Source organism: Thamnophis elegans, chromosome 3, assembly GCF_009769535.1.
Source record: "Thamnophis elegans isolate rThaEle1 chromosome 3, rThaEle1.pri, whole genome shotgun sequence".
Classification (NCBI taxonomy): domain Eukaryota; kingdom Metazoa; phylum Chordata; class Lepidosauria; order Squamata; family Colubridae; genus Thamnophis; species Thamnophis elegans.
The window spans coordinates 102,628,535-102,700,623 of record NC_045543.1 but is presented as its reverse complement, the minus strand read 5'-3'; the positions used below and the strand labels follow the sequence as shown (position 1 = coordinate 102,700,623).

The following is a 72,089-nucleotide window of genomic DNA, read 5'->3' as shown; positions in this document are numbered from 1 at the left end:
ATGCATTTTCAGTGTATTTTGAAATGATTTCTTGGAAGCCGTTATTTAAAAACATAGTTGACATACAACCAGCATATTTTGCAAGGATAGTTTGAGGATAGATTCCTCAAGTAACTCTTCAGAATCTTTCAAGCAAGTATTTTTTTCATATTCCAGCATTGGAGAGAAGAATAGAATTCTTCAAAGGCAGTGAAGCCTACTATGAAATTGTTTGAAGCTGAAAACCAGGGGAAGAATATCTTCATCCCTGAATAATGTTGAATAGGTGATAAAAATGGTACAATAGCAAGAACATATTCATAAACATTTATTTGTAATGGCATCTGCTTCAGGAGAAGTGAACACAGGGGCATGGGGAGGTATGGAGTATGTGATGCCTTATTGTTTGTGTATCATGGGTGTTTTTCAACTTGTGACCACAATTGAGTCCAAAATTCCTGTTGTAAAGTGAGATAGTTGTTAAGTGATTTTTGCTTCATTTTATGACTTTTTTGTCACAGTGTTGTGACCCGCCAGTGGAACTGGCAGTAGATTCGGACAGTGCGGAGTTTGGGAAGGAACATGGCCCAGTCCGGGAGTCTGGGGAAGGCTCTGATGAGGGGTCTGTGTCAAAGGCAGAGAGGGGACCAGAGCCATATGCCAGTATCAGCTGCCTTCAGAATCAGACATTAGTGAGGCAGACAAACAGCTGGAGCCTATTCCTAGTGTGCACTTGCACAGTGTTGCCAGATAAAGGGAACAGCTAAAGAACAGAGGTCAACTTGAGTAAGGCCACAGATGGATGATGAATGGCCCCTCCCAGAGGAAATAAAAGAGGAGCGAATGGAGAGTAGAGTTTGCAGGAGACAATTAGTTTGCTTAATTGATTTGTGACTCTCAGAGACTCCTTGCCAAGTTTTGCAGATATTGGCCTGGCAGCTCTCTAAGCCAGAGAAGGTCTGTGACTGTAAATCCTCCCTTGAAAGAGTTTGCTGGATGTGAATGAGCAGAATTCACGGTAAATTAATAAAAAAGGGTTTTTTGTTGGGACCAGAAGTTTGTTTCATGCTCTTGGGAAGCCTAGGTCAGAACATACAGTTGTTAAATCACTGCAGTTCTTAAGTTATTACAATGGTTGTTAAGTGAATCTGGCTTCCCCATTGTTTGTCAGAAGGTTGTAAAAGGTAATTACATGTCCCCAGGATACTGCAACCATCATAACGATGGGTCAGTGAGCATCTGAATTTTGATCAAATGACTATAAGGACCCTGCGATGGTCATAAGTGTGAAAAATGGTCATAAATTAAGACATCCCTGACATGAGTGCCACTGTAACTTTGAATGGTCATTAAATGAACTGTTGTGAGTCAAAAACTACCTGTACTAATAAATTCAAAAGTATTCTTTTATAAAATCAGAACATTTTCTTCCTACTTTCCTTTAAAGACCAGTGTTCCATTGTGACTATTTATATTAATTTATGCCATATATTGCTAACAGAAGCTCCATACAAATGTTGCCAAAATAAAATATTCATTCCAATTCCTGTAGGTCCTTTACAAATTTGAAATGAAATTCACCTTTCTAAGAAACAACATAACATCTTGATATATTAGAACAGCTCCACTTACATGATAGACAGTTATATAATTTTTTATCATAAAACAAATCAAGTTGTTCATAGATTTAACTTGTGTATTCTGTTTTTATATTAATGTATGAAATTTAAGAAGTTTTGCATATTTTTCTGTGCCTGTCACTGAGAGCTTATTCTTTAGCCCCGGGGTGAGGGACACATAATGAAAAAAATGTAAGCTGACAGGATAAGAAGCTCAACAAGTTGCAATAGCAACAATTGAGTCATAATATTTATTTTATAACACTGATCATACTGTATTTGTTCCAAGGCATTGAGTTACAGCACTGAATCAAACAGCCAACTGATTTAAATTCAATACCTGAAAGCAGAAAACTAGCTTAGTTGTGGTATCATGTAATGAACAAACACATTTTTTCAACATCTCACCCTTAAGTTCCTGCTTACTATCTGTGCTTGACGCACGTGTCTCATTCTTTCTAATTGTAGGGCCAGCCCTAAATAATTATATGCTACTAGAAATAATAACAGTGATCCTATGGCTTCACTGCTGTACGGTTTAAAACATGGTTTACAAGGAAATCTATTGTTTCTAGCTTGAATAAAATATTCACTTAGTTAATCAAACATCTGTGGCTGTTGAATTTGCAAACAGGCTACAAAAGCTTTCCAGATGTTGTGGGATAGTTAGTGCCCTTAAAGGAAACTAGAAATACTTCATTCCTGTTCAGATCACCGAAAGGCTTTCAATCAGAATGAGAGCACCTCACATTTATACTAATGGAAACAAATCCAGAATGTTAACTACACAATATGTATTTACTGCATTATGCAATTCAGCCTTAACATATGCAAACTCATTTCTTCCGTATCTGGATAACTTCCACATTCTGTTCAAAGACTGGCATATCTCTTAATGTCCTTGTGAGTGATAGTTTTGCTCAACAGTCAACTGTGTTTCTCAAAGCTGCTAGTTGGTTTTGTTTCTCTTAGCCTCCTTAAACTATCCTGCTCCTTTCCTATTAAAAATAGATGGTATTATTTTTCACTTTGAATTTGTCATTTACTAATATGATCTACTATCAGAGGAAAGTAGCAAGTTGTTCTTCATCTCAGGAGGCAAAATATTATGAATAGCATTTTCTGTATGAGGTTCCTTATGATAGATGGTGATATACATTTTATAAGTAAATAACAGATAAATAAATAATAGATACAAATATAGATTCCTTAGGCTAAAATGCTTAGATGCTCAAAATGAGAATCTATCTGGCAAGAGATGGAATTTAAGATTCCATCTAGCTAGCTAGCTAGCTAGCTGGCTGGCTGGCTGGCTGGCTGGCTGGCTGGCTGGCTGGCTGGATGGATGGATGGATGGATGGATGGATGGATAGATGGATAGATAGATAGATAGATAGATAGATAGATAGATAGATAGATAGATAGATAGATAGATAGATAGATAGATAGATAGATAGATAGATAGATAGATAGATAGATAGATTCATTCATTCATTCATTCTGGACCCATCAGTTTTTTCCCAATTTGAAGCAATGTGCTTTTTGTTATTGCTTATACCTTGATTAGCAATGATTACAAATGAATCATTTTAGTCAATTACATTGTAATTGCTTGCTTAATTGTGTTTTAAATATCTGAATCATTTTCTGTTATGTTTTCAGTGTTCTTCAGTGACTTGTCACCACTTTGCCTATTTATTCCAACAAATATTTATGCAATAATGGTATAAAAGAATTCAGCTTTCAAGCAAGTTAAATTAGGAAGGGAGAGACAGGGAAGTTAGCTAGCAAGAAGTATGTGATGCATTGTAAATTAAAAATTGACACAAGGTATCACAAATATTAGAGGGTTTAGTGGATATTATAATTAACCATATTTTTATTATCTTTTAGCAAAACTACTTGTTGATTCGCAAAACAAATAGATGTTTAAGTTTCTACAGTGGTTTACTGTCTATATGGATTCTAAAATTAATATATTTTATTCAGGGATAGGCTTCAAAATTTTCAGCAATGGGTTCTCTGCTTGGTTGCCGGGTGGGCGTGGCTATGGTGGGCATGGCCTAGTCAGCTTCCCGCACCAAGGTTGGGGGTGTTCTCCCCTCCCCCAGGCTCCAGAGGCCTTCCGGGAGGCCCATTTCCCCCTAAGGGCCCTGCACTTACCTCGCATCCAAAATGTGCCATGTGGAGACTCCTGGGAGAGGCATGGTGGGGTGGCAGCAGAGGGGTGTGGTGGGCAGACCCAGCCATGGGTGGGATTTGGAGGTTCTCCAAACTGGCCATAACATTAGCTAGGGGTGAACCCGTAACAGCCCACCCCTGTTTTTATTTCTCATCCTGATTTTGGCATTGCCAGTTAAATGTATGTAGAACTTCTGCTTTCTGAAATCAGGTACCAGATTATTGTGGCCATTATTAGGGGAAGTTTGAAATTATCAAATTAGATTAACATCTTTCTCAGAGAGCTCAGAACTTCATAGGAAATGTCTTTATATGTTACAGTTCTGTTGATTCTTCTTTTATAGCTAATAGCAAAGGCAAATCTCAGAAGTCTTTAAGTTTAATGTATGATTTCAAATACATTGCCTTTGCATTCAGAACTCTAATGGGAAAAATGTCATTAGAGCGACATTATAAATACAGGTTAAGGTTCTCTAATCTTTTGAGTGTGAAAGTAAATATAATTTTGCTCATACAAATTGATATGTTACAGCACTTGGATAAAATGGAAGCTGTACATTATCTAGCAGCAATTCCCATTTTTGAGTGCCACCATATTATAAGGCAATGAATAAAATTCAGGTTTTGCAGTGAAATTTTGTATATAATCAGTAAGATATTGCACGGTACATCAAGAGTTTAAAATCTTAAGTTCGTATCCCAGAGATGGGTTACTGAATGTCATTTTTGATACTTCGTGGAAACTAGGAAACTCTCTGCAGTTTTAATCTATTTGCAAAAGTCTATGGCCAAATAAAGATTGATTTGATCTGATTACAAAAGAACAGAAATTTCATTACCTTAATTTTAATTTGCTTTGAGTCCTTAAGATGGAGCTATATTAAAGATCCTACACTACGTTGGAGCCACTTTAAATCTAAATTTCATTTTTAAAATAATGTAGAGAAGGAAAGAAAAAAGATAAGACCAAACAATCATTACTGCACTATAAATTACTAATATAAACACTGATGAACATTTGATTGCAACAATCTAATTATTTGCAAGCAGCTAAATTCTCTAGATTGGTACAGCTGCTATTCACTTAATTTGGAATGTCACTCCACAACCTATGCTATTTTTTCTCATAGATAGAAATACTAGGTCTTCCTATAGGTAAAGGTTCTCCTGGCACATATGTACTAGTCGTTGCCAATTCTAGAGAACTGTGCTCATCTCCGTTTCAAAGCTGAAGAGCCAGCACTGTCCAAAGACGTCTCTGTGGTTATGTGGCCATCATGATTAAATGCAAAGGTGCATGGAACGCTGTTACATGTCTTCCTATAGATTTTATATAAATATTATTAAACAGATTGAATAGGCTACATATCCAACCATAAAATTGATTTTAATGAATGGGAATATGCATTGCAGTTTAGAATAGATTAGATAAAGAGTTATCACTAGTTATGGTCATAAACCTTGATAAATGGATTTAAACTAGTTCTGTATCTGAAACATATCATATCCTTTTAATGGAATTGGTGCCAGATGATTGCTTCAAGCAGAAAGAGAGTGGCTTGCTTATAATTCTGATTTCTCTGTAGTATTGGTGAAATACTATAGCAAATCTTTTAGCCTATAGTAAATCTTTTAGGCTATTATGTTTCAGTGACTTATTTCAAGAATGTGATGTTTAGAAAGCTACTTTTTCTCCCCATTATTATTGGCTTAGGGAACATCACAGAAACAACTACATAAAATCACCTAAGGAAAAATAGCATCAGTGTGCTAATGAAACTCATTGCTACTTTTTTCCTTCTAATTCTAGGGAGACAATGGACGGTGAAGTGTTCAGACGGAGAAATAGAACGTTTGTATGTAAAAACAATAACAAACCACGATAAGTAAAAATACTGCAATATGGAGGATACAGATGCAGTTTATCTGAAAGTTCAGCATCTGTAGTATCAATGATCTGGTACTAATTTTAAATGTTAGGTGGTGCAGAGATTAAGAATACCTTTTTATCAACTTCAGCTCATATACTTTTTGTGCCTTTTCATAAGGAAAGTAACCACCATGACAATCATTCACATTTCAGATTAGATTTTTGTACTGTGATTTAAATGTGTCTGGGCTTTAAAGCATTCATAAAATTTAACCAGTGATATGATACATCTACTTTGTAAAAAAAAAAAAAGCCAACCAAAACGTATAATATTAGCTTTAATTGAATTATTCTAGTCAGTTATTTCTACCCAGACTTAATTTTATAGTGTGGTAATTTTAATGTGCTATAAAATCTGAGACTCTGTTTCCCAGAACTACAAAAAGCTATTAAGATTCTTCCACCACAAAAGTGTCAGGAGTGTAACCTGGAATTATTTACAACCAAAAACTGGGAGTTAGAAGTAAAGATCAGACTGTGTTGTTGAGCAATTCTATACAGATAGTCCTTGACTTACAGCAGTTCATTTAGTCACCATTCAAAATTTCATTGGCATTGAAAAAAGTGACATAGGACTGATTTTCACACTTACAAACATTGCTGCAATCCCATAGTCATGTGATCAAAATTCAAACACTTGGCAACTGATTCATATTTATGACTGTTGTAGTGTCCTTTTGCAACCTTCTGATAAGCAAAGGTCAATGGGGAAGCCAGATTCATTTAACAACCAAATTATATAGATTGTAATTATAAGACCTGAGTGCAAGATCAAAAGTAATAGGTGAACAATAATTAAAGAAACATCCAATCTAGAACTAAGGACAAATTTCCTGACAGTGGAACAATTAATCATTGGAAAGACTTATCTCTGGAACAGTGGTGGGTTGCAGGCGGTATGCCCTGGTACGGGCTTACCGGAGCCTGCCCAGAGCACTGGATACCGTTCCGGTACGGTGCTCCGGAGGGCTCACACGCCTGCCCGAGCTCCTTACCTGTGTTTTAAGCCTTTGGCGCTTCCACACACGCACATGGCACATACAGCGCCTGCACGATGCTCCACCGAGCAGCTGGAGCATTGCGGAGGCCTGTGGAAGTGTCGCAGGCAAGTACGACGCATGTGCATGCTGCATGCATGTGCACATGCACCATGCACGTCCATGTGGGTGACGCCAGGGCCGTTCCAACCATACTAGCTGGAATGGAATCCGGAACCCACCACTGCTCTGGAAGTTCTGGGAACTCCTTCGCTGGAGAGATTGGGAGTTCCTTCATGAAGAGATTGGGCAACATGTATCAGAATGGTATAATCTCAAGGCCTGCGCCATGGGGCCAGTTCCGGCCCACAAGGTGCTTAGATCTGGCTGTGGGGCCACCATAGAAGCAGCAAAGGACTGCCTTGCGGTGTCTCTGCCAGCAAAAATAGAGTTTGGGAGAGCTGCATGTGGCCCTCCCAGGCTCCATTTTCAGCTGTGATGGCCTCCTGCTGTCCTCTATGAGAAACAAAAAGCAGCTCCCCCCCACCTCCCAAGCTCTATTTTTGCTGGCAGAGGATGGCAGGAGGTCATAATAGTTGAAAATGGAACCTGCAAGCCCATTTTTGCTGGCAGAGTGCTCGGGCCACCACAGACATCCCTGCCATGAGTGACATCAAGCTGTCCATGCCCACCCTGGACATGGCAACCCCGGCCCCTGAGGTCAAACACAACCCTGAGACAGCCCTTAATGAAATTGGGTTTGACACCCCTGGTATAAGGTGTCCTGCTTGAGCAGGGAGTTGGACTAGAAGACTTCCAAGGTCTTTTCCAATCCTGTTCTTCTATGTACTCTGTTCTAAATCCTTCCATAGTATAATATCAGCAGTATGTTGTCCAATACGTTTAAGTTCTCTAGTGAGTAATCATTCGTATATATGAAGCATCAATTGCAAATCAGCAATGGCTTTGCTGGAAATCTTTCAAACTGAGATCAAGCAGCTGTTTATTGTTAAAAACCACTAGATATTGATTGAATGTGTTGCACTTCCTGCAAGGAACTAGATTTAATTAAAAATAACACCCACTTCCTTGGACCAAAAGAGAGAAAGAAATGTTAGAGAAGAGAGCTTTGTGAAAGCTTTACTTAAATAAAATTTACAGTTGATTTAGAGTTTGCTTGAAACTATAAATAATGCCATATTCTTGAAATACTAGCTATATTTTCTAAGGATTTAAAAGAAAGAAAGAGAACTTCAAATTGCCTTATGTCTTTTAATTAAAGATGGAAAATTACAGATTTCCAACCATGTTGTTTACTCACAGTGATTTTTAAAAGAGAAACACTTTTTTTTCAAGCTCAGAAGAAAGCTGAAAAAAGTCAGACATGAGTAAGAGGAAACAGCTGTATTCACATTCATGCAATGTCTAAAACATAGCTTCTGAATCATTTTCAGAGTCCACACACTCCCGCTATGCCATGCCTTGCAAATCACTGTTTCCAACCCCTCATTTCCTGGTATGAAAGGAAGTGTTTTAGAAAATGGACTCAGCCTAGAGAGTCCAGATTCAAACCCACAAGTAGGAAATTGCATAGATGTATTTGAATCAATCAACATTGCTTGATTGAAATATTTAGATCAGTCTCTGAGTGGGTCTGTAAAACCTCAGAAGCAGTAGTGGGATTGCTGGCTTCATATTTCAATGTACATTACAGTCCAAATTCATACAACTGAATTAATTCACTAAAGCAGGTTTGTCATACATTTGCATTTTATGAACACATCCACAATCGTACAAGACTATTTCAGAGAAACTTTCAGATAACAGCACTTTGTTCCTGAAGGAAAAAAAGCAATATCGTATGTATGTATGTATGTATGTATGTATGTATGTATGTATGTATTATGTATGTATGTATTATGTCATTGCTGTCATCATTATCTTCCCCATCCTCATCCTCATCAAAGGAAATTAATAATCCTTAATCTTATAAATCAACATTAATTCTATTTTCAAAACTCTCCAAACTCATTTATCCTGGAAGTAAGATGGCAGGTGAGTGGGTGGAGGAGTAATAATAATTTTTAAAAACCTGAAAGCTCTGTTAGGAAAACTGGTGATCCATTTGATAATTGTTTGGGAAGAGTTAAAATTTCTATGTTGTAAAAAGAAAATGAAATTACTTACAGTATAAAGCTTATAGAGCTCTATATTTAATTAGAGAACTTAGTAGGAAATCATTGCTTATTAACATCTACTGTATCTTGTGAAATTTTAAATTTGGTTTTACCATTTAAGAAAAAAATAAAATGCATTACTTATATTGTAAGAATATTAAATGCAGAACAGTAATGCAGCATCTAAGATTCCTACCAAACAATTGAAGTTAGTCTTCTCTACTATTTCTGTACAAGCTTAGATTTACACAGAGCTTTCTAAATGGATATGTGGTGACAATATGGAAATATGTTGCATAATTAATTTGTGATAAGGGAAAAAATGTCAGACTCAAGCTCAAGAACTAACATTTCACATAGCTGAAATAAGACGCATTTCAAATTCGGGTTTCATGAAAGCTAGGCTACCATGTAGGCATTGTAAAAATCTAGAAGACCATTAGATGGGAACATAGGTCAAGGTTTCTTGCAACCCATTTGCTACCATCTAGTAATCATCTCTATTTCTGCAGCCCAGAAATTTCATAGGCTATATATGTGGCCCAATTAAAATAAATTAATACTTGCACATAAACAAGTGGGTATAATCAATGACCTTGGGTTAGTGGTCATAATGCTAACCAACATTGCTGTATTAGAAAGAATATCAACCTTGTAGAGTTGAACCACATTTTAATAATATTTTTTAAATTAGAACATAATGTCAGTAAAATCATTTGAAGGCAGTGTCAATCTCAATTCCTGGTGACCAGAGGTGGTATTCAGCAGGTTCTGACCAGTTCTGGAGAACCAGTAGCAGAAATTTTGAATAGTTCAGAGAACCAGTAAATACCACCTCTGACTGGCCCCGCCCCTATCTATTCTCTGCCTCCTGAGTCCCAGCTTATCTGGAGGAAATGGGAATTTTACAGTAACCTTCCCCGGGAGTGGGGTGGGAATTGAGATTTTATAGTATCCTCCCCCTGCCACACCCACCAAGCCACGCCCACAGAACTGGTAGTAAAAAAAATTGAATTCCACCACTGCTGGTGACCCTCCGGTTTTCTTGGCAAGGTTTCAGAAGCAGTTTGCCACTGACTGTTTACTAGGACTGAGAGAATATTAGTGACCCAAGGTCACCCAGCTTAAAGCAGTACTTAAAGCAGAACTAGAACTTACTGGCTGCCAGTACTAGCCTGATACCTTAACCACTACACTAAACTGAACCTCCTTAGAATCATAGACAATGGTAAATGTCATCAAGCTATTTATATAGACTGAATATTCATTTACTTTCTTCTCAACAATCTTCATGATTGATTAAATGCAATGGTGGTGTCTTCCATCTTGTAGGGTTTTTCCATATATAGAGGTTATGCTATAATACAATAATACAATAGCAGAGTTGGAAGGGACCTTGGAGGTCTTCTAGTCAAACCCCCTGCCTAGGCAAGAAACCCTATACCATTCCAGACAAATGGCTATCCATCATCTTCTTAAAGACTTCCAGTGTTGGGACATTCACAACTTCTGGAGGCAAGCTGTTCCACTGATTAATTTTTCTAACGGTCAGAAAATTTCTCCTCAGTTCTAAGTTGCTTCTCTCCTTGATTAGTTTCCAGCCATTGCTTCTTGTTCTACCCTCAGGTTCCTTGGAGAATAGTTTGACTCCCTCTTCTTTGTGGCAACCCCTGAGATATTGGGACACTGCTATCATCTCTCCCCTAGTCCTTCTTTTCATTAAACTAGACATACCCAGTTCCTGCAACAGTTCTTCATATGTTTTAGTCTTCCGTCCCCTAATCATCTTTGTTGCTCTTCTCTGCATTTTTTCTAGATTCTCCAATCTTTTCTACATCGTGGCGAGCAAAACTGAATGCAGTATTCCAAATGCGGCCTTAGCAAGGCATTATAAAATGGTATTAACACTTCACATGATCTTGATTCTATCCCTCGCTTTATGCAGCCTAGAACTGTGTTGGCTTTTTTGGCAGCTGCTGCATACTGCTGGCTCATATTTAAATGATTGTCCACTAGGACTCCAAGATCCTTCAAGACTCCAAGATGCTGTTTGCAACTAATTAATGAATAAGGAAGAAACTTACATTAAAATTACTAATGAAGGTGACCGTCTTTAGAGAAACCCATTAGTGATGTCATTTTCTTCATTTCTTCCAAGCATTACAGTTTCATCCCTTATTTCTTTTGTTTTATTTCACATCTCCTGTTATGGCTGCTGTAATATGTTTATTTTCCAATATCTCACTTAAATGGCTCCAGTTCACTTAATATGGTAGTTAGCTCAGAGTTTCTGAGCCCCTGTCATCCATAGCAGAGACTTTTAATATAAGCCAATTTTTGTGAATATTAAAGCAAGGACTGGTAATGGACATATCAACATAAAACATAATATGGTAATTGTATTGTATTATGCAAGTGAACAGATAATCTTAATTGTTTGCTTTGAGCTCAACCCCAAAACTATAATTGTTTCACATATGGTTCATGTGTTACTAAGCCATGGTTTGTTTTAAGCATGATTTGTTGAATAGGCCATAGTTTATAGAGTCACATAGTGTCTTAAATCAAAAGTAAATTGAACCAAATATGATTCAGTGGGATTATGGTTTAGAGCAGGGTGTCAAACTCACGTCATCACAGCAGCATCACATGACGTACCAGGATTTCCCCCCCCTTCACTATGTGGGCATGGGCGTGCCTAGCATATGATGCATCTGTCCTTTGGGCCGGGAGTTTGACAGCCCTGGTTTAGAATGATATGTACTCAGAGTCACCAAGTTAGATTATTTGACTACTTAAGTTTGAGTTTTTGATATTGTCTCTCAAAAAGGAGTCTTTTTCTGCTATGTTTTAAAATGCTAGGTGCTGAATCTGACACTGATTGTATGTACAAGATGTGCTTTGCCTTTGAAGATATACTTTTTCCATTCTTGCATCCATTTTGTAATAAATGAAACCTTAAAACCTTAACAAAAATCCATGCATAAATGCTTTATTAACAAATTCTGTTTACCCCTTCCCATCCTCCTTCAAACAATTTAATTGAGTGCACTGTCTTCCCTTCTAATTCAGGGTTTCCCAGCTTCCAGGACGAAGACCACTACTGGGCCATAGCCTATTCAGAACTAGGCTGCACAAGCAACAGACAAGTATACATGGTGGGAGCAATGTTCCCTCTAATTTTTTTTCAGTGTGAGCGGAAAAGTATAGTGTTTGAGCGGCACGTTTTCATGCCTGAGCACCTGAATTTTTTCACATATGTCACCTAAGACAACAACAAAATCAGTATTATTTGAAACTCAAAGTTATGTTTATTCAAGGTACCCGCTTAATTAAAAGTGTTATATAATATCAGTATCACTTAACAACGCTCCTGCTTAGCAACCAAAATGTTGGCTCAGACAGTCTGGCATTTGAAGCACGCAAGTCTTAAAGCTGTTGTTACAAGACCCTTGCACCCCTAACCCTTTAGGGAAAAAAACTCCAGGGGTCTTCAAACGTGACAGCTTTAAGACTGGTGGACTTCAACTCCCAGAATTCCTCCCTGAGGGGAATTATATATTTGGACTGTTTCATAGTTACATTAGAGAACTACATTGTTAGAACTTAGCACAAAAGATACCTTTTATCTGAAAATCCAAATAGAGTAAACCTGCTATTATCCCAGAGCACTAATTTCATTTGTCCCAATCTGTTTTATGAGTCTGTATTAAAATAGATAGAAATATTTTCACTAAATTTTGTAGATCTATATTTCAGGAACCTATCAGAAGTTAGGGCAAGATAAGAGTGGAAGAATGAATTTTGTTGCAGGTCATGGGGATTTTTTCAGCATCTTAAAAGTGGAGTGCATGTGCATTGAACTAGCAATACCCATTTAATAACAAAAGGAAATGGCTGAATTAAATTTGGTAAAGTTGCAAGCGAGCTGTAAAAAGCTTGTGGTTTTTAAAATCATAGAATCAGAAGGGATACTGGAGGTCTTCTAGTCCAGCCCCTTGTCCAAGGCAGGAGTCTTTATATCATCTGAGACAAATGGCCGTCCAGTCTTTTGAAAACCTGCAGCAAATGAATTAAGATTCCACTGATTTTAATTGTTCTTACTGTCAGATTTCTCCTTATTTCCATCTTGAGTCTCCTGACAAGTTTCCATTGCTTCTTGTCCTGTCCTCAGGTGCTATTGCTGCCGCCTCCTCCTCCTCCTCCTCCTCCTCCTCCTCCTCCTCCTCCAACAGCACCAACACATTTGCTGCCCAGCGCTGCGGCTGAGGTGAAGCCGCCGAAGCTCCCGCTGGTGCCCCCGCAGTGTTGGGCGGAAATCCAGCAGTGCTGTTGGAGGAGGAGGAGGCGAACCAGCCTGCCACTGCCGGCCACCGCCAGCCCCGCCGCTCTTCCCGCCCCCTTCCCAGCCCCACAGTCCAGCGGTCGCAGCAGAAGCAGCCCCGGGTCTCCGCTGCCGCTCCCCGCATTTTCTGGACGGGGATCCCTTGGAGAGGGGATTCCTTCCTGCGAGACCCTGTCCAGAAAATGCGGGGAGCGGCAGCGGAAACCCGGAGCAGTTTCTGCTGCGACCGCTGGACTGTGGGGCTAAGAAGGGGGCGGGAAGAGCAGCGGGGCTGGCGGTGGGCGGTGGTGGCAGGCTGGTTCGCCTCCTCCTCCTCCAACAGGCAACAGCACTGCCGGATTCAGTTGCAGCCACCTGCAAAGGACTTCCACACGTTTCCTTAAGAAATCTCTGCGCGGCAGATAAAAACTGCTGCGCGGGATTTTCTTGCAACGTGCGCGGCCGCGCACGTGCGCACCTTAGAGGGAACAGTGGGTGGGAGCTCATGCTGGCAAGTGCAGCTCCACTTGCCCAAGCAGTGAGCATTGAAACACAAAGTTCTATTTGCGCAAAGGGAGCTGCACGTGATCATGTGTGCACCTGTCACTCACACAGAACCAGGGGTGGGATCCTACCAGTTCACCAACCGGTTCGCTGAGTGCATGCTTCTGCCATTCAAATCAGCTGAGAACCTAAAGATAGGTAAAATACAGGGGCGGGCGGGACCACTTGCTCATGGAAGTGAACCATTTCACTCCCAGCTGATCTTCGGAGCTACAGGTTCACACAAACTAATCCAAACCGGTAGAATCCCACCACTGCACGGAACCATTCCCTCACCACCACCACCACTGGGCCGCTAAGCCAGAAAGGTTGGAGGCCACTGTTCTAACTTCACTGTTTGTTAATGTGATTCTCATTCTTTCTCTCTCTCCTCCCACTCTCTCCGGAGAAAAGAATTAAATATGAATGTGCACTCCTCTCTTTTTGAAGAAAAGAATCTATACTTCCAATCAGAACCTATATATTAAGATTTTAAGAATTATTTCTATAATGAGAAGACAAGAAAGCCTGGATTCTTTTGTAGCATATGGACTTGTTATTCTTTCTGCATGCAGCAACATCCACGTCTTATTTTAACAACCTGTATAAACATTTAGGAAATTAAATGTCTTAATTCTTGATGATTAATTGTACTCAGGTAATGTCAAGATCACCCATTTTTCTACCCATCCTGATATGAAATTGTGATATTCATATATATTCTCCAAATATTCTATTCTGTTCAGATAATGATATATACATTTTGGCAGCAAATCTATTGCTTGCAATCTATTTTTAATGAAGAATCATTAGGAGATCACACTTTTTCTTTGATAATTTGAAACGAGGAGCATTAAGAAAAGACAAGCAGCTTTGGAACAAAAGCAAAAACAGTCAATAATGTCTAACATGAATTGATATTTTTCACAAATGCCACCCCACCTCCCCCCCCCCCCACACACACTCCAAAACTCTTTTCTCATTACAAGGGTTATAGGTCACAGAAACAAATAAAAGAGAAGTTGACATTTGCAGGGGAAAAGCAGTTAAAAGGGCCTAAACAATCTTCTAAAGAATGTTCCTCGGCATACAACAGTTAATTTAGAGACCATTCAAAGTTACAACAGCAGAGAAGAAAGTGACTGAAGATCAGTTTTCACACTTAAGATCATTGCAGTATCCTGCGGTCACATGATCAAAATTCAGATACTTGGCAATGGGGTTCATATTTATGATGGTTGCAGTGTCCCAAGGCCATGCAACCTTCTGACAAGCAAAGTCATTGGGGAAGCCAGATTCACTTTATCTTACTAACTTAACAACTGCAGTGATTTACTTAACAACTGTGGCAAGAAAAGTTGTAAAATGCGGCAAAACTCACTTAACAACTGTTTTGTTTAGCAACAGAAATATTGGATTGTATTGTGTTATAAGTCTCAAAGATTACTTGTATGCAGTGGTGGAATTCAGCCAGTTCACACCACTTTGGGAGAACCAGTTGATAAGTTTCTGAGCAGTTTGGTGAACTGGTTGTTGGAAGAACAACAGTTTGAGCAGTTTGGTGAACTGGTTGTTGGTGAACTGGTTGTTGGAAGAAATCATTAGGGCAGAGAACTGCCCTAATGTCAAGAGCCGAGGTGGCACAGTGGTTAGGGTGCAGTACTGCAGGCCACTTCAGCTGACTATTATCTGCAGTTCAGCGGTTCTAATCTCACCAGCTCAAGGTTGACTCAGCCTTCCATCCTTCCGAGGTGGGTGAAATGAGGACCCGGATTGTTGTTGGGGGCAATATGCTGACTCTGTAAACCGCTTAGAGAGGGCTGAAAGCCCTATGAAGTGGTATATAAGTCTAACTGCTATTGCTATTGTTAACTGGTTGTTAACTTATTTGAATCCCACCATTGCTTGTATGACATCCTTTGACATACCATTACTATAGCAATTAAAGGAGGAAGTTTGATGTCAAGACCAGTATTCAACCAGTTTTCTCTGGTTCATGTGAACCAGTAGCAGCAGCTGCGGGATGCTCTGCCCACCCACCCCAATGTAATATGTGACCTGCGCATGCACAGAAGGCAATATGCATGCACAGACATAGGGTGAGCAAGGAAAGCAAGCGCACATGTGCACTCATGTTTACAAACTAGTAGGGAAGGTAAGTGAATCTCATTGCTGGTTAAGATCATACAGTACAGTGGTGGGATATGATGGGTACACCCCAGTATGGGCGAACTGATGGCTACTGGGAGCACAAGGTACTTGCCCTCCTTGCCTGTATTTGAGCCGATCGGGGCTTACGCGCACTCACAAGCAGCTGAGTGTCGTGGAGCATCATGCGTGGTAAGTATGCATGCATACGCTGCGTCCGTGCTGTGTGCATGCATGTGGTGGACACCCGGCCCCATTGCATCGTACCAGTTGCACCAGGATCTGGAACCCACCACTAATACAGTATCTAATTCTTGCCTTATTCAAGTGTATTCAGGCCAGCCACCTTACAGGTTGCTGCCCAAATTAGAATGACTATGCAAGGCCCATTTCAACCATGAAGGAAAATCTAACATCAGAAGCAGTCAGTGGAGCAGAGACATCACTGTTAATTGTTGCCAGAGCTGATTAGGAAATCTGTCTCTCTTTGTCTCTCTCTGGGCTTTTCCTTCTCCACTGAGTTCAACATACAACATTTGCTGTCACCATTGCCCATCCCAATCAGGCCTGTGGTGCAGCTGTTCTGAGTCACTGTTGAATGGGGTTATGTTGATTGACTCTGCCATTTGTTAAAGGCACCGTACCTGGATTTCTTTGGTGCTTTCTTCCTTCAGTATTTCAACAGCTAGAAGGAGGAAATGGACACCTATCAGGGCTTTGCAGCATGCAGAGTTGGGATTTCACCTCAAAAGTCTGCCTGGGATTTTCTATGGTGAAGAAGCTTTCTATGGCAAATCTAGATTAAAACAATCTCAAATAAAGAAACATAAGGCACATATCGGGGAAGAAATAGCCACACAGAGGACAGAAGCAGGTCATGTATTGTTTTTGTCCTCTGAGTGGAGAATGAAATTGACTAGCTAGTAAGGAACCAAATCTTCTCCTTCAAAGGGAAAGTCCTGTAAGTGTGAGAAAGGGTAATTGAAACTGACCATATGAAAATGGTGGTGAATAACCAATAAAATATATCCCTCATTATTCAATATAGCCCTCCTTATTTTCTGGATTAAGAAAGTCTAAAGGGCTATTCATGATGTCAAAGTGATAGGCTGAACTGGATAATCAAAGCCATGTCCTGATTTTGTTCACTGGATACTTGAAACATAACTTACAAACAGACGGTGCTTCCATCTGTCGTAGAGAGCCGCGGTGCACAGTGGTTAGAATGCAGTATTTCAGTTTAATTCTGCCAACTGCCAGCAGTTCAATTCTGGATAAATGTTGACTCAGCCTTCCATCCTTCTGAGGTTAGCAAAATGGGGGTCCAAATTGTTGGGGACAATATGCTGACTCTATAAACTACTTAGAAGTGGTATATAAGTCTAAGTGCTATTGCTATTTACATTCACCATTTTCACCATTGCCATGGTTTTTTAAACAAGGAAAATAGGTTTGTTGCATCGAAAGATAAAGGTACAGTTCAGGATATTATTTGAGTGCAATGGTGCTAGAAGAATCCTAGTTCTTCATACGAAATAGTGGAATTCTGTTCTTCTATCTTCTCCCTTGTTGGAAGCCTGGAAAAAAAATGAGCTCTAAGGCATAAGCAACATTCAGAAGAAACCAATTTCCAAAGTCTGGAGATAAATGGTTATGCCAAGCATGGCTAGTGAATACAGAATAAGGGGAAGATCACTCCCAACGCTCATCTCTGGTCTGACAATGCTACAGTTTTAACATATATTGAAATCCGGGTGGAGGAGAGGGAAGAGGAGATTATTTTTATATCAGCGTAGCTAATAACTTCAGGCTGTTCACAAGTGGACCAGGAATGAGAACAGGCAGTACTTTAGGGTCAAGAGGGAAAATTGATATTGTAACATTGTTAAGTTTAAGAGAGAGGGTGTTACTGATTTTTTCCTTCACAGACCTTGATCATTTTTCAATATTTTTCATTTCCTAGCACTCCCCCCCCCCCAAAAAAAATTCTACTCAGTTTTTGGAGCATTGTGTCATCGATTGGCAGACTGCTGAGCCTCATTTTATTTAATTCTTTTCATTAAACTGCAAAGAATGAACAGTTAAGAAAAATATGCAGAACGTGTCTTCTGGAAATCTTCCAATTGGTTAACAGCAGATCACCCTGAGTCTCATGAAATCAATTTTTGACCAGTCTCATTTGTTTCAGAGAGTTATCTCAGTGATATACAGAATTCCAGACCTGTCCAAGTGATTAATTTCCAAACATTTTTAAGGTGGTACAGAATAGCAACATTTGACAAAAATGTAACATCCTTTTTTTTAAGGATCCATGCTGTCCCTCCTAGTGCGAAAATTCAGAGGTGGTTTTGTTTATTTTTGTGATTTGTTTGCTTTCAGCTAATGAGTCAACAGTTACTTCTGCTGCTGCATGCTGAGATCCCAAGAGATACTAACAATAGTAACTGCAAGAACAGCAACTGTTTCATAAATGCTGAGCTTAGCCTTTTCAGCATCTTTTGAGTGCAGAGCTGCAGCTGAGCAGGTAAACTGTTTTTCAGTTATACTAAAAGTGATGGGGGGGTGTCAGGTTTAGAGAAAAGTCTTGCTTTAAAAAAAAAATAGTAGGAGCTTTCATGAGAAAGTATTATATGTACTATAATATGTTTGCTGAGATTTTCTGCAAACGAACAAACCCTAAATACTGAGTATCAAGTATTACAAGAGGCAATAGCACCACCTGTTGACCAGTAATGGAAAACAGCTAATTCGTTATTTGCTTATTGTTTTCAACAGTTGTAGAGTTGTGCAAAGTTTGAAGAGGTGCTTCTCTGCTATGATGTTTTGAGGCAAAGTATCTCCTCAGATCTACACTGCAAAACAAGGTGGAAGTTCTGTTTCTCAAAAGTGCAGCACAAGTCAAAATGAAACTCTTTTGCTTTGAGATTCTGGGGTTTGAGAACTGGTTGCTTTCCAGTTGCCATTGCGTAGGAATTAGGTAACAGAATGACACCTCATGGAAGTGCCCTTCCTTTGTCTAAAACACGGCTGTCAAACTCATGGCTTTCAGGCCAGATGTGTCACATGCTGGTCATGCCCACGCCCAGTTTAGCGAAGGGGGAAAAAAGTCCTGATAAAGTGAACGACAATGCCGTGACTACGTGAGTTTGACACTCCTGGTCTAAAACAAGCATATGTAAAGACATATTTACTTCTGATGTTGTTCCAAGGTGCTGTGATCCAGTTGCTTGTTTCTTGTTAGATGACAAAAAAAAATCTCCAAGTAAAATTGAATGCATATTAATTGATGGATGAAATAATCCCTTTGCTTCCTCCCCAGTCCCACACCAAACACATAAATTTGATTTCTTATCTTTCTATTCATTTTCCAAGAAAAATACATTTGGTCACATTTTAAAAAAAAAAAACTTCATTGAAAAGTATCTAACTGGTGTCTGTAAGCCTCACTTTTTAAACTCTTTATTGGAGCTTGGGTCTTCTTAACAATAAAAATGTAAAATAAAAATGAAAGGCATGTGAAGACATATCAATATTGTAATTGCAAGACTAATTCAATTTTATTTGAATCAACTACTTCCAATGGCAAATAAATAAATGCCAAGGACAACAAGTAGACTTTTCAGAGGTGGTATAATGGTAGGGTGTTGGATTGAACTAAGGTGGCCAGGAGCGTTTAGGTATGTTTTAAAAAGTTAGGTCTTTATGATACAATCAAAGCCATGCCTGTTTTGTGTGTGTTTTATGTGGCATACATAAAAAAATAGGCAGGGCTTTGGTTACTCTATTGTGGCTGCCATCTTTTTTTTTCTACACTCCAGGGACACCACTGAAAATAACTTAAGTTTAAGTTAACACTTCATCATAGCCATTCTGGGTAAGTAGACACATCTTCAAACAAAGCACTAAGTTGCACTTACCCCTTATTTTTATTCTATGGGACATATGTAAGAGTCAAAGACAGATATAGACATGGATGATATAGATAAGATGGTGCTTTGCTGCATGTAGCTTCTCATTCTTCAGAATTTGAAATATATAAAAGCCATGGTGTGGAGAGTCTGGAAAACACACAGTTGTCCCCAAATATTCCATTGCCTACATTGTATCTCCATTGTTAGTCATTTACAAGGATAATGGAGTCCATAAAATAACAATGGTTGTTTAAGTGCCACAGAGCCACAGACATCATGTGTGGTGTCCACATATATATCTATCCTCCATTTTAGCTCCAGAGTTAGTCATTTGCAAGGATGACAGAGTCCACAATCCAAAAACATTAATGCCAACTTTGAAAAGTGCTTTAATCAGTATAAATAAATTACATAGGTTCTCACTGAAGAAAGTAAATGTTCAAAATCATTTACATTGTATGATTATCTAAAATAAATTCCTATTTCATTTAAAAATATTGTGCAAAAAGTATATAGACACAACTGAATGCTGTCCATTCAGATTTGTATAAAGTATTACTTTTTATTTCTTTCTTTCAGAAAATATATTCCTGACATACTACATGTCAGCACTCAACAGAAGCCTGGGAGCTGCATCCTGGAAACTTTTAAAGAACAGTTTATTGAGTGCTGATAGAAAAGTTTTCTATGGAAGATAGAATGTCTTTATATTTACAGAAGATTTTCTGGCAATACAATCTGATTATCTTGTAGAGGAAACCTGTATTAATCTATGGTGACATTAATCAGAAGGAGATTGTTAGCATCTTTTCCAACTAAAGCATTTTATTAAAAGTCAAAAGCTTTCTTGGCTGCAGCTGACTTCATCAGATGCACAGAGTGGATAAATTGATATAAGGTTTAAATTGGGGTAAGGCAGGCCAAAAGATGCTATAATATTCCTTCTATTCGATAGTCACAGTAGTTGACAGTTGGGCAGCATGCAAGTTTGATAAATTATTATTTATGTCATTATTTATAACTATGCTTCCAAACACTTATGAAGTTTAAATATTCTGAAATAAAGGTGTTTAAAACATGAACAAAAATAGTCTCTATAGAAAAATATGCATAACAAGGTTACTGATGAACTGTCTGCTGCTTTCAAGTAAGCAACTTTTAAAAGAATGATTTTGGAACAAAATAAAGTACCTTTTCTAAATCATAAGGGGGAGCTCCAAAGCAATTTGAAAAGTGCAGTATTACATTTCTGTGCAGAAGTCCAAGGCACGTCTCTGAAATATAGGTATGCTGGAGCAGCCACCAACTACATACATACCTCAAGGTTCAAATATTGAAGGCACATACACAATTTGCTTAAAATGAGGTTAGATGGTTTTCTTTCTCAACTTTTTTCATTTTGCAATGATATTACAAAACTGTCCATAGAGTCAGACATTAATGTAATAAATCCATATTCTCAAAAAAAATATTGAGAACATACGTAACTATTAGAAAATCACTTATCACTACAGTGACTAGTATACACTGAGCATTGGAAAAGGAAATACATACATACATACATACATACATACATACATACATACATACAGTAATAAAACTATTTCGCCATACACAGTCTCTCTCTCTCTCTCACACACACACACACGAGGGGAGAAAGGGAGAGAGGGAGAGAGGGAGAGGAAGGGAGAGGGGGAGGGAGAGATTAAGTTATAGTTCCTTTCCCTGATATAGTACATTGTTTACATGTTGCAGTTAAAACTCTCATTCAACAGCTTTATTTACAATGCCTATTTGCTATTGACAATCGAAACCATTCTCGGATAACAATATGAAACAGAACAAGTAGATGAACACTATAGCAGGGTAGTATTCCATGCTTCATAAATACAACTAACAATGGTCTCTCGTGATGCCTGCAGCCAGAGATATCTTATAAATATAGGCCAAAATGTCACTTAGCATTTATGAATCAAGGGAATACTTGAAATGCCATGATTGCTGAAATTAATACATCAGTGCTGAAAGTCTTAGTCACAGCTCATCAAGTCCTTGGAAATGGCCCAAGAGCATTTTGAATAATGCTGGAGAACTCCAGTTTTGATTTCTGAGTGTGTTGAAACAGTTATTGACTCAATGTGGGCTACTCCCATTGTTTTCAGTGAACCGAATTGATTAGATCTGTCTCCGTTTTCATACCAGCATTAGGGCAGATCTAAAGGCTGTAACCTAGCACTAGCTAGGCTATTAAATTGGCTATAATAGCTTCCAGATTATTAAATTGGCTATAATAATCCTGAACTTCTACTTGACTGATTAAATTGATCAATCCTTAAAGGAAATGATCTGTATCTTTTTGCAAGAGGAAGTAATAATGCTTTCACTAATGAAAAAGTTCCTTGACATGAAAGATCTGTACAATTATAGGTCATTCTCAAATATTCTAGTTTCGGGAAAGGTGAACAAGAAGATAGAGGCCTTGCAACTTCAGGCAGATATGAATGATACTAATTTTCTACCTCTATATGAATTAGCCTTCAGTTGGTCATGGTAAAGAAACCTCACTGGTTCCCTTGGTAGATGACATGTCAGAAACTGAAAGGGAATAGTATAAACTGCTGGACTTCTTGAACCTCATGATATCCATTTAGACTGCTTGGCAGGACTGGGCGATGAAGACATCATTTATAATAGCCAGTGGTGGGATTCAGCCAGTTTGCACCTATTCGGGAGAACTGGTTGTTAACTTTCTAAGCAGTTCGGAGAACTGGTTGTCGGAAGAAATCTCATTTTGTTTTTTTCCCCCACTTTATAGGGCTAACCCTGTAAGGAAGGCAGGAAGGAAACATTCTGTTGTTGTTTCTAGCCTAATCTTTATTGCCTTGCTTACAGAAACTGCCTCTCCAGTTAACCCTTATTACATTGTAACAGCTAAAGTGAAGTGCCCATTATCCTGAGTGACGTTGAGTTGGCCAGGCCCACACAGTCACATGACCACCGAGCCATGCCTACCCAGCTGGTCATTAGAGAACCGGTTGTTAAATTATTTGAATCCCACCACTGATAATAGCCCTAGTACTGTCACATCATGTCTAGGATGTAGTGTCAGAGGACTATTGCTCAAGTCCAGGGCTGACAATCTTTGATGATGCTCAGAGTTTCTTTTTAGGGAAATTCAGCTGAAATTTTAAGTGTCATGCTGACAAACCTAAACTATCCTCATCTAACTCACCCAACTCCAAGGATACAAGAGGGTTGAATGAGGAAAAATATACTGAAGTAAAACTTGGAGGAGATGGGGATATTGTTGGTAAATAGGAAAATGTATGTAGGAATTGAGATTCAGCCTCTTTCAGATGGAGTTCCACTTCCCAAAGGAAAAAAAAATAAGTTTTCTATCTGAGAATGGTCTTTGATTCTCAGCCATCATTGGATTCATACATGGTAACTGAGGTAAACAACACCTCTGAATAATTATACCTAGTATATCAACTGGGACTTGTTCTGAACCAGTCAGTTTTCATGATGGATTACCATGCCTTGATTATATCCTATCATGACTATCCTCACATACTTAATGTGGGCCTACCTCTGAAATATATCCAGAAATTGCATTTGAAGCAAAAAAAAAATGTGACAACTAGGCTTTTTTAGTTTAAGCATTATATGATACCTATATCAAAATATCTGCATAGGGGCAGTTGTTTGCTACTAGGCACAATTTAAAGTAACAGAATAACAGTTAGGAGGGACTTCAGAGGTCTTCTAATCTAACCCCCTCCCCAAGTGTCGATATTGATCCCACTAAACCTAAAGAGTTTAGGAACTCACTATCTGAAGGACTGCTCTTCTGAAGATGATCTTTAAAAGGCCAATTTTTGTGACATGTAGAATTGGACCTCTCTGTGTGGTTCCCACATTATGCGTTGTATTTCCTTGGGAATAATACTTGGCCTCCACACTTTCAGCATTTAGAAAAGTAATTGTTCAGTGGTTTAAGTGCACATGTCAGGGTTAATTTTAGTAAATGTTTTTAATCTTGGGCAATTTTTCTTTTAAGATGGGTTGCTTCTCATCCAAGAAGTTTCTTCAGCTCTGAGTTGGATGATGGGGAATTCCACCACTTGGATGAGAAGTGAAACATCTTCAAAGAAAAACCAGAAAGTCCAGTTGCCTCTTGAAAAAGTACCTTTAAGACAACCATGACCTGGATGATTGATAATCCCCATAGACATTTGAACAATCTGATATTTTGAGGTGGGGACATTAATTTTGAAAGCTGCCTCTGAATACATACCAGAGTAGAAATGGAGAGCTTAATAAAATACTTAAAGGTATAATTTTTAAATGTATTAATATGAAAAAATAGTATCTATTTGGTTAGTAGTCATGTTAACAGATTTAATTTTATTTCATTTTGTTTTTATCTTGGTCCATAATCCTTTCAGTGTTCTGAGTCCTAATAGGCAAGATCGTGGCACTCAGATTAAAAGATTGAACTTGCCTTTTACAGGCCAAAATTGGAGGTGTTGTGTCTTATGTGACTACTGGCATGTCCCATGGAAATCTCTTATCTTCCTACAACCAATTCAATGAGTTTCTAAAATTGATTTTTGGTTAAAATATTTAGACATTCTAAACTACAAAAATCATACTATTTTCTTGAGTGAGTAAAAAGTTTCATGTGACTGAGATACGCTTGAAGTAAAATGGATTTAGAGTAAAAGTGTATTTATTTTTTTAAAAAAAGAATTAAATGACTTGCTCAAAGTCCTCCAGTGCTGGTACTCAGAAGCTGCCATTGGACATCACTGACATTTTTTCTTTGATGTTCTCTAGAAAAAATAGTATGTTCCTCATTCAAAGACGTACTGAAGAGATTGTTTGATCTTGTCTCTTCAAATCTGCAATATCTGGGGGAGGCTTATATAACATATATGATGTGATAGTAAAAATTAGAGAAATTGCTTTGGAACATGCACCTGCAAAAATAAATTAAACAAAAAATAAATTAAACATTGATCATAATTTATCTTCTTGGTTTAAGTGAGAGAAAAACACAACCTTCTAGGCTGCCATTATATCAATAGTTTTTATATGTATCCAATAGGTTGGACCTGCACTGCTTAAAAGTCTGAATAAACAAGTCTTGAAAATTACATAGGAGCTCCCATCCTCTGATCTCTGCCAATTAACACTTTTCTTTGATTAAAACTGCCAAACTGGTGTTTGATCCATTTAGCCTGTAATTAATTAATATTAGATTGTTTCAATATAAATTTCAAATAATTATGGTTCTGGGCTTGAATTGGCTCAGTTAGACAACTTACAAGGTGATCTCTATTACAGGTAGCTTTCAACTTATGACTGTAATGGTTTCTCCCATTGCAGTCATAAATAATTGCAGTCATTGAGTGAGATGCCCACATGATTGCCTTGCTCAATGATCACTACTGTGGCTCTCCTAAGTGTGGTCATTAAGTGACTGTGCAGGTCATTAAATGAATGAAGCAAAAGATCTACCTACCAAAGGGGAGCAGGAAATTCTGTTCTATGCACAGAAGGAAATTACTTACTTAAGTCCATCTATCTTAATGTTGCCAATATTGACAAACGCTGATTGATTTGACGTGTATTTTGTTTATATACCAAATAAATGAGAGAATGAAGTAAATTATAAAAGTGTAAGCTGATCCCTTCAGCATATTTTCGTAATGTTTAAGGAAAACAAAGACACTTACTTATACCAAAGAGCAAATATGCCATTTTGCTGTTGTTATAGGTCCAACATGCTCCTTTACGTCCACATCTATCTATAGACCAAAGAGTGCAAGAATCGTCTATTGAGACCCCAAAAAGGATCGGGCCAGGAATAGTGCCTGCAAAAGATGGAGTGATACAAAATTATAACAAAATACCAGCCTCGGATGAATGAAACTATAAAATAGAAAATAAAGATTTAGAGGGTTTTATAAATGTAAACATGCAAATTATCTCAGCAAGAAACCCCTTGTGAAGGTTGCAGGCAAATCATTTACTGTGTTTTTGCATAAATTTTTATGTGCCTTAAAGTTAGCCATTTTTAGTTCTCCCCCCTCCTCCCACCAAGTGTTTCATAAGAGCTAAATCTTCAAACTGGCTAAAATATTTAAGATGTTGGCAATCTCATTCCTAAATTTTGCAAATTCTCATCAACAAACAATAACATTTCATGTTGTCTCACATGAAATTGTCAATATTGCAAGTAAGGTGGTTTTGTGGATACTTCAAAATCTCTTTATAATTTTAAATCTCATTATTAGGGAGTCGGTCTAGGTATTAGCTAGGGATGAATGAATCCTTGATGCTTCCTTAACCACTGATGTTCCTCAGGAACTACTTATACAGTTTTTCTGATACACAGTCTCTTTTTATGGAAACCAGGTCTTCCTGAAATGTGAAATACATTTTCTTGGCTTTTATTTCATAAAAGCTATGTAACTACCAGTGATTGCTTACTCGACCTTTTAACCCTATTCAGAAAATAGATCAGTTTCCTTTTAGAAAATACTATCTTTTTCAGTTAGGTCAAGACCTAGAATTTGTTCTCCTGTTTAACTTCCTCTTCTTCTTCCAGAAAATATGGCACAAATGATATCAGCAATTTCTTGCTGCCTCTGTGCATAGTTTGACAGCCCAGTATTTTTGGCCAACAGAGAAGCTAACACAGCAGCATGATTTTGGGGAGATTAGAGAAAGCTATACAGGCTTTTGTGAGTTGCTTTGGAGAAGAAGAAGATGTGATTAAGAAAATTATTTACAGAGGTCTTTGAAAATAAAGAATGCATACTATAGAATTATAACATATTGCAATAAAGTTGTATTGTATAGTTTGACATATTATTATAAGGAGCAAAATGAAAAGCAGACTATATTTTGGGGATAAGAAAAAAAAACTATCTTCCTGTTTTTAGCAGACTTCTATAAAGCAATGCATGTTTTAAAAAATGGAAAGTTGGGCTAAAAGTTCTCAATGAAGGATTTTCAGTCAAATTTATGGTGGTCAAAGCCAACCAGGAAGGGATGTATTTCCAATAATAATAGTAAAATTTGGAATAGTTCTCTCTCTACTATAATCTTCATAGTACCTAGTAGATCAAAACAAAGGCAATATTTTAATAAACTATTACTCAAGTGTACTTTGAAGAAGAAAAAATGATGGTCAACAGGAACCACTTTCAAATTTTTGGTCAAATTTGATCTGCCCCTTAAATCTATAGTCCTTAGATTTAGATTTTTTTAAGATTTTATTGAACATTTATAGGCCGCCCTTTTCCCTGAGGGGACTCAGGGCGGCTTACAACAATGGGGGAAGGGAGTGCAAGACGAGACATAAAAGAAAAGAAAAACGTGAGTAAAAAAAATTAACCATAAAACACAACATTCACTCAACATTCGGGCGGGGTGAGAATAAATCCTATCCCCAGGCCTGACGGGATAGCCAGATCTTAAGGGCTGTGCGGAAGGCCTGGACTGTGGTGAGGGTACGGATCTCCACGGGGAGGTTGTTCCATAGCGTCTGAGCTGCAACTGAGAAGGCTCTCCTCCGCGTAGTCGCCAGTCGGCACTGACTGGCGGATGGAATTCGGAGGAGGCCTACCCTGTGCGATCTGATGGGACGCAGGGAGGTAATTGGCAGGAGGCGGTCTCTCAGATAGATATAGATAGATATAGATTTATAATATTATTCCTACCATGAAATTTCTTTCGTGAAGTTTTAAACTTACCTAGAATTCGTAGAAAGAGCATATGAACACCTAAAGCAAATGATCTGTGATTTTCTGGCACACATCTGTAAATCAAAGTTAATTTCAACATTTAATATGATATATACTATCCTTCAACAGATACTATGATATGATTGCTATTCTTTTAACTATGCAATTTATTTCTTGAAATTGCAAGGTTCAAACAGAAGGCAAAACTAATACTAAAGAAAAACTGTCTTCAGGGGAAATATCACTATAGAGACATTATGCAAGACTATTATGCTGACGGTTAGAACAATTAATCAGTGTAATGACTTGCCTCCAGAAATTTGGGTGCCACAATGCTGAAGGTTTTTAAGAAGTGATTCTATACCATTTGTCTGAAATGTTATAGAATGTCCTGCTTGAGCAGGAGGTGAGACTAGAAAACCTGCAACGTCCCTTCCAACTCTGTTATTCTATTATTCTTTTTGGTTATATTTTAATTCTTAGCTATAGTTAGAAATTCTGTTTGAATATATTCAGCTCAATGTTTCAAATAGCTGGACATCCCAGTACTTTTGTGGAGAATCTACTGCTGACCTCTGCATTCTTGAACACTTTCTTCAACATTGGTTGTCAATTTAATTTCACAGAATGCCCTAGCACCAGGAAGCAAACTCAGGTTTTCTCATTTGCATATTATGGAAATAATTTTCTCACTGTACAAATAGTTTTGAGTGTTTGCAAAGGAATGATAGAAGAACCAAGTTCATTTTTTTTTAAAAAAAATCCTACACTGTATTCCATTTTACAAAATTTAAAAAAAAATAGAAGTAGCCTTATAACTACCTGAGAATGGCCACAGTTGTTGGTGTAACAGCCATAAACGTAAAAACAACCGCAAAAAAGAAGAAGCTAAGGAACCAAGGTAGGACTGTGCACTTAGATTTACATTTTCCAGAAGTGGCTCCGTGGAAGGTATTCTCAATTTCAAGTATGGGATTCACAACACAGGAACAATTGCTGTAGTGCTATAAATCGTGCGTTAAAAAATACAGATAAACAAAATAAGTAACCAATTTGTCCAAAATTAATTGAAAATTCATTCAACGGCAAAATAAATTGATTTCAAAAGGTTACAGATATACACAGACAACATATAGCAAGACTGAATAACTAACTATTCAGCCAGTTGTAAAATAAAAATTGGTCTTGTAGCAAGAGAGTTCTATTTCTAAAAGTAATTGTGGAACATTTGGTGATCATAGATCTACCTTCATATCAAAATATACTGTATGTTCAGCCCGTTCAGTGGCCCTTAAATAAACCAATGGTGCCATATCTAAATTGTAGGTATGATATCCATTTCCATATGTGGATCTTTTCTCTAAAATACAAATAGCTGTTCTTCAGTTCTCCACTTTGCATTTATGTCAACAGAGAATATTAAGAACACATTAAGTTCCTGGTATTTTCTGATCTTGGTTGTTTTCCTGTAGATGTTTGGTTATCAGGCTACAGGAAAACAACCAAATTTAGATAACACCAAGAAACCAACAGTTCAACACTGAGTTACATATTATTCTCTGCTAAACTGAAATAATGTTGCAGCTCTTAATATAATTGCTCTTATTCAGTGATTAGTCTAGCAAGTCATGCCCTTATTAAGGATAAATATTTCATTTGTCTTCCTATGCCCCCTTGTTACTGGATTTCTTATCTGTAGTCCAACTTAGCTACTGACTTGCACAAAGTTCAATGTATTGCTAATGATACCAATTGGATAATTATAATGATTTGGTTTATTTTCCAAAGCACCAGCAGGCAAGACAAGAAACAATGGATGGGAACTAATCAAAGAGAGAAACAACCTGTAATTAAGGAGACACGTCCTAAAAGTGAGGACAATTAACCAGTGGAACAGCTTGCCATCAGAAGTTGTGGGTGCTTCATCACTGGAGGTTTTTAAGAAGAGACTGGACTTGTATGAAATGGTATAGGTTCAACTTGTTTGAAATGGTATGCTTGAGCTCGGGACTGGATTAGAAGACATCTAAAGTCCTTTCCAGCTCTATTCTGATTGATACATTTTAAACCAGACACATGGCTAAGTCATTTTTAACATTCAGAACTTAGATTTGATGTAGAGTGAGCATCCGCTTTCATAGCATAACATACCCTTCCATGCTTTTGAGGAACCACAGCAGTACATCCTGCATAACATGGAGAAAAATACTGGACTTCATCTGCACCACAGATGGGCAAAAAGTCTGAACGCAAACATCTACAATGGGTATTGCAGGGTGCTGTTAAGTTTGATAACATGCCTGTCCTGAAACAGAGAAATAATACATATATGAAATAAAGAATAAACTTTCCATAATAGCATGTTTTCATTCATTAATAACCATGAACAATTGGAGCTAAATATTTCTAAAGTCACTGCAATGTGCGTGAGAATTTTTTTTTTTAAAAAAGTTATATTCTTCATTTTGTAAAGAAATGGGAGAATACTGAAGTTCATGGAGATGGTTTCTAGGTAGCCCTTGACTTAAGATGGCAATTGAGACTGGAGTTTTATTGATAAGCAACGTGGTCATAAAACATGTCACATGATCACATCACTCAGCAATGACAAGACCTACAGTCCATCTTACCATTGCTAATTGAGGCTCATGAATCACTAAGTGAGCACCTCTCATAATTTCCTACTGGCTTCCAAAAAGCAATCTCAGTGGGGAAGCCACCAGGAAGTTGCAAGTCTCAGGCAGTTAGCATAGCAGGCCATCAAGCAGCTGGTGGCTGCAACAAGATGGGGACAAGGGGATGAATTGGTGGCTGGGGAGCTGTCGCATGAGTGAGGCAGAGCTTGGGATGGCTGCTGCTGGGTGGGAGAGGGTGTATAAGAATCTGCAAGTGGCCAGAAAGGCACAATACAAGCACAGCAAGGCTTGTGAAGGTTTGCAGAGTGGTATTCTACTGGTTCGGACCAGTTCACCCGAACCAATAGCGGAAATCGCAGGTGGCCCCCACCCACCTGCGCCCGGCTCTATGGCATCCTATTTAGGCCATTTTTTCACCAAAAGCACATGCGTGGAAGGCTGTGCACATGTACAGAGGTGGGGCTTGCAAGCAAAGTGAGCATGTGCGCAAGCTCGCATTTGTGAACAGGTAGGGAGGTACGCCCTGGAGTGGCGTATGAGTGTGTGCGTGGCAGGGGAGGCATGGCATGAACATAGTGGAGATTGGAGTAGGTGCTGCTGGTTGGAGGAATGTGTGTGAGGATGGACGAGTGGCTGGTTCGGAGGTGAGTGCAGCAAGGTTCAGGGAGAGTGTGTGGGTGAGGGAGACATACCTGAGCAACTTTTCCAATAAGAAAGCCAGCAGGGACGGTCACAAATGGTGATCATATGATCCCTGCAACCATCATAAGTATAAACCAGTTGCCAAGTGCCCAGATTGTGATCACATGACTGTGGATATACAGGTAGTCCTCAAATTATAACAGTTCATTTAGTGACCATTCAAAGTTACAACCGCCCTGAAAAAAAGTGACTTAGGACAATTTTTCACATTTATGACTATTTCAACATCTCCATGTTCATGTTGATAAAACCTAGATGCTTGGCAACTGGCTATTATTTATGATGGCGGCAGCATCCCAGTGATTACCCTTTCTGACCTTTGGACAAGCAAAGTCAATGGGGAAGCCAGATTCACTTAACAACCATGTTACTAAGTTAATAACAACAGTGATTCACATCTGTGGCAAGAAAGGTCATAAAATGGGGCAAAATTCACTTAAATGTTTTGCTTAATTGTAAGTTGAGGACTACCAGCATTGGGGCAGCTTTTAAAGAGTTTGAGGACTGATTATAACTCCCACCTATTCAGCTTTGTTCTTACTTTGAATGGATGCTGAATGGGGGATTGTTAACTGAGCACTACCTGTAGTGTCATTGGGAGAAGGAATGAGAACTAATTTACAAAACAAGCATGCAAATGAAAAGTGAATGGATTCACGAAAATAATAAGCTCTGATGATGTAGAGTATAATGAATAGTTGTAGTTGTTTTATTTGTCTTATGTCTTCTACTTTTTCTTATTTGTTTTCTATGCTTTGCATGATGCCACTTTTCCCACATAGATAGTGTGATGGAAATATATTATGAATACTGTTTTCATCAACATCAATACGAGCAATTTTGATTTAATGTTTCATGTCTGAGATGTATAAAAATATAAAGCATAAAATGAATTCTGAAGAATGTTTGATTTAATTCCCCATCCTGTGGCCGTTATATATTTCAACATATACTTTTAATCATATACTTGCCCATTATATGTTTCAGAAACACCAGCAAATGGTTCATTCCCACATTTAGCAAATGCAAACACCATGTTTAATAGTAGTGCCAGCGTACAAGTAGCAATAATAAACTTGATTATAGTTTTGCAATTCATTTGCAGCTTGGAAATTAAGGTACCACTTATGATTTGGCCAATTGCTGCGCCTGGGATTAAGACAAGTCCTAACAAGAAAATAAAGGAAAACAGTTATCAAAGTAATAATTTCACGTAAAATAAAACAATAAATATATTCACTACTAAAAAGAGAACTAAACATGGTTATATTGTTGTTATGATAAGCAATCATTCTTTTACTTTTATATCTCTGTGCATTTTTATTTTTTTATTAATTATGACTAAAAAAGAAATGGGTTTGGAATGCTAATCTGTGAAAAAAAATACATTTTCATGCAGTTACTGATTACTTATATAGCTGTGTCACACAAACAAGCTTAGCATATCTATATGACTGAATCAATTAACCCAATTTCAAAATTTATATGACACACTGAACCATAAACCTAGCTCTCACACTGTGTTTGCACAACACACTGAGCTAAAAAGTATCCAGTTGGCCAGTTTATAGTTCAATGGTTTTTTGAAAATACAGTTACTACGGTGTGATAAAAGTACAAACACCAATATCCCCACTGTTAAATAATCTCTAAATACTTATTAAATTCATCTTTCAGAGTTTATGGGCTTGATTGGCACAAACAAATTTCATTTTTGCTTTCCATGTGCTTGGCTATTAAAGCTTCATTTCATATATGAAATAATTATGCCAGTTCACTTAACTGGTTGTTTCATGAGATTACACATGTGTGAATCAGCTTTAAGATATAAAATGCCAAAGATCTGATCCTCTGTGATCACATCTGTACTTCTCTCCTGACTGGCATGTTCTCTCACTCAGTAACATGTTCCTGATTTTAAGTACAAGAAAACAGGTAGAAAGAGCAACTGGAGGCAGTTCCAGGCTCCTTACCTTCCATTCAAGATGCCATCCCAGTAAACCAATTGTTAATCAAGGGTGTCAAACAATGAACACAGCACTGAAATGCCATTTTACAGAAATGTTTTTTGTTTGCTCAGGGTGCTTAAAAAAGATCAACTGATAGTTCACAGAACCAGATGTGAAAAGATGGGCCAATCCTTGTCATTGTCACTTGTTTAGTTAATATTATTATTGGGTTTTTTGCAGATGGAAATATTTATATTGGATTTATGCAACCTAATTACTTTCAAACCTGGTTTTCCTTAAATCTATAGTTCTTTTTGTCAACCTTATCAGAAGTATATTATTCATTTGTACATTACAATCTGACGTGTAAAATACATGTGCTAAATCTTGCACTTTTTGCTTTACAATGCTAAAAATCATTTGCAAAAATAAATCTACATGCTCCCATTCATTATCATTAGCATATGGTGTTGTTACATTAGCCAGGAGACCACAGTGCTATTGTAGAGCTGTAGTTTGACTACTACCACCAGAAAGAAAGACAAATGGTTCTTTCTGCAGTGTTACCTGAGGCCCCCTCCATTCCCTTAAGCCATCTTTCAAACAGGTATCACAATCAGGAAGGTTCAAGAGCCAGACAGACTCTAACTGCCTGCATGGAGCACCACTCTTCTCCCCAATGAAGTGCTAGAGTCTCAAATTATAAGTATCCATTTTAAGTAGGGTTTCTTTTTTTGTGGGAAGCCAATCCAAATAGAAGCTACAACAATATATGTTGCATCCTAAGAGATACCACCTTTCTATCTGCTGCCTCATATTGATTTGAGTTGTATGGGGATGATCTGCTTAACAGTTTCTGATCTTTTTTTTTAGAAACTGCATCCTTTTCCCAATTTGATTTCCATAAATGGAAAGGCAAGCTTGGAAATAAATATTTTTTAAAAATCAGAAAATCCTGTTATAACCATTAAGCAAAAACCAAATATGAAATTATTAGGGCCTACTTGAAACATTTTATGAACTGAGGATCCAGGCTTCCTTCACTCCCCACCCTGAGTCCAGAATGGGACAACTTGCCATAATTAATTCATTGCCACAATTCACCATGGCTAACTAGCTGCAGGATAATTTGCCATGGCCAACTCGCTATAGGACAACTTGCTGGTGGACAATTTAACAATTCTATTTAATTATTTAAAATGAAATAAAAATATTTTAATTTTTGCCATTCACATTTCATTCTGCCCCTCCTTTTGCATCCTTTCTTCAATAATTCTATTCCACTATTTCTTTGATATTAGTGTAACTCTTCTCTTGCTGCGAGTTGTCCTGTGGCGAGTTGGCCATGGCAAGTTGTCCTGCAGCGAGTTGGTCATGATGAATTGACCATGGTGAATTGTCATAGACCTCCCCGCCAAGTCAGTGCCCCTCAAGGGACAATAACCTGAAGAACAGTAAATATTGCTTGGATTCCCAAATTATTCTGATTAGTTTATTAAAGAAAACATATTTTTCTGGACATAAAATCCACAGAATTCAATAGGATAGTTTCTAATAAAACTCTTAAAACTCTAGCCTTTCTTTCCATTGTTTAGTTTTCTTTTTTTCCCAAAGTATTAAATCCCATCATTAACAAAAATTAAAAGGGTATTTGTGTAGAATGAAGCAAATACATTACCTCCTAAAGTAGCTGAATAGCTAGATGTAAATCCGAACTGATTTTCTATAAATTTAGGCAAGAAAGTTGCAAAACCAGTAGCGACTAAAGCTTCTAATGCAGCAGCGATTACAAGAAACATCAACACGGGATTTCTCAGTAGCATCTAGAAAAGGAGAGTTGATTAAGTTCCATCTACGTATTTTAGTTAATTCCTTAAATCAATGTTATGTTACATACATAGTGCCTGCTTAGATTATTGCACAAAGAAATTGATCTATTTTTTCAGAATGCATTTCATTATAACATCACTTTTGCTATTCAATCTATCATTTTAAAATTGTAAGAAATGTTATCTCCTTCTCCATCTCTTCAATGAAAAACAAGAGAACATTAAGAAGAAAAAAATCTTCTTAGTGGACTATTTCACCTGAAAGACTCCTGGTCTACCTATTATCATGCTGATTAATCCAATTATTTGAATCTATATCCTGAGTTTCAGCTACTCAAATTCAGTTTGAGATTTGAAATTCATTTAAGCCATTCTAGAATTAATATTTACCCCCATTTTTATATGACTACCTTGGATATATTTATGAATAAACTTTAGAAACATTCTGTTCTTTTCAAAACAAAACAAAAATCCCTCCTGCTAATCAACTACCCTTTTTGTTGATTTTCCACATATCTGAGCCACTATTTTAGCTTCCTTGATCCTGTCAAGAGATAAAGATGTCAAGATACAGGTGAGTAATGCCTAATTTTGACTTTTGCACAAGTTAACAAAGGGGGGGGGTCAAACAGAGGTAGAAAAAGCACAGGGTTTCTGACTGAAACATGGCAATTTAACCAGATTTTTTTTTAGAATCCATGACAATAATCCCACACAAATGTATACACATACAGTACATATATATGAAGAATTGCATTAGCTAATATTTTTCTCTTCTTTCTTCCTTTTCTATTTGGTTTTTAAAATTCAGCAAGTTGCAGGCCATAGAGCTACTACAGTCTTGACAAATCTCTTAAAGTAGACTCTCAAACTGTTTCATCACAAAAGGTGATTGCTTCAGAACTCAAATATTAAAATGTGTAGAAATCTGGTTCATGGGCCACAAACAAGTTGTCGGAGGTTTCCTTTTATAAATATACTTTTTATAAATATAGTTTGGCTGATTTGACAACAGTGCATGCATGAAAACAGAAAAATGTTGGTCATTTCCTCATCTAGGCACAGCATACGGAGCCAGGATATTAGGTGGAGTTACCCCCCTCACTCCCGTAATAACTTAGTAAGATTAAGCTATCATTGCCTCTTTTCTTGAACAGAAGCTTTTGCTGCCATCAGTTGCAGTAAGAAATCATCATGAGGGTGTCAAGTTCTTTCTGCTTGTGCTGATGAAAACAGCCAACGGCTATGATTTCTATCAAGGCTTGCAGGGGCATGGAAGGAAATGAGATGAAACTGTCAAACTCATCCCTTAGCTGGTACTTAATTTTAAAATCATTTAATTTAGTATCTAACCGGCCCTCAAGAAATGTTGAAAACAAACATTATTAGCTACTGATGAGTGGCCATAAACTGGAACAGGCAATTAGAGCTGTTGATGTAATCTGCAAAGATATACTGGGTAATAAAAGTTATTATTCATGGTTAATACATTTATCCTTTTTATTATGTTTTTAACTTATCTTTTTTTTCCAAATAATGTGCCTTAGTGATCAAATATCTATTAAAAATCAAAGGGTAATTGAATTTTAGAGCTGCAAGAGGTCTAGGGGTGGCATTTAGTTCAGTCTTTTGCTTAAAGCATCATTTACAGTTCAGGAATCTTGCAACACACCATCCTTAACAGATGGTCTTTATTTAAATGCCTTACAACTTTCTGAAACAATTTATTCCACTCCAACTAGATCTTCCCATTAGGAATGTGTTCTAATGAAGAGCAACTGTATTCCCAATGCCAAACTCCTCTGGCACTTGTCAGAAGCTTTGGTCTCATGTTTTGGTTCATTTTGAGATCTTTATTTTTTTTAAAAATAAGAAATTATATCTGCAATAAACTCAGATTCTAGCATCATTTTGATTTCCAAAAAATACTTATCAACCTTGTATTTGTTCTTTAGGCATACATAGGAAATAAAAATAGGTGACTGCAACACCTGAGTGTTTTTTGGGGGAAATGTGACTACTTCCCAGAAAAATATATATACAAGTTTTGAATTGATGGGTTTTATCTATGGGATGACAGATAATGGGGAGCAATCTCATCAGTTTTTTGTTTGCTTATTTTCTAGTTAATAAGTATTTTGTGATTGGACACATCTTTGTGGCAGCTGTTTTAATCAGCACACATATATGAAAATCCAAACATCTATCGACTCAAAAGGCAGGGGTCCTGTGCTTAAACCTTTCAAACAGAAGCAATCTTCATCACAATCACCCCTCAATAATCTGTCCTACAACAGACCTTGCAATTAGGCATTTCTTCTTAACACTTTGCCAAATCTGCTTCCCTATTAGTTCCATTTATTGGTTTTAGAGCTCACTTCTAAAATCATATAAAACAACTCTGTTCCATCTTCTCCATAAAAGGTCTTCAGACATTTGTTGTTAGTTGTGAAGTCATGTCCGGCCCATTGCAACCCCATGGACAATGTTCCTCCAGCCTTCCTGTCCTCTACCATCCTTTGGAGTCCATTCAAGCTCACTCCTACTGCTTCAGTGACTCCATCCAGCCACCTTATTCTCTGTCATCCCTTTCTTTTTTGCCCTCAATTGTTCCCAGGGTCTTCTCCAGTGAGTCCTTCCTTCTCATTAGGTGACCAAAGGGTTAGGGTTAGGGTTTTGTCGGTGCGCTTTTGTCGTTCGCGCATTTGTCGGGTCACAGACCAAAGTATTCGAGTTTCATCTTCAGGATATGGCCTTCCAAAAAGCAGTCAGGGTTGATCTCCTCTAGGATTGACTGGTTTGATTGCATTGCAGTCCAAGAAACTTGCAGGAGTCTTCTCCAGCACCATAGTTCAAAGGCCTCAATTCTTTGGCACTCAGCTTTTCTTATGCTCCAACTTTCATAGTCATACATTGCAACTGGGGAAATCATACTTTTGACTATACTCACTTTTGTTGGTAGGGTGATGTCTTCCCCAAGAGCAAGTGTCTTTTAATTTCTTGAAGATGAATCCCTTAATCTTCTCTATTTAAGTTTCACCAATTCATCATAAATCTCATTGTTCTGATTGGCAATCACTTTTGCCTAAACCTCAGTTACATATAAAATATGACCATGGGCTTGAGTTATATGAGACTTGAAGAAGCTTAGGAGCAGCATGTTCATTTCCTTCTCAAAGCATCTTATACTAATGCAATTCTCTTTCCACTCATTACTCTTTGGCTATTAAAAATCACTATTCAAGTAAGTGATAGTGAGGAAATCTACACTACTTGATGTTTGAATCTGACTTTAATCATTTATTGCTTTGAATGTAAACTACTGTCTTATCTAACCATTTCAAACATTGAATAATGCTATTATCCTTCTTGCATTCTGTTAATGAGGCCTTGCAAGTATTATTGACACAATTACTCCCAAATGTGGCCAGATTCAAATTAACTACAGATATTGATTTGAATGTGTGGCTTTTGTTACCCAGAGAGTCATAAGAAAGTCCGTAACACTCCTCCCAGTATATTCACAAGTCTGTTTTCCATCATGATGTGCTTCAGAAATCTTCTCTGCTCGTATTTTGTTTGTACCTAGAAAAAGAAATAATTTACTTTTGACAAAAGGCAATTGTAATTGCAAGAAGTACATACATTCTGGGGAAATCAGCTGTAATTTTAAATGTTTGGTCAAGTAACTTTAGTAAGTCTGTCTGCTTGGACACAAATTTGTATTCTTTATGGTTTCAAGATGATTTTTCTGTCAGACATTTCCCACTTAAAATAGTTTCATCCTCTTGAAGAATGCACTAATAGGATACACTAACAGGGCTACCAGACTTCCAGCAAAAGAGTTACCATGTGGTACGATGGGCATCTAAATAAAAGGACAACAATCCTCCCTTTTGTCCTCATGTCCTTTGTCGGACAGGCATAGCCTTAAAATCAAACATTGCTTTTCAAGTATCTCTTCCATAACAACTGTTCTCCATGGCACACTATTTCCTTAATAAGTGCTAAGGGCAAGTTAAAAAGCTCTATTTTGTAACCTTAATTAATTGAAGAGTACTTGCTCTGCTCTGCTGCCTGAAATTGACAAGACTTTAATTAGTTACATTCGGAAGGCTTTTGCCTCCTAACTGATTCTAGCACATTGCTGCCATTGGAAAACCTGACACTGGAAAAAGTAAGTTCATATACATGTACAACTAGAGAGTTTTATTTTATTATTTTATTTTTTATAGATTTGCACTGTAATTTTTTACAGATGTCAAGAAAGTTAACAATTAGTGTATCCCCTTCTCACCCATTTATCCTTCTTTCCAATTGTCTAGGTCAGGGGTGTCAAACTCACGGCCCAAGGGCCGGACATGTCATATGCTGTCTCCACCCCCACCCAATTTAGTGAAGGGGGAAAAGGTCATGATATGTCACATGATGACACCCTGACGCCGCCATGACGATGTGAGTTTGATACTCCTAGTCTAGGTCCTCCTTTGCCTGTTGAGATCACTGGTATCTTAATGACAAATAGTTTCAGAAAATCAGTCTAGATAAAAAATATGTATAGGAAGGTATTTAAGTTTGTTGAAAGCAGATTTAAGATTGGAATCACCACATTTATTCATACCAGCTGTAATGAAGTAGGATTTGCTAATATCCAAAAATGGATTGAGTCTCCCTATGCCTGTTCAACCGGTTTTGTCTACTGAAAAGTAGAAATGGGGATTTTGAAATAAAGCTTTGCCTTAAAGAACTTTGATCTTGTGCCACAGAAAAATTCTGCCTTAGCTCAGGACATTATGAAGGGATGACTTCTCGCATCTTTTTGAAAGACTTGCAAATGATTCTTGCAATTTCTTTTTTCAAGCATTGATTAAAGAATAAGACATATAAGAAAGGATCATCTTATCAAAGATTGAAAGACTATCAAGTTTTTCCTCATACATCCTTATTTTTATTGCAATTCAATACATATGTTGCATTAGAAATAAGTGCTTGGCCTTCATTTGTCTACATCCAATTGAACATTGTGCTTCTCTTAGTAATTGTCTCCCCTCTTTTTTTTAGAGGAAGCTTTATTACTTTGTACCCAATGCTCCTTATACAATTATACTACTGCAGTAAGAAAAATTAAAAACTGTGATAAGCTATATGAAAGTTGCAAATTCCAGAATATTTATTATAGTACATCCATCCATCCACTCATTCTATATTTTACACTGTAACTTTAGGAATCCTAACAACTTATCTAAGGCTCAATATATTTAGTATTATACTAATCACTTATTTTAAAATACTTATTTACCTGGCAAATGCTTTGGGAAATATGAAAATGGTGCTACTAAAAGGCATGTAGAGAAGCTGCATATCACAAAGCCTATCCACCATGCTCCAACCCAGCGTGGATCTTCTGGAGTGAGGTCTACACTAGAATAATATTATTTAGTGAACACATATTTAACAGAGGTATTATGAATTAAATAACAATACTTTTGCAAACATATTCTATATGATAAAATATACTTTTTAGCTTATTTATTACAACTGTGCTGACTTCTTCCCACATTTATGCAGTTATACAAAAAATTAGTGCTGTTTTACAAAATAGAAAATTGAATATATTTCAGTTAATAATGAGTAAATATTATTGTTGAAGACTAGAGAAAGCTTGAAGGAGTGTTTTGCTTCAAGGAAGATTCAAAAGTAGCACCACTTTATAAGTTTTGCCTAGTAATATGAGCACCATACTTATGAAGGTAAAGCAAAAGAGAACAGCACCTTTTCTCTCTTTCTCCTCCTCAGAACTCAAGGTACAAGAAAAGGTTTTGAGAAATTTACAACATTGACTGAAGTGCTTTCAAAATGTGTAGCTTCACTACAAGTAGTGGGATTGATTACAGTGTACCCTGAACCTGCCCAGTCTGGAACTACCTTAATATGTGTGAAACCTAGAAGCATCTTAGTTAACAATGGAGAAAAGAAGGCTAAGAGGATCCTTCTTCCACAGCAGAGGCCCAAAGAAGCTTCAAGCAACCAGACTGCTTCATGAACTAAATTGGTTGGCCTTTCACAGCATAAATGGTTTCATGTATATCTATTTACCAAATAGGCCTATTTTAAAGATAAAACAATCAAAATCCACATCTAGCAAATTGACTAAAAATTGTTCATTGTTCACGACTGCTCTGGTGTTTTAATCCAGGTTTCCCAAATACAAATTATTGCTTGGTTATTAAAAACAACCCCTTCCTCCAGTAGTGGGATTCAAATAATTTAACAACCGGTTCTCTACCCTAATGACCAGCTGGGTAGGCACGGATGGGTGGTTATGTGATTGCGTGGGCATGGCCAACTCAATGTCACGTCAATGGGCACTTCGCCTTAGCTGTTACAATGTAATGAGGGTTAACCAGCGAGCCAGTTTCTGTAAGCAGGGGGTTAAAAATTAGGCTAGAAACGACACCAAAGGTTTTTCTTCCTGCCTTCCTTACAAAATTAGCCCTATAAAGTAGAAAAAAAAGAAAATGAGATTTCTTCCAACAACCGGTTCTCCAAACTGCTTAGAAAGTTAACAACTGGTTCTCCCAAATAGGTGTGGAAATCCTACCACTGCCCCCCCATCCCTATCAACCAAACCCATTAAAATTATTATAGGTAACTAAACTATATGTATTTCTGTATGAACTATTAGGATAATGCTTTTCAAAATGATGTCTTACTATTAAGAAAACTGTACATTCTTATTTATGCAGATGAAAAACAAAAAGTTCTTGCCTTATATTACGATTGAAATCAACATAAACATTCAGCAACTGTCCTCCTAAAACATAGCCAATGGCAGGACCCAGCAGTGACATGGCATATCCAATTCCTGCAGGGAAGACAATAGTTTGCATTTTGAATATTGAGCACAAAAAATGCATGATGGATCCCATATCCACTGTATAAATGTGTAAGGTGATACAAGATTGAGAATGTTAAGTTCATGCATCCTAAGTACATTACTGCAGGAAAGACACTGTTTAGAATGAGAGGAGGATGGCCCAGTTTCCACATGGTTCTTCCCAGCATGCCATCTCATTTAAAAATGCATTAAACATACAGCTAAAGACAAATGATACAACTTATTTTCAAGACACAAAGAATCTTAATCACATAAATGTAATTATGGTAAATGCCAGACATTGAATTCAACCTTACCCTAGCCTTAACCCTGTTATAGGGTCTACTGCTTGATCAGGAGGTTGGATTAGAAGACCTCCAAGGGATCTTCCAACTCTATTAGTCTGTATTCTGTAGTCAATAGAAAAATATTTGGAGACTGAAAGGTGGCATATAAATATCTCAGATTAAATCTACCCATTCAATAAATCTATTGAATCATCAGGCAAATGCTTTTCCATTTATCAATTGTGTCATCAGCTCCTGTTGACACCTGATCCTCATTTGAAGGCTTCCTCCAAAAGGGCCAAATGCTGCTCAGAGGAAATAAACGATTTAGGATAATGAACTTCTTTCAGATTTTGTGCGTCCTTTGCCGGAAGGAGATAAAAATGCAGAAAGACTTTCTGCAGTTCACCTGCTGAGGAGGAATCTCCAAGAATGCACAATGTTCTTAATGAAGAAGAATGGACTTTCCAAAGCTTCCAACTTCCTCTAGACCAGAAGGCAGTAAAATCAGAATATACTGAAGGGATATGCTGAAACCTCCTTCTCTTTCACAATTTTTGCCACATTTTCTGAATGCCTTAATAGACCAACAGAGAGTTGTTTTCTGTGGCAAGGGGAATTTTCTGCATTAATGAATGATGGGTCTAATTGACACATTTGTTACTTTTGCTGGTTATTCATTTGTGGTATTCACATGCTGGTGGCTAAAATGATTATGAGACTGGTTGTGGCTAGGCAAACGAAAGGGAAACCAAGGTCAACCCTGCAGGAGCATAGCATCTGATTCTTATCTACCGATTCACACAGTTGAGAAGGAGCAACTGCATTTGTGAAAAGTAATTCTTCCCAAAATAGGATCTAAGTGCCACCCCACTCTCTAGAAAACATAATTCTGGCCAGGTGTTCAATTAAATGCTTGTGATTTGAAGTGGGTAAGCAGCAGCATCAAACATGCCAGCTTTAATTCTTTGCACACAGGTAGTCCTCAACCTACCACAGTTCATTTATTGACTGTTCAAAGTTGCAATAGCACTGAATAAAGTGACTTATGTCCATTTTTGACACTTTACAACCTTTGCAGCATCTCCATGCTCATGTGATCAAAATTCAGATGCTTGGAAACTGACTCATACCTATGACCATTGCTGTGAACCTGGGTCATGTGATCACCTTTTGCAGCCTTCTGAGAAGGAAAATCAAGCAAAAGCCAGATTCACTTAACAACCAGGTTACTAACTTATCAACTACAGCAATTCACTTAACAACTGTGGCAAAGAAGTTTGTAAAATGGGGCAAAACTCACTTAACAAATGACTTGCTTAACAAATGGAAATTTGGGGTTCAATTGCAGACATAAGTCAAGGACTACCATTATTGAACATATAAAGGTATGAAGTGGGAAGGTACGTATGGATGAATGTTCACATCACTTAGATAAGTATTTGCTTGGGAAGTTCCCAATATGGGTGTGTGCTGACTTTCAAGTGCATTCAGTATAACATACTTACGAGGCCCCTTCAGGTCTTTGTGCTGATCATGAAAAGGGCTGAAGCTCCCTTTCATGGGAATTGAGACCTTAGGGATAAGGTTATCCTCCATATTCCTGAACATGAACATAGCCCTACTGTAAGCAACTGTAAAAACACATCCTATATGCCAACCAACTAAAAAAACCCCTTACAAGCAGTTAAATAAGCAAATAGAAAATACAAATGAATATTACCAAACTTGCTAGATGCTCAAGGTAAATTTGGCATTTCAAGAAATCAAAATGAATTATACCTACCTATGTAGACTGAAGCTTGATGCTTTGGGACACTATCGTCGATGAAAGTTGTACCCAGTGTGTACAGAGGAGTTCCACCTGCTCCTAAGAGGAACTGACCCAGCAAGAAAACATAGAAGTAGTTGGAAAGTTTAGATTTGATGCCACGGCGGCACGGCCTGGTTGGGCCACCAGAAAGAGGTACTGGACACAGGTCTGGAAATATAGGAGCAGTAAGTCAATTGAAGTTCTTTAACAGGAGAAACTGTCATATGTTTGCAATTGTTTGAAATAAATCTACTGGGTCTAGGCTGTAAAAATCTAGCTAATAGCAACAAAGAGTTAAAGTTTTGTTATCTCTTTGCTGCCATCTCATACCATCCACAGCAGTTATATAATCCACAATCAGAACAGTCATACGATTTCAAAACCTCTCCAAAGTTTCAAAACTAAGAGCCATTTTTCAGACAATATGGGGAAAATCAACATATAATAAGTGCATTTTCTTTAATGTAATGCTTCCAAATACACTGGGATTTCAAATCCCCAAATTCTCAGTTAGAATGCTTAATAATCGCTTGAGATTTGGGGGCGACTGGTCATCCCTGAACAATCGTTACTCAGAGATTTTAGAAACTAGAAGCCGGCTCACTGGAACTACTGAGACTATAATTTACCTTTATTGTTTTTATATAACTTGGGTAGCTATGGTGTCTTTAAACATAATTCATTAATAAATAATAACTGAGCAGATTCACTCATCCTGCTAAATTATAATCCATGATTTACAAGCCACAATGATCATTTTAATTCAAAATCAATCAAAACCCATTATAGCTTAACAATACTTAAAAGAATAATGAAAGAAGATGATGCACTATTAAGAGATACGAGTAGTAACTAAACACAGCAAAACTTTCTCTCATTTTAAAAGAAACACCCCAGTTAGGATTCTATCCCAACACTTCCTCTAATCTTAACATTCCACTCCTTGGATTTCCTGAATGCTATGTTTTTCCAATTCTCAGCACTACTGAATGTGCTCAGACTTAATATAAAGATTGTTTTATATTAATGTTGGCTGGTTGCTATATTGAAAATCTTAAGATTTTCTAAATGATGTTGATAATCCTTTGAGTTTTTCACTTGGGCTTTGGTTATTTGAGTGGCATTCAGTTTACTCTTAGAATTGCAATAATGACATCCAGTAGAGGCTGCTGACATTTAATACATCTGAAGAATGGAACTCATTCCTAAAGCAAGCTAAATATTTTGTGACATTGTCTGTTTTGTTAAGGAGAATGGTCAAAGTTGAACCAGAAGCGGGTTCAATTTTACTTTGATCTTTGTTGTCAAATGCTTTATTATATTGAATAAACAAACAATAGTAACCATGTTAACAATGCCACATATTTTATTTCCAAAGAACAGGTCTATTACTATGGTGCACAAAATATCCAAGGACTTTTATATTGTAAGAATCATATAATGTAGAAGACAACATTTCACATAAGTCATACCACTAGGGAGTACATCCCTTAAAATCAAAGATGAGCGATTGATTTTATAACTTTTGATTGCTATACTTCCTCCCATATCTATGGCAAAATGTTTCTAGCTGTATAAGAATACAAAATTGTCTGTCTTTGGCTTTCAAGCTCAGTTTATAAAGGAGCTCATGTCTTCCCCCCAATATTGCCTGCTGGAATTTATTTATATTGGCTCTTCCTGATAATGTATAGAGCACTATTGTGACACTACCTCAAAAATCCCAAAATTTCACATTTTCTTCTTCTAACCTTTTCCAACCATCTTCTATCCCATTTCATCAGCTACACAAAGCTAAAATATGAAAAAGGCTGTCTTGAGACATATGAGCATTCTTCCAGGCTAGTTTTCATTAAAAGCAATTCAGGAGATTTTTAACCATGGTTTTTAAAACAAGCTACAATGGCTTGATTTATACACCATGAAAGACTAAACCATTGTTGCCCAAACCACAAGGTCCAGGTGGTTTAGTACAATTTATGAACCTAGCTTTAATCTTTCTCTTACTGAAAGTCTACTAAAGCTTCATTTAAAATATTTTTATTCTATTTGGATGCTGAGTAACAGGTCACCTTTAAACACTGAAATGTAATTAGCAGCCTGATGCTTATTGTATAAAATAGAAGAGAATAATACAGCTCAGGGTTGAACCTTGGAGTCCTTCATGATTCCAAGTCACCCTGGAGTCCTTGGTACTGATGACATTACCTAGTTGGGCCATGAAACATCTGCAAACAACCAAAGTCCAAAGACTTCTAAGGGTAATATTTAGAATGAACCAGAATTCTTAAGTCTTATGCAATAGTTCTTAGTTTGTTTATTTATTTCAATTTAATTCAAGTATTATACAGGGCTTCACCAGACAAGGTTCTAAAAGCAATGATTTCATATAAAACCCAAAATAATATCCTTTCAAAGAGTATAATGATCCTGGAGCTATTTAGCTAATGCTCTTTTCAACTCCTATGCATAATCTTTTTCAGTATTCATTAACTCTCATTGCAATAAAGAGAAACAAGATTGTTTCCCATTGATAGAATCATAGAAGATAAGATTAGACATGATACTTTAGCAATCTATTTGTAACAAAAAAAACCAACAAAACTAATAAAAGCTATAACATCCATGGACTTTATCTTTCCATAGCCAACTTTCATTGTAACAGAAAACAAATGCACATTAGTCATCAACATACAACCACGATTGGGATTTTCATTACTAAGAAGACAGTTGTTTAGTGAGCCACACTTAATGTTATGATCTTTTAGTGCTATGGTTATTAAGCCAATCATTGCAGTTGTTAAGTGAACCAGGTGGTCCTTAAGCAAATTTTCCCTGACTGACTTTGCTTGTCAGAAACCAGCTGAACCAGCTGAGAGGGTCACAAATGGCAGCTACTGGATGTACGTTTTGAGTAGCCCAAATTTAAACAGCAGATAATGGTTGCATATAGACTTTTTCTTTGTATGTTATGAGTCACCACCACCCATGGCTCTACTTCAAGGGACAGCTCTTATTATATAGTATAATACAGTTCCATATGAATCTTGTATGATAACGAAGATGTTAGTCTATAGTTCACATTAAACATAAAACCAATAAGATAAGAACTATACACCTTGGATCAGTCTATAACATCCATATCAATGGATAGAAACAAATCAAGGAGAGAAGCAACCTGGAATTAAGGAGCAACTTCCTAACAGTGAGAACATTTAATCACTGGAAAGTTGTGGGTGCTCCATCACTGAAGACTTTTAAGAAGAGACTGGATAGCCACTTGTCTAAAATGGCATAGGGTCTCTTGTTCCAGCAAGGGGTTTTGGACTAGATGACCTCTAAGGTCCCTTTGTCATTCTATGTTCTATATTCTTAAACACCAATAGCAACAAGTCAAAAAATGTACACCATGGGTGAAAAGCCTTAACTAATGAAATCCATGGAATATTTACAGTCTTGGGCATGCAACATATATTCAAACAAGTTTGCATTCTATTCAAGACATACTGCCTCTGTGTTCAGCACTCTTGTTTCTGTGAACTGTACAATAAGTTTTAGTTTTGCTGTAGTTTGAGGTATGGAGGAAGGAAGCTACATAAGTTCTGCAAAATTGAGGATATTGTTGAATTATAACATCACAGAGAAGTACTGGCTCAGATGTGGCCAGGTGTGTGTGTGTGTGCGTGCGTGTGTGTGTGTGTGTGTGTGTGTGTCTGCGTGCATGCATGCTAACCTATTTATTAAACTGAATAACGAAGTAGGGAGAACAAGACAGGCAGGAACTGAGGCAAGGCAGATTGAAGCTAACACAACCTTTATTAACAGTTTAACAAGGCAAAATGCAGGGCAAACCTCGAACCAGCAAACAGCAACATTTGACAGCTGACAGCCCTTTTATACCAGAGCTGTCAGATTCTGAACCAATAGAATGGCTGCATTTTCCCGCCAGCTGGCTGCTCAAGTCTTAACCAATCAGGAGCCGGCAATGGTAGTCAATGGTGTCCTAGCCTCAAGGACTTAACAGAAGATTGAAGGCAGGTTTTTTAAAAAACATTTTTAATCGGACTTCCTGGGAGGAGCTTACTGGTGGAAGCAGCAAAAAATCAGCTGCCTCCGAATTCCTGGCTACGTACCTGATTAGAGGATCTTCCATCTGACGTCTTATCAGGTTTTCTTATCCTTCAGGCAAGAGGGAAAGAAGAAACTGTTTTGCTGGCAAATGCTCTTCGATTTTTGCAGCTTTTGTGCTTGCAAGGAAAGGGGGGCTAGCCCAAGGCAGAACGGCTGTCTGTGCTGGGAACTTCCAACTGCCTTGTGCAGGACAAAGTAGGTCTCTCCCACTCTGCTCTAAGTTTTGTTTGATTTAATCTTATCACGAGCTGAATCCGTTTACTGCGAGGACAATAATTGCTTATCAACATTTTAGCTTCTTCTCTTTTTCTCCTCCGAAAAATTATTTACTCAGAGGCTTTTAAAATGGCGCCGAGCAGGCTGGTTTCTCCGGTAATAACGAACACTTTTTGCTAATTCTCACAAGACTTCAAAAGAATTCAAAACAAAAGAGATAGCTTATCACATGTTTTGGTTTCACAATAGAAGAATTTTACTCCTTCATTAACTTTGCTTATTTGGAAGTTAAATGGTGATGAATCTGTTGAACGGTCTTGTTACAATGTTTACTCACTGAAACTTTTGCCAAGCCTTAAATTTCAAAATAAAAGCCTCTTTACTTAAAGCTGCATATTTAGGCAATAGAGTTTTATTAACTGCAGGCAGACAAATTTTGAAATGGCCTCAAAACCAAATATTAACTTGAAGACGTCACCCTTTACTTCCAGGGGCACATCCTCAGTGCCTGGTACAAAGCTGCAGCCTCCGCTTCCTACGCCCCCTGCTGGGGATGTGTTAACGAAAGAATTTTTTCTGAGTAATCTAAGCGAGGCTTTTAATGCACAGACAATTAAAATGGAAGATAAATTTAGAGATAATAGAGAGGAGAGAAAAGAGGAAATAAAAGAAATGAAAGAAGAAATTAAAAGTGAAATTAAAAGTGAAATAAAAGGACTTAAACAGGAGTTGTATGAGAAATTTGAGGCTAAGGTTGATAAAATTAGAGACGACATGCTGAGTCTTGTAACTGTATTAACAGAACATATTTCTGGAGTGGAAGATACTCTAGAGGTTCTTAATGATGCCAATGCTAACTTGACATTGAAAACAGAGGTGGTGGAACAAAAAGTGGAAAATGCTGAAAAAGAAATTATTATGATACAGTACCGACAAATGGAGTTCGCATTAAGAGTAAGGGGGCTGCGTGAGGAGAAACAGGAGAACCTGAAACAGATCCTATCGGAAGCTTTTGACCGCCTGATGGGAAGACCAGGGACCAACCAAGGCTGTCAAATTGACAAAGCTTACCGCGTTAACTCCTGGCTGGCAAAGCAGAAGCAGCTTCCTCGAGACATCGTTATATATTTTACTACAAGAGAGTTCAGAAATATGGTACTGCAAGCGTCTTATAACACTAAGCTTCAAATTGGCGGTCAAGACCTGGCTGTTTTGAAAGAGATACCACCTCAAATGTTAAGAGCCAGAAGAGACTACGCTTTTTTGGTCGAAGAACTCAGAAATCGTCAGATACAGTATAGATGGGATGCACCATTTGGCATCATATTTACATTTGATAAGCAAAGGTACCGCCTCAACTCTGTATGGAAAGCCCGAGATTTTTATTATAATATATTGAAGGCCGGACACCCTGCACCATCTGGACCTAGAGAAAGACCACAAGAAGGACAGGATAGACAGCAAACTACACAACCACCAGACAAGATGGAGCATCTCTCTTCTCTAGAAGTGCAAGGTGCTATGGAACCAAGACCTAGCCGCATGACTACTAGACGTATGGAGAAACAAGCTAAGAGGCAACAGCATCAACAATCATCGGCCATCGATCAAGGAACTACAACAACAAATCTGGAAGCAGTGGGAGGAGCTAGACCTAAGGTTAAACAGGCCGTGCAGGAAGCTCTAAAAATGCTTCAACCAACCAAAGATGACAACTAAGATTTTAACATGGAATGTCAACGGACTGAACTCTCCACAGAAGAGGAAGAAAATATTTCATTATCTTAAACAGTTTAAGAACGATGTAATTTGTTTGCAAGAAACTCATATCAAGTCAACTGATCAAAAATATTTGATCAACTCAAAACTTGGTCAACATTTTGCAGCTTCTGCTATGGAAAAGAAGAATGGTATAGTTGTATACTTAAGAAAAGATATGAAAGCTGAATTAATAGAAGCAGATCCCTTCGGAAGATATATTGCTTTAGACTTAATCTTAGAAGGGAAAAAGACATTACTTTTGGGAATTTATGCTCCCAATCAACAGCAAGATAGATTCTATAGAAATCTTCATGCTAAATTAGTACAGTGGGACTATAGTTCCTGTATACTATTGGGTGACTGGAATGGAGTGATAGATACTAAGAGAGATAAGAAGATTTCCCGCCTAAATACCAAGATGCGAGCAAAGTTACCCAAATCTTTCTTTGATATTATGGATGATTTTGAATTGAGAGATATCTGGCGAGAAAGAAATGCAGAGGAATATGACTTCACTTTCTTCTCGGACAGGCATCAATCCCTTTCAAGGATCGATTTTATTCTAACCACTAATGATTTGCTTTCTAGGGTCAAGAAAACAAAGATTGCAGCTAGAGTCCTTTCGGACCATAACCCAGTTTGGATGGAGTTGGGAAGGGTAGTGCAGGCAAGAAGGTTTTGGAGACTGAATGAAAATTTATTTAGATATGAAAACTATATTAATGATTGTAAAAAATTACTATCTGAATATTTTGTTTTGAATATGAATAAGGGTACATCTATGGAATTTGTATGGGATGCAAGCAAAGCGTATATGAGAGGAGTTTTGATGAATATAAATAAAACACATAGAAATAAGCAAGGGCTAAAACGAACAGAACTGGAAGAGGAAATTAAGAGAAAAGAGTTGGAGTTAACAAGGAAACCAGACGATACAAAGGTTAAGGAAGCTATTAACATATTAAAATCTCAATTTGACATGTTGATCTCTGACCAGGTAGCTACTAATTTATTATATGCAAAACACAATACTTTTTGTAATGCAAACAAACCTGGCAGATGGTTAGCTTATCAGATTAGGAAAAAAAGGAAAACTCGAAATATATCTAAACTGATTTACAGAGGGAAGGAGGTGTTCCAACAGGAAGAGATTCAAAAGGCTTTCTGGGAATTTTTTACAGAACTGTATAAAGGGGATAAAATTAATGGTTTAGACATAGACAAATATTTAGACAAGGAGAAAATACCTTCAGTTAGAGAAGAACACAGGCAAAAATTGAATCAACCAATAACCTCGGGGGAAATCCTGCAGGTAATTAAGCAATTAAAGCCAGGGAAAGCACCAGGTACAGATGGCTTGACAGCGGTTTACTACAAAAACTTACAGTTAGAAATGGTAGAACCTCTTAGAGAATTATTTAATATGATTCAAACGGAAGGTAAAGTCCCTCCATCTTGGAAGACAGCGTTTATATCTTTGATACCCAAAGAAGATCAAGATACTACTCAACCCAAAAATTATAGACCCATTTCATTACTGAATGTAGATTATAAAATTTTTACTAAAATATTAGCAAATAGGTTAATGTTGGTCATTCAACAATTGATACATACGGACCAAACAGGTTTTATACAAGGGAGACAGATGAAAAGTAATGTCAGATTAATTATTAATGCATTAGAATATTTGGGAAAGAACAACCAGATCCCTGCTGCGTTTATATTTTTGGATGCTGAGAAGGCCTTTGATCGAGTTAACTGGCAATTTCTGCTGAAGATATTGCAAAAAATGCAGATAGGAGATAATTTTTTACAGTCAATTAAAGCAATATACCAACAGCAAACAGCACAAATCATAGTCAATGGAAGTTTAACAGACTCTTTTCAAATTGGAAAAGGTACAAGACAGGGTTGTCCTTTGTCCCCATTATTGTTTATTATAACTTTGGAAGTATTGTTGAATAAAATACGGGGCTTGGATGGTTTAAAAGGGATCAAGATTAGGCAGCAAGAATATAGAGTCCGCGCTTTTGCGGATGATTTGGTTATAATATTGGAACAACCGCAGGAATCCAGTATGGTTTTAATGAATACGATTAATCAATATGGTCAAGTGTCTGGCTTTAAAATAAACTTAGGAAAAACCAAAATATTAGCTATAAATATGAATATTAAACAAAAGGAAGAATTAGGAGTGATGCTAGGATGTGAGGTAGTTAAAAAAGTCAAATATCTTGGAGTTAACATTTTAACTTCAAATGGGAAATTATATAAGCATAATTATGAACCACTTTGGCATAGCATACAGACAGAGATGAAAAAATGGGAGAAATTGCACTTATCTTTGCTGGGCAGGATAGCGGCAGTGAAAATGAACATTTTACCAAAATTTTTATTTCTTTTCCAAATGTTACCTATACTTAAAAAAGATGCGAACCTTTTAGAATGGCAGAAGGGTATCAACAAATTTGTGTGGGCAGGAAAGAAGCCGAGGGTAAAGATGAAAATAATGCAAGATGTACGTGAGAGAGGAGGATTGAAACTACCTAATTTAAAACTATATTATGATGCAGTGGCATTATCTGTAATTAGTGATTGGATTCATTTAACCAATGATAGAATATTGAACATTGAGGGACACGATCTGGTATTTGGTTGGCATGCTTACCTGTTATTCAACAAAAAATTGGATAAGAACTTTAAAAGTCATATTTTGAGAAATGCTTTATTGCGGGTTTGGAAGAAATACCAATATAAATTAAATGACAAGATACCCATGTGGGCAATTCCTAGACATGCAATTGAAAATATGAATACAGCACAAAAACAGGATAGATTTACTTACAGACAGCTTCTTACCTCGGAAAGGGGGGTATTACAATTAAAATCTTTAGAGGTATTAAAAGAGGAGAAGGTAGTTCAAACATGGTTCCAGTATGGGCAATTACAGGCTAGGTGGAAAATAGATCAAAAAATTGGCTTTATTCAAGTTGAGGATAATCTGTTTAAACAAATAAGAGATCAAAGCTTAATGCATATAAAGAGGATATATAATGTATTAATACAGATGGATTCGGAAACAGAATTAGTTAAAGATTGTATGATAAAATGGGCTCAAAATATTGAGGAACCAATAATGTTGGATACATGGGAAAGAATTTGGGTAAGAAATGTGAAATTTACACAAGCTCAAAATCTGAGAGAAAATTTTTACAAGATGTTTTATAGATGGCATTTAGATCCTAAAAAGTTGGCTTCTATGTATCCGAATGTACAGCCTAAATGTTGGAGGTGTGGTTCTCTCGATGCTACATATTATCATATATGGTGGACCTGCCAAAAGGTTAAGGCATTTTGGATAAAAATATGGTGGGTCATGCAAAATGTTTTTAAAAAAAGGATAAAGTTTATTCCTCAGTTATTTTTACTAGGTATATGTACTGATTTTACAGTGGTAGAGACCAATTTGATTCTGCACCTGATAACTGCAGCAAGACTGTTGGTGGCGCAATATTGGAAGAAGGAAGACTTGCCTACAATCCAAGAATGGACATTGAAAGTAACAAACTTAGCTGAAATGGCTAAAATATCGGCATATCTCAAAGATCATTCAAATGAGAGATATAAACGAGACTGGAAAAAATGGATTGACTATATACAAAATAAATACGGGACTAAGAAATTCCAGTTAGCCTATGCTTAAGATCAGAAATGATTTAAACTGTTAAAAGTTAGTTCAGTAAGAAGAAGCTAAGTTCAATCTAGAATGTCATTAATTTCTTTATTTCTTTTTTCTCAATAGATTTTAGACTGTGTTAGTTAAAAATCCATACCGTGTACGGGTTCTGGGAAGTCGGGGGGGGGAAGGAGGAGGGGGGATGGGGGGGTGGAGGGAGGGAGGGGTACACACAACAACAAAAAAAATTGTATTTCAATGTCTTAATGATTGACAAATGATGACATATTTGTGTTTGTTTTTTTTTCAAAGAAAAATAAAAAAGTTCTCTTAATAGAAAAAACATTTTTAATCAGCACCCTCAACAGAAGCCATTTTTCAATAAACCTCCCTCTCAGAATTTCAACATTTCCTCAAGTCTAGTTCCTTTCATTTTTCTAATTTGCCATTTCCTTCTGAGAAGAAATATTAATTTCTTCTAGTTAATGTTTTTTTAAAAATTATTTTTGAAACAGCTTCAGTGGCTGTGTCCCGTCCACCCCCCACCCCACCCCGGGAATCAGCAGTGACAGTGTGTTCACCATACCTTCAGGAAGAGAGCAATGAGAACATATATCTGTTGCATAACTGCCGTTTCCCTTCCAGACAGTTTCACTGGAAACAAATAGACTAGAAGGCATTGGGTAATAACAGTTCCGCCCTTTCAGGAATTGTTCGGCAACTGGATGCTACATCACAATGTTTCCAAGTAACCTCTTAAGTCCTTCTGAGGCATCAGTGTGCCAAGCCAGATTTCATTAGCAGGATGCAAAATAGATTTCAACTTGCATTTCAAAAAGAGGTCAGTTAGGCAACTACTTGTATTACTCCACCCACTACAATCAGGGTTCAGCTGCTGAGGGTTCACACAGGTTCGGGCAATCCTCTAGCTAGGATTCTGTCCAGTTCGGCGAACCCCCTTTTGCCACCGCTGGCTAGCCATGCCCACTTCGCCCCTCCCACCGCACCCTGCCCATCCCAGGAGTCTCCATGCAGCCTGTTCATCAATCCAGATAAGTGCAGGGCCCACACAGAGGCTCATGGAGCAGGGAAGGGCTTACTGGAGGTTCCAGAAGTCTGGAAATGGGCCTGTTTCCAACCTCCGGAGGACATCCACAGCCCAGGGAAAGCAGTTTTTGCCCTCCCGGAGGCTTGAGGAAAATCTCTGAAGCCTGGGGAGGGCAAAAAACACCACCAACCCCGCCATGATGCAGGAGGCCAACTAGGCCATGCCCACCATGGCCACGCGCACTCAGCAATGAGGCAGCAAAGACCCACCCCTGACTACAATGTTTCCTCAAATCTGCTACCACCGGTAGGAATGTGTTAGGCAGATAACAGCAACGACTGGGGAGACTTAATTCAGTGGCTCATGGTACTCCATGCTCTGTTTACTTAATTTTTGTACCATTTTATATTGCACAAAAAACAAAGACTGTCAAATTCAAAAGTTATGTCCTTGGTATGAGGAAGCTGACATTTTCAAAGACTTGAACATACGCACATAAGTAATGGCATGTTCCATTCTAAGATCTTTTTTTAAATTCCAGATCAGACTTGAATCCAAGCTGATCACAATGAATATGCTAAAATTAAATGATGACATTGTTCCTCATAAATGAACAATACACAATCTCAACAGAATTCTTGTGCCGCAATGAGAACCCACAGAGTTTGAGTAAAAAGGGGGGGGAAAGTTAGGTTGTTAAAAAATGTAAAATGTGAGTATCGCTGTGTATTTAAACCACAGAGATTGGGCTGCAAAAAAGGCAGATGTAGTCTGATAACTGCATGTTATTTATTTCTGATGTAATTTAATCAATTTTTAAAAAATTATTATGGAATCATCATGCAAATGCAAATGCATTCCTCTTTAAAGAAAACGGAGAATAGGGAATCCTGATTAATAGATATGAAATGGAAAAATACAGATAGTACAGTATATACAGATAGTATTACAATAGTTCATTTAGTGAACTTTCAAAGTTAAAACGGCACTGAAACATTCACACTTATGACTGGGGCAGCATCCCAAGGATCAGGTGATTAATATTTGGACTCTTGGCAACTGGCTCATATGCAGTGTGACAGTTCTTTAAGAAAAGTGACTAATTACCTCACTCTTCTAAACACATTTGCAACAATGGTTTTGAATAACTTTCCTAGTCTCTAGCCTATCTAAAGCAGGGTGTTAAACTTATGTCATCACAGCAGCATCACATGATGTATCAGGACGTTTTTCCCCTTTGCTAAACCGGGCATGGGCATGGCCAGAGCATGACACATCCAGCCCGCAGGCCAGGAGTTTGACAGCCTTGATCTGAAGCATTCAATGAAATTACCATTGTAGTATTTTAGTCTGTAATTAGAGCTGTCATTTGAATTCTTTACGTGTCACAACGTTTCAAGCCATTTTTATAGCATACAAAATATTTGTAATCATCAAGACCTAAAATCAAAGTCTCATTTTTTTTTATTTTGAACAAAACTTCAAAAGCTGTTTCCAAGTAGAAACAAAATTAGAACTTTGTTTTCTTCCTTCCGTGGTGATGGAGTTAGAGATGATGAAATTTTAATTAAGCAGACAACTTCACCATCTCTAACTCCATCACCTTACCATCCACTCTTCCATTGAGGGAAAAAAAAGTTAATTCTATTTGGTCTTTTGTAATGAGGTCTGTTCCAAGGTTGTGTTGTCAATTCCCAATAAGCAACAAAGAAAAAAATACTTGTATTGATTCCATAAATACATGCTGGGTATATATTTTTGAACTAGATCTATAGAACAACAATAAAAGAAATAATGACCAGCTTAAGATATATGAACTTACCTTCTGCTTTTTCTCCATATGTGTATGGTCCAGTAGTAAAATGTGGCAAAGAAAATACTAATGCTCCTACAGCGATCAAAAAAGAGGACAAGGCCAGCCATCTTGGTTTGTGACCTCTTTCACCATAGAAGGATATGAAAAGGCATAACAAGGAGAATGAAATGTCATAACCAGCAGAGATTACGCCAGTGAGGGAACTGCTCAAATCATAACGCTTCTCAATTGTAGAAATGCTGACATTTATCAATCCATTTACAATAATCCCTAGAAGCAAAAGAGGCAAGCATTAGTTTATTTATTCATGGTTTCAATCTGTCAAATATGTACCCCGCCCAACTCCAAAACAACTCTTAGCAGTGTTATAAATTTAAAACCATAAGAAAAACAACATGGGAAAAAGAAACAAAATCTCCCTAAGAGAGTAAGCAAAACATACTCCTTACATCATCATTAACCTAAAGCAGCCCATCAAATACCGTAAACCCGTGATGACTAACCTATGGCACATATGCCATAGCTCTCTTTGCTGGCATGCATGCCGTCGCCCCAGGTCAGACCTCTGTGGCATTTCTTTCGTGACCTTCTGTTTCCCTGCAAATGATGAGACAGAAGCTCACGGAAGAAAAAGATCTTACCTCTTACAACGGTGCCGGTGTTGGGTTGCCCTGCCTCCTGCCAGCCAGCTGGTCTTTGGGTCTCTGCTGTGCATATGCACACATGCACACATTCACACTCTCACACACTTTTCAGTTTGGGCATGCATATGCACGCAGTTAGGGCACTCAGTGGATAAAAGGTTCACCATCACTGCCCTAAAGCAAATCCTGGATAAAGGGCCAGGTTATTAGAAGTTGTCTGAAAGTTGGTCCAATTAATCAGATTACATATCTAATTTTGTGGAGTTTTAAATGCAGTTTTCAGATCATCCTTTTCTTACTCTGACCAAACAGTGATTTTTTAAAAATTGCCATTTTAAGAAAGAAATACTTCTTTCTTGTACAATACTTTATCCAGAATTCTCTTCAAAGAGAACTCTTAGATTTCTTAACATGATGGCCAAAATTAGAGACATCCAAGAAATAACTCAGACTTTACAATGTGTATTTACAGTTTCCATTTTTCTTGGCCATTTCTTCCCCAGTTATTGTCACTTGTTAATAAATGGGATGGTTTTCCTTTTCCCCAAATACATAGCTCCTTGCAATATTACACATCCATCTGAATATATCTAATTTGGGCAGAAGAAAATTTGTTGTGTTTCCAAATAATTGTGCATACGGTTATAGTGTTCACTACCAGATGTTCACCAACTAATTGATTCATTGATTTCTAAGTTTTTAATTCTGGGCCCAATTTATAGAATCCAAAGAAGGACTGATTGTTAAAAAGCACCTATTTTCCTATTTAATTAGAATATACTTCCACAAGTAGTTCTAGCTCTTTTTTATTCAAGTCAGTATTATTTCAAAAGCAATATCTGAACAACAACTTTATGCAGAATCATAGGCATTGGCAATCATAATCTTCAATCTCAGTTATAGTTATTTGATTCCAAATTATCACCTTGGAAGATTTAGATGAATCAGATAACTAGGACAATATTGCTTAGTTCTGGTCAAACTCCAACTGTCAATATTACTTTTGAATTTAAAAGCTAAAGTTTATGTTTCAGGTCCTCCACCCATTACTTCCTCACACATCATGTGGTAAAATAGCTGATGCACCATTTGACACATTGCTGAACAAGTTTCTTGCTGGAATAAAAACCTCATTGATGAATTGAAGCAGATGATGGAACCAGTCAAACGCCATGGGAGTTCACTTAGTTGAATTTAATTTGTTCCTTTCATTTCAACAGGTCTATCTTACCACACTGATAAGTATCATATACATAGGCCATCCACCCATGTAATCTGTACACTAAGATGTACATATTGTGTAACTGATCCCAGTGTACATCAGAATCATTGTACATAAGTCATTGGGCACATTTTACCAAATTATGGCAAATTGACATAGGGTGTAAAGCTTCTCTTGCTACAGTGACTATTTCTCTTCATGTCAAGGAAACAAACTTTTGCACAGGAATTAAGAGACTAGAAAAACAAGGAGACCAATAAGAGTTTCTGTTTTATTACTTCTATGGGGTTCTTTGGATCAAAGAGAATCTATCCCCTTTGTTCAAGTCAGATTTTAGTATCAAAATAGCTGCTCTTAAACAGTTGCAAAATTTATAAATTTTCTTTCCTTACAAAATCTTACATCTAGTCCTTTCCGGGGTATAAAGCTCTACTCTTTTTTTAAAAAAACCTAAAATTCAGAATAATAGAACATATATGCTATGTTTGAAAATAATTATTGGCATGTGTCGAGTTGTATTATTTCACTGAAATGAAAGCTGCCCTAGAAAATCTGGCTATGAAGCAATTTGTGACATTTAAAAAAAACTGTGATACAAAGCATGGTAAAGCAGCACTCAGATCTGAAACTCTTCTTATAAAACACACCTCTCAGTTTACCTCATAGCACAGGAGTGCCTGATATTGGACCTGTAGACAAGAAGCATATTCTCGTTGCCGTACAAAATAAGATGGTCAAGAAGATGGTCAAGAATTCAATCTCACTTTAGAAGTAGACAAAAGGCTCAAGAAAGACTTCAAAGGCCACCACCCCATCCCAACACAAAGCTTACAATTATTTTGTGGTTTCTTTTCCACAAGACAATGCTCCACCTGTAAGGTGATTGCCACATATCACCAGCCTACACTAGTTTCGTCACATTCTGCAGATGACAACCAGCAAAAAGCCAATTAACACATCTCCCCAGTGTGGTGTGTGTGTGTGTGTGTTTTTTGTTCTAATATACAAGGTCTTATAAAATAATAATGTAATATAATGTACTCAAGATCACTTTACATCACAAACTGTTTGACAAGACAGGTCAAGAGGTTTAGAAGTACTAAAGAGGTTTTGGGTGCTTTTTTGAGGTTGGAGAGCTTTCTGTTACTCATATTTCTAGAATAAGAAACAATTGTATATTTCACGTTAACACCTCAGCCTAAATCCACTTGCATGGAATAAGCACTTAATAATTATGAAACAAAGTTCTATTAAGCAGGATGTAACATTTGTTCTGTTTCCATTCCTATAAAACTGCAGAACTGGGACAGTAAGGCCACCAATCTCTACTTCTGTACAGGAAAAATTAAAGCATTTATGATATATTTCTGTGCTTGAAAATAACCAAAGCCCAGAAACAGACTTGGTGATTAAAAAAAAAAAAAAGAAATTCAAAGCTCTTGGCCTGACATTGTAGGAGGGCCCAAATGATCATCCTGTGTACCAGTGGTGGGATACAACCGGTACGCCCCAGTACAGGCGTACCGGTGCCTGCTGGGAGCACCAGGTACCGTTCCGGTACTGTGCTCCGGAAGGCCCACCCACCTGCCCGCCCTCCTTACCTGTATTTGAGCTGATCGGGGCTTACATGTATGGAGAGTACAGCGCCTGTGTGATGCTCCACTGAGCAGCTGGAGCTTTGCAGATGGTAAGTATGCATGCTTGTGCTGCGTGCGTGCTGTGTGCATGCATGTGGTGGACATCCGGCCCCCTTGCACTGTACCGGTTACACCGGGATCTGGCACCCACCACTGCTATGTACAGTGGAAAAGAAATCAGCACCAGAGGAACAACATCAGCATATTAATGATTGCAATGATGTTGTAGCTTATGGACACATCCTTTCTTCTAGTCAAATAGTAAGAATTAGTGGCCAAAATTGTCAATGAAAAGATAATTTAATCAAGAATGTAATGCAAGACAGTTTGTTCAATTATCTGTATTCTATGAAAGATTATAGCCAAGTATAGCCAGTAATAAAACCCAGTTAATAGGAGCAATCATTCAATCTTGGTTTCACATTAGAACAGCTGCAGAACTAAAAGACTTGGTTCACTCCATGGAAAAACATTGTAAGGCTGTAATTCATGCTAAAGGTTGCCCAACTAAGTATTAATTGACATGGTGATAATTTTTGTATATCTTGTTTTTTTCTATGGCAATAATTTTTGTATATCTTATTTTTTTCTACGTGTTTCACTTTTCTTCTTTATTATTGCTATTCTAATAGCAAAACCTTCATAAAAGTTATTGCATTACATTCTTGATTAAATTACCTTTCCATTGATATATAACTTCATGGTACTACTCCAAAACAAAATGTACCATCAAACCTCAAAAATACTGTACACTTTTCCCAAAAGGTTTCCACAATTTTGGCCACTTCTGTATATGGATAGGTATATGAACTACATTATATTGGAGGCAAAGTTTTATAACAATTACAATCCTTGGAACCTTGGAACATGTCCACAAGGTTGGGCAGAGAGGCTACTTATCAGGTTCTTGGAGACAATTGTCTGAAACTGATAGTCATTATCTGCAATTATTTATTGTTAATGCAGAAAGAATATTTATTTTCAAAGGTTTTTCTTTAGCAAAATATATTGGGAGAAAAGTGAGGGGGTTATAAAAATAGAGCAACTCGGTTTTTCCATTTAGGACCAATTTATTTCTTATTACTTTTTTTTTTTTTTTTTTTTGCTTTTAATGATGATCTGGGAGTTCCTTTTTTTCCCATCATTACTAGAAAAACCTGCAGCTGGTTACTTACATAACAGATTCCTAAAGGTCTATTAATCAGGTCTGGTGGTTTAAACACCAGTGTAGAACCAGGTAACTATGATCTAATCCCACTTTAGGCATGAAATTCAGTTAATAACTTTGAGCCATTCCCTCTCACCTCAACCCACTTCACAGGATTGTTATTGTGGAGAAACTAGGAGGAGGAAAGATTCTTATGGTAAGTATCTTTTCCATCAAGAGTTATTTATAAAAATAATAAAGGCAGCATAAAAAAAAATAAACTGACCTTTATACTATTCTTTGACACTTAGTCTATTGATTTATGGTGTCCCACAGGATTTCCACTTCTCATGGAGATGTTTAATATTTATATTAAATTGCTGTTAAGAGATAATACCAAGTTCTGGAGTGCCCTGTCATCACAATGCTTTACTGTTTCTTGCTTTCCAACTCTAAGGGACTAATCAATGCAGGTAGTCCTTGACTTACAACAGTACATTTAGTGACCATTCAAAGTTACAACAGCATGGAAAAAAGTGATGACCATTTTCCACACTTACGACCATTGCAGCATCTCCATGGTAACGTAATCAAAATTCAGAGGCTTGACAACTGGTTCATATTTATGACAGTTGCAGCGTCCTGGGGTCATGGGAGCCCCCTTTTGCCACCTTCTGACCAGCAAAGTCAATGGGGAAGCCACATTCACTTAACAACCGTGTTACTAACTGAATAACTGCAATGATTCACTTAACAACTGTTGCAAGAAGGGTCGTAAAATGGAGCAAAACTCACTGAAATGTTTCACTTAGCCACATAAATGTTGGGCTCAATCGTGGTCATAACTCGAGGACTACCTGTACTACCCTTAATGCTGTCTACATTACAGAATAGGTTGGATTAGGAAGAATAAACTGAAGTTAAATCCAGTCGGGAATGGCTCACAAGCAGTTAGATTCAGAGATTAAGGTTCAAATGTTTTAGATGGAATCACACTTCCTGGAAAAAATGAAACCTGAAGCCTGGGACCCTCTTTGATTTTCACCTGCCACTGGATTCTCAGATGGTAGCCATGAAGAGAGCACCAAAAGTATTACAATTGGTGCAGCAGCTGCAGCTGTCCAAATTCATCCAATAGTTATATGTGACTCCTCTCTCTCTCTCTCTCCCTCTCTCTCTCTCCCCTTTCTCCCTTTCCCCCCTCTCTCTCCCTTTCCCCCTCTCTCCCTTTCCCCCCTCTCCCACTCCCCCTCTCTCCCTTTCCCCCCCTCTCTCCCTTCCCCCTCTCCCTTTCCCTCTCTCTCCCTTTCCCCCCTCTCCTTTCCCTCTCTCTCCCTTCCCCCTCTCCCTTTCCCCCTCTCTCCCTTTCCCCCCCTCTCCCATTCCCCCTCTCTCGCTTTCCCCCTCTCTCCCTTTCCCTCTCTCTCCCTTTCCCCCTCTCTCCCTTCCCCCCTCTCCCTTTCCCTCTCTCTTTCTTTCTTTTTCTCCATGCTCCTTAGTGGGTTCTACACCAAGTTACCTTGAAAAGTATCCCTAAGTTACAAATGAATGACAAATAGCCAGCTAAGTTGCCAAAGTGCAAAGTGCAAGGAATGTACAATCCTTGCACTGAAAGATCTGCATTGGTTAACCAATTGTTTAACAGACACATTTTAACGTTTGTGCTCATCCTTATATCTGTTAAGTGATTTTGGACCAAAGGAGCTGTTCTTTCCCTTCAGACCTATCAGGCTGATGCACTCCTGCCTCCAGTCAGAGGCTGGTTACGTGACACACAGGCTGAGGGCTTCTCCTCAGTCCCTCTTGGGCCACCAATAGATGTCTCTGGTCATGAGTTTTGCCTTGTGTTAGGGATGCCTGGAGAGATGAACCTCTTCCACAGGATTTTAACTGCTGGTTAATTTTAGTCTCCGGTTTCATTTTGTTCCACGCTTTGTATTTGTGTTACTGCTAATTGTTTTGACAGCGCACCGGAATCATCATTATAGATTGGAAGGCATTCAAGTTAGGGAACCATCTATCTACCCGCAGCAGAAACAACATTGGTTAAAGCCAATGGGAATTAGTTCAGGGGCTCAGCGTCTCGGAAGTGGGGTTACTCCGTTCGTAAGTCTCTCCCCCCCCCCCCAATTCGATGGGACAGAGAGCTGGAGATCAGAAGGAGGGAGAGCGGAACACTAACGTCGCCAAGGCAACTCAATAGTCCTGAGGAAATGTCCCGTCCCCGGAATGGGCTCGCTGCTCCCGCTTACCTTGGAAGACCGAGAGGAGGCTGTAGAAAACCAAGTAGCCTTTGACGTTGTTGCAGACCTGCAGGGCGCGAGGAGTGCACCGGCCGATCCCGCAGAGTTGGTCGTCCGGGTCAAAACTCGGCGACTGCAAGTAACTCGGGGTCGCCGGAGGGAGCTGAGCGTCGAGGAGATCCGGGTTGGAAGCCTGGAAAGCCGGGTTGTCCACGCCAGTCTTATTCATGGCGCGATCGGAGGGGACGGGGGAAGCTCAGCCGCCAAGCTCGCTTCAGCGCCCGAAGCACCTGTCGTCGTCCGAGCGCCTGCCCCTCTACATAAGGCAAAGGAAGAAGAGCCGATCAAGGCGGGCCCGCTGTCAAGAACCGGCAAAGTGAAAATTAGGAAGAAGAAAAGCTATGAAGAAAGCCAGCCCTCTTGCGAGAGGACGGAGGTGGAACCCTCGGCGTGGTGGTGCCCTGAGGCTTCTCCTTACTGGAATGACCAGTTTGCTCTTCTGCCCAAGGAGACGCGCTACTCTTGCTCTCATCAGCGCCTGAAATCAGCGGGGAGAAAGGAGATCTGCGAGCGGGACAGCCGCCAGGAAGACGAAGCCGAACCGACCGCTCCCCCCCCCCCCCGGCTCCCCTTTGCCCCCCCCCCCCCCCCCCCCCGCTCACCCTTAAATAGCAGTCACCGGAGAGGAAAGAGTAAGCTCATGAATGAATTCGTCAAGAAGAGTGAGCCGGTAGATGTCACCCGTGTCCGTACTAAATCTGGAGTTGCCTTCTTGTTTCTCCACCGGACTCTGATCTGAAGAGTTGGCTTCTTAATACTTGCAGTTTCGGGGTTTGGGCGATTCCGTTCCCATCCCCGATCCTCACGCTTTCCCGAGTGTGGCAAAATGTATCAAGATATTGCGACAGGTGGTAGATTCCACATTCCAGTTTATGGCCTTAATAAATGGCGATTCCAGATAATTGTTACAGCTCATGGCAAAAAAACAATGGGTCAACTTAGCCAACCATGTTAATTGAAGGACATCCAACCCATCTGGAATGTTGCAGACAGTCTGCTTTGTGACAGTTAAAAAATGACAGTTGTCAGTGGCACCATTGAAGGTATGACATCACTCTGCCAAAGGTGGACACACTCTTTCTGAACTGGACCTGTAGACATTAACCTGTAGACAAAACCTGGGGACACCTAGGTTTTTTTTCTAAACCTAGGTGTCTCCAGGTTTAGAAGAAAGTGAATACTCTATACTCCAGACATATCTGAGGATTTCACAGGAGTTTGTTAAAGCCATTGAGAGGGCTGGCTGAATAAATCACTAACTGAAAGGGTTAAGAATGATAGGTTTTTCTCTCTTCCCCTACCCTCTTTTGGGAATCAGTTGAGTTTTCCTTTTCAGTTTAAAGTATTTATAAGATTTGAAATTAAATTTGAATCTTCTGATCCCACAAAGAATGGGATGTCCCAAATAGACAAGTGGCAAAGTGACATTCCTATCTGATGTAACTTTGATTTTCCATTATGGTTAACAAGAATTTGTTTACACTTTATTCAAGGGGGGGGGGGTTAATTATGTCTTCCCATTATCCACTGATGAAAAAAGATAAAAGTTAGTATGTTTGGCCTTTATTTTTTTAAAAAACCTACTACTTTGCCTTTTTTTAATCGGGTCAGATACAGTTGGCTACAACTCTGTTTGAACTGATGGGAGCACTCACTACTTTCATTTTCAGGATGATAGCAGTTCTCCTGGCCTTGAAATGAAGCCAGCTGAGTTGTAATTACCCCTCCTCCCCTTCCATGAGTTAGGTAAGAGATCAAAATCTACTTTTTAAAAAAATCAGGGCCTTTTATTCTTTCAGGAGTTTTGTGTTAATTGCTTTAATATTTTTAATTGCTTTCAAATGCACTGTGATTTTCTTTTTATAGTGTTTTAAAGCTTGCTTTCTTTGCATTCTTGGATACAGCCCTGAGCCATTATTAGAGTGGGCAGTGTACTAAAACTCCAAGGAAACAAATGAACAAAAATGACTTTTGGAGGTAATAGAAAAGTAGGACTATCATCTCTTTTTTTTTCTATGCTCAAAGCATGGAAATTGAATATCTCTGTGGGGTACACTAAGAGGTATGGGAGCTAATGAGTTTCCTCCAACTAATCACTGGGAGCATGAGGTATTCTTTGGAGCAATCCCAAAAGTGCTTTTTCAAGAGACAATTGGACTTTCTGGGGTTTTCTTTCTTTTTCTTTGAAGGGGTTTTGCTTCTCATCCAAGAAGCTTCTTCAGCAAGAAGTGAAATATCTTCAAATAAAATTTTGAGCTTGGACAATCTGGAACTGCGCCGCGTGCAGTATGATTGAAGCACAGTACACAAGTTTGTCTACTACAACATCTTACCTGTCAATGACTTCTTCAGCTTCAACCTCAATAAAACAATACAAACTCAAGGTAAACCACTCCAAACTCGATTGCAGAAAATATGACTTCAGCAACAGAGTGGTCAGCGCCTGGAATGCTCTATCTGACTCCATTGTTACATCCTCTAACTCTCACAGCTTCAACCTTAAACTGTCTACCGTGGACTTTACCCCATTCCTAAGAAGTCCGTAAAGGGGGCATGCATAAGCCCACCAGCATGCTTAACATCCCTGTCCTACTGTTCCCATCTATTTGTATTCATTTCTTATGTTTCTATCCATGTTTATATTTATACTTGCTATCTTGTATATGTTTGACAAACTAATAAATACAAATAGAAAAAGAAACCCATAAAGTTCAGTTGCCTCTTGAAAAAGTACCTTTGGGACAACCATAACCTGGATGACTGAAAATCTCCATAGGCATCTTTAGAACTATGTTTTTCCACCTTGGCAACTTTAAGATATCTGGACTTGAACTCCAAGAATTCTGGTGGTTAAAGTTCATACATCTTAAAATTGTTGAGGTTGGAAAACACTGCTTTAGGGAGAAAGAGCATGACAATTATAGTTTCCTCACAACAGCAGAAGCAGCATGACATTGCCCCAACAACCCACAATCACTAAATAATAATCCATTGTTACATATTATGTTACATATGTTATGCAATAGAAACTGACTCAGAAGAGCAAAATAAGGATAATGGTGTTTAGATTTGTTAGTGAACACATTTTAAAGAGTGAACAGTGGAAAGAAATAGCTCTCTTTGGATTTTGATTAATTGAAACCATGTTGATCAGATTTTTTTAGGCAATTTGAAATATTTAAAAGTTAAAATAATGCTTAAAAAAATAAAAGTAGAGCAACAACATAGCATAAATTAATATAATTACAGATGTAAACATTGTACAAATAAACAAGTGAATCAATTCATGTAATAGTTTATTAGGAACATCCAAAACTTCACCAGCTGTTTATAAAAGATCAATGAAGAAAGAAACTAATTAGACAACATGTATACATTGCAACACACATTCTGCACCAGATGTACCTGTGTCCGATATTGCAACTTGGTTCCACCACAAAACCGTGGAGGACAAAATCGCACTCGACGAAAGCGCGCATTTGACGTCATCACAGCGCAACGAAAACATCGCGCTGTGATCGAAAAATGTAAAAATAAAGCGAAAACCTTACCCTAACCCCCCCAAACCTAACCCTAAACCTAACCCTAAACCTAACCCTTAACCTAACCCTAAATCTAACCCTAAACGTAACCCTTAACCTAACGCTAAACCTAACGCTAACCCTTAACCTAACGCTAAACGTAACCCTAACGCTCTAAACCTAACCCTAACCCTTAACCTAACCCTAACCCTAAACCTAACCCTTACCTTTATGTGAATCGGCTTGCTTTAATTTTAATTTTATTTCAATTTTTAATTTTTTCGGCGTGCTGTGATGACGTCATATGCGCGCTTTCATCGAGCGTGATTTTGTCCTCCGCGGTTTTGACGGGTCACGTTGCAACTCATGTATCCAAGAGTGAAGTTTACATCTTGTTTTTACAATGCATATTTCATCATTCTGACATTATAGTAGCCAGCAAAAAAGAAACTATCCACAGATAGCTGGATATTTTACAAGGACTGCTGTCACCACAGAAAAGACTCTATCTCATATATAACTAGCATAGTAAATTAGTAGATTCGAGTGTAGGAATTCCAATCTTAGAGTCTCAAATTTCTACAGAAATGAAGAGTCCCACCTTATTTAGTCATTTCACCCTGTTGCCAATGAGATATTAACCATCACTTTGGTCCAGCAATGTTCCAGATAACCTGGCAGTTTTTAATACCCTAAAAGAGTATAAAACCACCACAGGAAATGTATTATAATATGATTAGGTGAGACACTGATGATACACAACTCTGCTTTTGTCAAAATGGTGGAATTTATTATAAAATGAAGTCAAGATATTGGGGGGGGGGGTTGAGGAGACCCCATGTAAGGGTTCTTATTGATTTTTTCTGATCCAACGTGGAACAGGTATCTCACCATTAAAAAATGTCTCAAAGCTGATGTAGAGATGCAAAGGTGGTCAACTGTTACTTTGGAAAAAGAAGAAGTTTCTTCTTTTTCCTCAATCTTTCTCCTGTGCATTAATAATAAACAAACATGCTTCTGCCTGTTTAAAAAAAAATCTCTTGGTTGAGTGACCTAAGAATGAAAATAAATACAGGTATTTCATGTTCTACCTGATCTTTTTTAATCTATGTACTTTGATTTGCTGTACAGTCCATGCCCATAGACAAAGTTCAATTGTACGTGGAGTTTGGTCTACCATATCAGTTCCTGGTTTGCTCAAGAAGTGACTGAAATTTAATGTAACTTCATTCAAGACCAATATTACATCTGTAAATGACGTTGTAAACAATTACTATCTGAAACCTACAGAAAGCAAATCTATCTGGCAAAGAGTATACTATTTTTCATTGTACTATATATTGGAAACAAAAAATATCTTGATTATCCTAACACAAGAACCAGGAAATGGATGCATAACATTGTTGAATGGGAGAGGTGTGTTATTTCCTTATGTCTATGAACTATTCAGGTGATGTAAATATAGCCAAAATTGGGAAGTAGTTGCCTTGGGTTGTACAGACAAAGGGATGTGTGCCTGGGCCAGACATCTGTTAAATACAAACCAGCCTAACCCACAGATATCCACCCATGTGGAGTCCAATATGAGCAGGGTGGTACATTGGTAGGGGTGGTATCACAAATGACAACTGTACTGATAGAGCAAACCAAAAAGGGAGGGGAATCATCAATACAAGAAGTTAACTATGAAAATCAGGAAACACATCCCCCTTCCTCATTTTAATAACAATCACATTTTCTATTTTCTTATAAATATGTGACAGTTGTAAATGTCTATGGAAATTATCAATCATCAGGGTCATGGTTGTTCAAAAGGTGCTATTCAAAAAAAATCAACTGGTCTTTCTTGTTGTTGTTTTTTTCTTGAAAACATTTCACTTCTCATACAAGAAGCTTCTTTAGTTCTTGGGCGAGAAGTCAAATATTTTCAAGGAAAAAAAGAAAAGAAAATCCAGTTGCCTTTTGAACAGCATATTTGTGATAGTAGTAACTGCATTTATACAATACTTTTTACTATTGCATGTGCAGAGAGCCCCCCCCCCCCACTCAAAGGACATTAGCTGGGAAGAAAATCATCCCAAGAAACAGAAAAACTTCCACAAAATAAAAAGCCGCACTCTCTCGCTGACTATCCCGAAGCACTTTTTCACAACATCAAGTACAATAGAACCTCTGGTCATGAATGCTTCTGACTGCAAGCAAATTGGGATCCAACCAAAAAATTCACATTTTTTTCTTTGTGGCCAATTTCCCCTTCAGCACCATTTTTTGTAACTGCCAAATTTCTAAAATTAGGTTTGGAATGTTTGGAATGTTTGGAATGTTTATTATAATTTATAGGCCGCCCTTTTCCCTGAGGGGACTCAGGGCGGCTTACAAAACACGGGGAAGGGGGTACAAAGACAAAAAAACATAAGACAATACATAATATTAAAAATAGAGCACAACATTCATTCATCATTCGGGAGGGGACGAACTAAGATTTTTTATCCCCAGGCCTGACGGGATAGCCAGATCTTAAGGGCCGTGTGGAAGGCGGGGAGATTGTTCCATAGTGTCGGAGCTGCAACTGAGAAGGCTCTCCTCCGCGTAGTCGCCAGTCGGCACTGACTGGCGGATGGAATTCGGAGGAGGCCTACCCTGTGCGATCTGATGGGACGCAGGGAGGTAATTGGCAGAAGGCGGTCTCTCAAATAGCCAGATCCACTACCATGGAGCGCTTTGTGAGTGGTAAGTAGGACCTTGAAGTGCACCCGGAGATCAACAGGTAGCCAGCGCAGCTCAAGGAGGATCGGTGTTATGTGGGCGAACCGTGGTGCGCCCACGATCACTCGCACGGCCGCATTCTGGACTAGCTGAAGTCGCCGGATGCTCTTCAAGGGCAGCCCCATGTAGAGCACGTTGCAGTATTCCAGCCTGGAGATCACAAGGGCTCGAGTGACTGTTGTGAGGGCCTCCCGGTTCAGGTAGGGCCGCAACTGGCGCATCAGGCGAACCTGAGCAAATGCCCCCCTGGTCACAGCTGACAAATGATGGTCAAAACTCAGCTGTGGGTCCAGGAGGACTCCCAAGTTGCGGACCCTGTCTGAGGGGTATAAATTTTGACCCCCCAGCCTGAGTGATGGAACATCGGCCAAATTATTGGGAGGAAAACACAACAGCCACTCGGTCTTTTCCGGGTTGAGCACCAGTTTGTTAGCTCTCATCCAGTCTTTGACAGCCTCAAGGCCCCGGTTCATCACTTCCACCGCTTCATTGAGTTGGCACGGGGCGGACAGATACAACTGTGTATCGTCTGCATACTGATGGTATTTTATCCCGTGCCTCCGAATGATCTCGCCCAGCGGTTTCATGTATATGTTAAATAGTAGGGGGGATAAGACCGAACCCTGCGGCACCACACAAGTAAGGGGCCTCGGGGACGATCTCTGCCCCCCCACCAACACCGACTGCGACCTGTCCGAGAGGTAGGAGGAGAACCACTGCAAAACAGTGCCGCCCACCCCCACCTCCCGCAGTCGTCGCAGAAGGATACCATGGTCGATGGTATCGAAAGCCACTGAGAGGTCAAGGAGAACCAGGATGGACGCATGGCCTCCATCTCTGGCTCTCCAGAGATCATCGGTCAATGCGACCAAAGCGGTTTCTGTGCTGTAACCGGGCCTGAAGCCAGACTGGAAGGGGTCAAGATAGTTAGCTTCCTCCAAGGTACGCTGAAGCTGGAAGGCCAAATCGGTTTGCAACCAAAGTTATGGAATGAATTATGATCGTGACCAGACGTTCTACTTTATCCATGAATGAGATACTTTGGATCCATTCATATAAGCGGAACATTTTTTGAGAGGGGATATCAAGTATTTGGAACAGTTCAATTCAGGAGGAGAAAATATTACTGGCTACAACCTATTCATAAACATGAAAACTTAAAACAATAACACTTAACTCTACATTCTCCCACTTAACATGAAGGGCAGGACATGACGCCTCAACCACAATAGAAACCAACCCAGCACAATTAGAATAGTAAACAACATACATTCAATTTCATGGTACAATGGACCCAGATATATCAATCTCAAAGCCCCAGAACCTCATAAAAACCCAACCACTCACCAGATACTTGTGTCAGCTGTCCCAGAACTGAACTGTCTGTCACTTCCCTTCTGAATAAACTGAGCATCCTTCTAAGCAGCTGACTTCAATATCTTTACTTCTGCTCAGGTGACATTTCTGTGGCTGGAAGGATGAACCCAGAATTCAACTTCTAACACATGTTTCAGATAAACAGAAACTCATTAAGAATAAATTCTAAAGTGTATATAGGTAGGCCTCAATTCAAACTGACAATGAACCCCATGAAATGGTTTCATTATTTGAATTTATGCTATAACTTTCTAGTTAATAGAAAACATGTATGTACACATCATTCCTATCTATCTTCTAGATCAGTGTTTCTCAGTCTTGGTAACTTGAAGATCTTCCAGATGCCAATGCTGAGAAACACTGTTCTGGATAAGTAGATCTCATAAATATTTAAAATAAATCAAGTGAACAGAAGATAAGCTGGAAAATAAACATATTTCTGCAAGGGCATTTCAGCTAAAATTGGCAATTAGATGCGAGGTTCAGGCGGCAAAAATTATTTCCGGAGAAAAGAGAAAACTGGACTTTGTCTACATGTACTTCAAGCAGATGGTTTTTGTGAGCAGATAGCAGAAACTGTTATTTTTACAGCCGCTCTTGGGATCAGCTGGAAGTTGCAGGTTCCATCATTCTCTGAGCTATAAATTCAGCCTTTTAGGATTGAAGGTTTGTGTAATCACTTTGGAGTTTTTTTGTAATTACTTTAGAGTTTTACTTCTGTTATTGCTCTTCTAAGATTGAAAAACCTTTGAAGCTACAAGTTTAACAGTTGTGAGTGGGATTCTCTTTAGTCTGTTTAACAAGAAAGAAAAATCTTATTTTTCCAGCTTTCTAAGATCTTTTTGTAATCTTTTGTAATATACAACAAAGAGGTGATTTTAAAGTTTCTCTTAGAAAGCTTTATAAATACTAAGGTTTTGTGAAACTGATTGAAAGCCTGTGAAGTTAATTATAAAGAGCCTCTTGGGTGAGAAAGCTGTCTGGTTTCCATATCAATTCTGAAACAAAACCATGAAGGTCCATTATCAGAGAACAAGATGGCTACTTTAAAAGAAGTGTTTGATTTATAGGCCTGTGAAGTACTTAAAACTTTTTAACGCTTTATTGGAACGAGAAGTTGTTCATGAAGATAAAAAAATCTCTCTGGAGACCACTGAACCATTTAGCAGTTGGATGATCATTTAA

At 38.2% G+C, this 72,089-nt stretch overlaps 1 protein-coding gene across 1 annotated transcript; it reads right to left on the bottom strand.

The window, feature by feature from the left end:
* Positions 1–24,503: 24,503 nt before the first annotated feature.
* SLCO4C1 (solute carrier organic anion transporter family member 4C1) lies at positions 24,504–64,109 on the bottom strand. Its single transcript, XM_032214054.1, has 14 exons — positions 63,843–64,109; positions 63,190–63,496; positions 56,294–56,557; positions 43,613–43,807; positions 41,431–41,527; positions 39,962–40,083; positions 38,141–38,247; positions 34,512–34,656; positions 31,856–32,051; positions 29,698–29,851; positions 28,369–28,550; positions 27,556–27,620; positions 25,531–25,668; positions 24,504–24,771 (listed from the first exon to the last, which is right to left on the bottom strand). The coding sequence occupies exons 2-14, from the start codon at positions 63,407–63,409 to the stop codon at positions 24,650–24,652; spliced, it is 2,007 nt and encodes a 668-aa protein (XP_032069945.1). The 5' UTR covers positions 63,410–63,496; positions 63,843–64,109; the 3' UTR covers positions 24,504–24,649.
* Positions 64,110–72,089: the final 7,980 nt, after the last annotated feature.

What these genes read in the sequence shown, in the direction of transcription:
- SLCO4C1 (XM_032214054.1), bottom strand. Translation starts at nt 63,409, where the DNA reads ATGAATAAGACTGGCGTGGACAACCCGGCTTTCCAGGCTTCCAACCCG. An exon ending in TCAAGCTTCAGTCTACATAG is followed by an intron (nt 41,528 to 43,612) that starts GTAGGTATAATT and finishes TCTTCCCTGCAG; the next exon opens with GAATTGGATATGCCATGTCA. An exon ending in ACAACTGTGGCCATTCTCAG is followed by an intron (nt 27,621 to 28,368) that starts GTAGTTATAAGG and finishes TTTGATTTACAG; the next exon opens with ATGTGTGCCAGAAAATCACA.